This window comes from Solea senegalensis, linkage group LG13, assembly GCF_019176455.1.
Source record: "Solea senegalensis isolate Sse05_10M linkage group LG13, IFAPA_SoseM_1, whole genome shotgun sequence".
In the NCBI taxonomy this organism is placed as follows: Eukaryota; Metazoa; Chordata; class Actinopteri; order Pleuronectiformes; family Soleidae; genus Solea; species Solea senegalensis.
In genome coordinates this window covers 16,535,281-16,607,369 of record NC_058033.1, presented here as the reverse complement: position 1 = coordinate 16,607,369, position 72,089 = coordinate 16,535,281, and the positions used below count along the sequence as shown (strand labels likewise).

Here is a 72,089-nt window from a genome sequence, read left to right as displayed (position 1 = left end):
GTCACTCAGCTTCAAAAAAATCCTTCTCCTCCTACAGAGAGAAGCTGAACGAATGTATTTATTCCTCTTTGTATCTGTGAAACTATACTATAAACTCAAGTATTCTTACTTTTAAGTACAGTCTAGTAGTAGCAAAGTAGTAGCAGCAGATAGTCAGCACAGTGTTTATTTACAAGTTTGATCTAATGCACATGTGTGTCTATGTGTGTTTTTCACCATCAGAACCGGAATCAAAGATGAACTGGGCGACGTTTTATGCCGTGATCAGTGGCGTGAACAAGCACTCCACGGGCATAGGCCGCATCTGGCTCTCTGTTCTCTTCATCTTTCGCATCCTGGTCCTGGTGGTGGCAGCAGAGAGCGTGTGGGGCGATGAGAAGTCCGGTTTCACCTGTAACACCCAGCAGCCAGGCTGCAACAGCGTCTGCTACGACCACTTCTTCCCCATCTCTCACATCCGCCTGTGGGCTCTGCAGCTCATCCTGGTGTCCACTCCCGCCCTGCTGGTGGCCATGCACGTGGCCCACCGCCGCCACGTCGACAAGAGGGTTTACAGACTGTCAGGGAGGACCAACCCGAAAGAGCTGGAGCAGATCAAGACCCAGAAGATGAAAATCACTGGCGCCCTGTGGTGGACGTACGTCATCAGCCTGTTGTTCCGCGTTGTCTTTGAGGTCATCTTCATGTATGTCTTTTACATGATCTACCCTGGATACAAGATGATCCGTCTGGTCAAGTGTGACTCGTACCCGTGTCCGAACACAGTGGACTGCTTTGTGTCCAGGCCCACAGAGAAGACAGTCTTCACGGTGTTCATGCTGGCCGTGTCAGGCGTTTGTATTCTGCTCAACATTGCAGAGGTGGTCTTCCTGGTGGTGAAGGCCTGTAGTAAGCATTTGCACGGTGTTGGAGAATCAACTATGGGCGCCTGGATTCAACACAAACTCTGCTCATTCTAACAAAACACTGTGTTCATACTTGCATAAAGGAATATGACAGTGACATACTGTATAGGTCCATGCACAACTTAAAGGGATAGTTCATGTTTTTTTTAAGTGGGGTTGTATGAGGTACTAACACAACCTACCTTGCATTTGCCACATACCAGCTTGAGTCATTCAGTACATTTTAATGCACAATTACATCGACCTACAACTGCAGCTGTTCCCATTATAAACACTAACAGGATGTGTCCACCTCCACTCTGCTAGGTGGTAGTCTGAGTCAACCCAGCTCTGCAGACTCGATTGGTAAGGACCAACTTTCAGAACCTCCTAAAACTGGGAACCAATCACAAACCCCTGTTGCGCTAGAAGCAGGCTTAACACAATGACAGAGAAGCTGCATCTCGCATACATTAATCGTATACATCCAACATGACGCCTCCCGACGAGCAGCTGTCTTTCAATTCGGTCATTCGACAGCATTCATAGATAGCCATCGCTCTGCATACGTCATCCAGATCATTAACCTGATTGGTTGTAGGTCTATCCAATTGTGTAAATATGCATTTTGATCTACATCTGTTGGTCACGCCTCTTGAAAGTGGGAGGTGACTACACCCAGACTCATACTCAGTTAGTTGGTACCATGATGAGCACCATTCTGAGTCTTCCTACGTACCATCCATGAACTTTGGGACATTCAATCATGTATGTACTGGCCTGGATTTTACTATGTTTTCCTCACTGTTGTCTTCTGTGTACCGGCTTCTTCTATTATTTCTGGATCAAAGCTCTGGGATGGAGACTGTGGAGCGTGTGCAGAGTGCCCTAAACCAGTTTGAGTTGTTCAACTCCCAAACACATTATCTGGGTGTGTTAGTCTGACTTTTGGACTAAAATATTTACATGTATTTTAAAGTTGTAGTCGGACTAAAACATGGCTGCCAGTGGGATCATGAGGACTACCGCCACTTAACAATAATAATATCTACCTGCTTAAGTCTACCATACCTTAAGAATACTTTAATAGCTCACTCACCAAATTCATACAGAAAACATAATGTTTAGCTCACAGGGACACAAGGTGGGGTTGTGTCCGTGAGGTAGAACAAAAGATTTCAAACAACAAAAACACAAAATCACACGAGCAGTTAGCAGTGGATCAACAACACTAACATGTGGCAGCCATGTTTTCATGGAGTGCGAGCCTCCATCTCTCAAGCTAGTTCTCAGTGCAGGTGGCGTTCCTGACACAGTTGGTGCCAACTATGTGCCAGTACCTCATACAACTACACTTCAAAAACTACACTATACATTTAATCTCAATGAGCTGAATATTTCAATTATTCCAACATTATTACATGCAGTATCTATACATGTATTTGTGCCACGAACCAAACCACTGTAAACAGCTGCACTTACTGTATACAGCAAGAGTAATATAACATCAATGAAGTAACCCTTTTTAAAAACAGTATTCCAGCTGACCAAATCATAGGCTTGTATTGTCATGGGATTTTTGATGTTTTCATCATAATTAAGATTTTTGGTCTTGAAATGAAAATATTAAATACAAATTGTTGTGCCAACTGAAAATAAAATGTACACCAATATTTCTGATATGTATAATATTCTGCTGCTTGAAATACGATCCCCCATGTCATACGTCGTCTAAACCGCTGAACTGAATCTGAAGGACTAACTGGGAGGACGTGGGTTTTCCTCAGGTGTCACAAGAGAGAGAACTAATAGGGCAAATGGTTTGTATTCTCCTTAATACATGGAAAATATGTTACATTTCATACATTATCATGTATTAGTTTAAAGGTTAATCTGCTGCAATTAGCTATTGTTAGCATTTAGGGGGCAAATGAGTCATTCCTGTGGACGAAAGCTGTTAAATGAAAACCTGGGTCAGAACATTTTTCCTGGAGTTCATGTCAACAAGACTGTGTCTGAAATCCAGAAATGTAGGATACAGGGCGCTGGCAGGAGAAGGAACAGAAAAGTCTGGAGTGATTTGACCTTACTACGTGGCTTGAGATGATGTTTGTTATACAAATACATGCTAAAAAAAAAATTGAAAGTGACATTGAAAGCAGCTTGAAGTATTTCCTAACTAATAAAGTATTTCCTAACACCATAAAGCACCGGACAGCATTTAAATCTATAGGAACAAATTGAGTTGCATCATCAGTGTCACTTTGTGATTCCACTCAGCTGTCAGCAGTGTGACTGTGGGGAAAAACAACAACAAAAATGAACGACTCTTGTTCACACATTTAGTGTCACCTTCACCATCTTTAGTCATGAGCTGCTCTGTGCCATGTTGCCACCTGTGAGGAAACATCGCAGGCTGATTTTGTTCAGCTTCTCAAGGCCAAAGAGCATAGTTTTGGTGTTATCAATAGCCGGGACATTTTGGGGTCAGTGTGTGGGTGACAATGGTTGACCCAGGGGACAGCTGGACCTCCCATGACTGAGCAACATGGCACTTCTCTTTTTTAAGACAGTGTCAACGCACACGCACGCACACTTCATCTACATAGTGCAGAGTAATGAGAGGAATGGACAGTATATAATATAAATATAACAAACACAAAACCCTCCAAACTTGTGAATGTAACCAATGTTCACCTTTATTGTGGAGTGTTTTTACCAGTTAATTATCATCTTGTTTCGTCGTCTATATAATAAATCTCAAGGAGCACATAAGGAGGTCCAGTTCGGTGAGAATGACCTCAATCATTTTATATATAATACGTATGAGTTAATGCTACTATCAGACCTGGTAACTTAGAGGGATTGTTTGTATGTATACAGCAGCAGAGCAGGTCTAATGAGTCGTGGGTGCTTCTTTGTGTTTTCAGTCAAACTCCAACCTGTTTGTTTGCAGTCATCTCACTTTACTGGCTCAGTGTTGCTGATGCCTCTGTCTGATTTGACATAAAGCAAATCACTTCCTGTGTGCAGTATGGGAATATCACAGGGTGACACAAGACCTAAACACTGAGAAACACAGAGAGTCGTGTGCAGCATAAAGTAAACTCATTTCAAGGAATGTAACGGGTTTCTATTTTTCATGGTCAAAGTCAAATTAATTGTTAATTTGGCCGATTATAGACACAAAAAAATACTACTATAAAACAGGAAAAAGGAAGAATAACATTCATTTACTTTTGTGCGATCATTTATATTTGTATGAAAAGGGCTATACAGTAAATAATGTCTGGTTGACTGATTGAACGATCACTTTCAGATTGTCAATTTAAATTGTCCGTTTTACTTTATCTACGTATTCTGTATGTATTATGATTGTGTAATGCAACATGCTATATTAAAGCTAATGAAATGTTAACGATATTACGCTTTTTTGGATGAAATGTGAATCAGTTAAGATTAAGAAATTACATAGCTGTAGTGGTGTTATGTTTCAGTACATTACAGTGGAGTTTAACAAAAAAATGTTTAAGTAAGATTGGATTATTTAACAGCAGTGGTCGCACACATTTGAAACAGAATGAAATGTATGTCTCTGTCATATCATCATGAATAACGCATGTCACTCATTCCAGAGCAGTTACCCTGAAGACTGCAGCAGCGGCTCCACAGTGAGTGACGCTGTCAAGGGTCAGATCACCAATGCAGGAGACAACAAAGCCCCTCCCTTAAGCATGAATTATATTTAGCACACACTGACATGTAAGACTAACCTGCACCTCACTGGGCTCCTCAGCTGCCACTCAGTTGAACAGAGACACCTCTTAAGTGAAGGGCTCTTTGACTTTTCCACAGGCAGCCAGTGTTTTCCGTCTGTACGGGCAGGGATTCAGTTTGTTGAACAGCGAGCATTGATCAGGTCACAGTGGGAGGGCAGCAGAGTTTTCAGAGCTAACTATCACAAAGAAGTTTTTTTTTTGTTTGGTTTTTTTTTCGTAGCACAGCATTTTCCTCAGGGCTGGAGGAAAACATGGCCTCTCTGTGAACCGAAGCCACCCAGTGACTCTGGATCTGCACTGCTGTAGGAGATGAACATTAGCGGGTACGTCTCTCTCACTCTCTCTGTCTCTCATTGAAATAACAAGGATAATCACTCAGAAACATAGTGGCTCCAAAGTCTGAGGCTGCTTTATCTCAGAACCCACTTTATTTCCAACGTATATTAATTAATTATCTAAATACTTTCATGAATGAAATCCAGGCTGACAATATCATTTTTTTTTCAAACAGGTGCTCAGACTGACACTCTTTCTAAATGTAAACACATTTCTAAGACAAAGTCTATTTTAAAGTGAACATTTTTTTCTTCGTCATATCAAATTTAAACTAGAAACCCAAACCTGGAGTTGGGGTTCACTATTGGATTCTGTGTCACAAGATCTATGGCGAGGCGCAGCGTCTGCCAGTCTGCTGCAGGGCTTTCCTTCACACACAGTCAGCTGTGTCCTGCTCCGTTTCATCGGCACACACACACAGCATTTATGAATACAAATAGTGAACTCATGATCAATCAATGTTGCTATTGATACATCTCTGCTGGAGGTCTTCTGCAGAACAGTGACCTCTGCTTGTAGAGTGTCTGGAACACTGCGCCACCAGCAAAATCGAATACACTGCTTATAATTATACGCATAAAATGAGTGTATTGTGTCTATTGTCAGTTTAAAGATGAATCAGACAATTTATGAACACACTTCTCAAATTTTACACCATGGTTCACACATTTGAGTGTGACTCAGCTATTCTGTATTCATAAAATACTTCAGGTTTATTTGAAACTTGCTCCAATGTGTCTACAAATCTCTTTAATGCGTGTTTTATATCAGAGGTTTTCAATTTCTTTTCTCAGCCAATGACCCAGGACAAGAAAACAAAAAAATATATATACAATTATACTGATGAAAACACTTCCTGTCACAAAACAGTTTTCTGTTCACATGTGATAGAGGGCCCCACTTGAATTTCTTGGGCCCCCAGATAATAGTCTGTTCTATAAATGATTTGCAATGCACCTTTTATTCACAGATTACACAATTAGAGTTAATAATGTATAAGGGGAACTACAGCCATGCTAGCGAGCTAATAGTCAAGCAAAACAGAGCTAAAATGAGAGTTTTCATTCACCCTGTATTCAGAGACCCAGCTACGGCTGAACGATACGACTGCTCTGTATTTGCTTAATGTGTAAAAACTGGTTTTATTCATTTCAAATGTGATGTGTGTCACAGTATACTCACGGATGGTTTTGCCCTGAAGTGACCTAAAAAAAATCAAATACAGGTATGTGTTTAGTTTGAGGACACATTGTACCAAATCTTTCCTCCACCCCTTAAAAAAAGAAAGGGCTAGCTCAGGTTTTTTGTGTGGTTGTATGAGTTATTAATTTACCAACAAAAAATAAGCAGCAGCTGCTAAAAATGTCAATTTTCTCTGTGGACTTTGGTGCAGGAGACTGAGCAGTTCACAAACTTCTGTTTCCAGTTGGAAATGTCTGACAGAAACATCATTCAGTGAACATACAACCACGATATTGTAGAGGTGAGTCTTTTTGAAAAAACTGTACACTATAGTGGTGGTGATTCACTGAACATCATATATTGGGTGCACATTTAAACACAGGATCCAGGCAGCTTTCCAAGTTCCAGTATTTTATTTCCAAGTAAACAGTAGTTGGCGATGAGGGGTACTGGTGGATGATTTGTCTTTATGAAAATGATGAAAGGAAATATTACAATCTAGCAAGTATCAAATATACAATAAGAAATTAGGTTGCATCCGCTCTTACTTTCCTCTCTTTAACAAAGGATTAAACTCAGGAATCTAGTATAATGAAACACCAACAATAAGTAAATCTTCAAACAATATGTAGTATCAACCAAATGAATCATTAAATGAGTGAACGTCCATAAAACTCACAGGCAGTGTTCCTTTGTTCTCGTGGATTGTTTGGAGGGAAAATAGGGGGGGTCAAAGGGCGGAAGGGGCGGGTTATATAGGATTAGGGGTGTGGTCCAGGTAGGTGTGGTTGGTGATGAGGCAGGTGAGGTGGAGATTTGGGATTTTAACACTTTTATTAAGTGGTTAAAATTAGCAACAATTGAAGGACTCCTCCGCTCACTCCACCCGTTCCCCAGTTTTTCAGTAAACTACGGTGGCCTTCCCGTACCAGAAAGGATGTAAACACTCTTTCACTCTCCACTCTCCTACTCTTTCTGTCTTTTTCTTTTCCTTCTTTGATGGTTTAAGCCTTAATTTTATGGTGGCGGAGTCATTTACATAGAAAGCTTCTGCTTCAAAAGTCATAACCCATGTCTGTTTAAGCTGCTGTAAGAACATGGGCGTACTAAATGGTGGCCTTTGCTCAAAGAACATACTTTAAAAAGATTATATAAGTGATTATGCGCTATACTTTAATTTCTTCTTAAATGTTCCAAATTAGAACTTTAGGTGAGATTGAGCCATGTCTTAATATGGTTGAATCGATGTGTCAGTACTTCATACAACCCCACTTCAAAACAACCTGAACTACGTCTCATAGTTTTTCTAATGTTTTCAGGCTTTCCTCCTGGATTTCTAAATAGAGCTGAGTTGACATCTGTGAGCCACTATGGCGGACTGGAACTTACTGGGGAAGCTGCTGGAGAGCGCACAGACACACTCCACAGTCGTGGGCAAGGTTTGGCTCACAGTGCTGTTCATCTTCCGCATCCTGGTTCTGGGAGCTGCCGCTGAAAAAGTGTGGGGCGACGAACTGTCGGGCTTCACCTGTGATACCAAGCAACCTGGTTGTCAGAATGTCTGCTACGACAAGACCTTCCCTATTTCTCACATCCGCTTCTGGGTGATGCAGATCATCTTTGTCTCCACGCCAACTCTCATTTATCTGGGCCACATCCTCCATCTGGTCCGCATGGAGGAAAAGGAGAACCAGAAAGAGAAAGAGGCTGCACTCTTGAATGAAAAGAAACAGCAGTTACTTCCCAGCAAAACCAAGAAGGCTCCAATAAAAGACAACCAAGGCCATGTGCGCTTACAAGGCGCACTGCTGCGAACCTATGTGTTCAACATTATCTTCAAGACCCTGTTCGAAGTGGCCTTTATTGTAGCTCAGTACTTCCTGTATGGCTTTGAGCTTAAGCCCATGTACACCTGCGACCGCTGGCCTTGCCCTAACATGGTGAACTGCTACATCTCCCGACCCACTGAGAAGACAGTCTTCATCCTCTTCATGCTGGCAGTGGCCTGCATCTCACTACTGCTGAACCTGGTGGAAATGTACCATCTGGGTTTCACAAAGTGTCACCAGGGGCTCCGCTACAGACGCACACAGGCTGCAAACCAAGCCGCCAGGAACCTCACCGAGGCAACTATGCCGTTTGTGCCGAGCTACGAATACTTCAGCAGTCATCCTGCCGTGACCGAGCCTTTCCCTGCAGACTCGAAGTATGGCATCACAGAGCCGACCTCCGCTTACAGCCCCTACAACAGCAAAGTGGTTTACAAGCAGAACAGAGACAATATGGCTGTGGAGAGGAAAGGTAAATCAGAGGGAGAGGATTTGACAGAGAGGAGAACCCCCAGTCCTGCCCTGGAGCTGCTTGTTGAAAATCAGCGCAGAAACAGTCAATCCAGCAAACACAGCAGCAACAAGAGCAGGCTGAACGACCTGAAGATCTAGACCAGCAACTGTTTTTTCTACCCAACACTCAGGAACAACGTGCTTTTGTCTGCATAATCTGCGTGAGTTTTAGAAAGTGAGCATAAAACAGATTATAGCTGTGATCAATTTGCAGGTCAAGATTTGAGAGCACACAGCGACAGCTTTGTAAGCAGGGAACAAGTGCGGAGTGAATTTTTGAAAACTCCTCAGCTCACGGGACTCTTTATGCGAACGGTTGTCCACCCACAGGCGTCAAAAGGAAAAATCCATCACTGGCATTTATAATCAAATAAATTGTGTTTGGTTGTTTGTAAACTGGCTTATTGTGACTCGGAAGTCAGGATTTAATGAAGTTGCTCGAGTGAATTTTTTCTCTGCTCTGAGTTTGAGTTTAAAGATGGCCTAATCACTCAAATCACAAGTCTTAATTTGTAATCAATTAACGTTAACAACCAATTAAAATGAACTACTCATTTGAAGAAATGAGTAGTTCATTTTGTGTGGTTGTACTAGATACTGGCACATACAGCAGCCACTGCTGACGTGGTGCGTTCCATACGCCATTGGAACTCAGATTTCTGGAAAGAGTTACCATAGTAACCCTGACAGAGGATTCCTAGATGGCTGCCACATTACAGAAAGTGCTTTACTGTTAATCGCATTCCTGTCATATTTGTTTCCCAGTAAATCAATCGTACTTTAGGTTTTTTAACCCAAAGACATGTTGTTACGCTGTTTATGTACGCAAACAAAATGTAGAGGCTTGTTATCGACTGATATTGCTAAAGTGGCTAGCCCCGGGCTAATTTTACGTCCATGGTTTTTTGCCAACTTCCCTCTGCTACATGGTCAACTCAGAAGTCACTCCCATTTCCAACGTCCGACTTCCGATGTAAATGGAACACAGCATGCCCAGAGTACACCACAGCTGCCAGGAGAGGGAACAACCTGAGAAACACCAGTGAGGAAACAAGAGAACACTTTTATTTTAGCCACTTAATACAGTTCACCTACTACATTCTATGTTAGCTTAAGTCTATATGATATCTTAAGAATTTATCTGTTTATCTCACTGATTTTTCTGAGTGGAAACTGAAGTTTGTGTTGATTTGTACAACAGTCAATCTCCACCCCAAAAAACGTAGAGAAAATCTGTGATTTTTATTATAGCACATACTGTTGGAGTTGATGGTCCACTGCTGCCTTCATTAGGGAATTCAAATGTGTTATTTTCTTACTTGATTGTTTGAATTCCTTAATTTGGAGTTGCACAAACTAACCACAAACTGGTGTGGAAGTTTCCACTCAGAAAACACAGGCAAAATTAGGTATATACATATATATACCTCATTGCCCAGAGTACATATATATATATGTATATATATATATATACATATATATATATTAAAGGTATCATTTATGACTAAAATCTGTGTGTCCCTGTTGTTCAGTGGGGGTAAGCACTGACTATTAATCAGTACCCAACTCCCCCTCCTCTTCTCCTTCACTCCGAGTAAATTATTCTTTATAGCTCAAAACTGTTTATTCACAAATTTAACTTTGTTGCCTTTGCATTTTCTTAGCCGATGACTGACTTCATTTTCATTTTGTAACAGATGAACTTTGAATTTTTGTTTATTTTACTTGTATGTCATGAAAGACCATATTGTGGGCGGCGGCGAAGATGCAAATTACTTGAGAATGTTTTTGTTTACAAGCGATTAACTTGAACTAAAAATGTGTGTTGCATGCAAGACTTTAGCAATAACTGTCAATGTGTTCATTTGGATTTTCCATACACAGACATGATCGATAATGCTCATCTGTGACTGTGACTTGATTAAACTGATGTGCAGCAAAGGTGTGTTTGTGCTGATTGAGACACGGAAAAAGCTTCAGCGAATGAATTGTCACGCGTTTGCAATTCACATTCACAAAATGTTGGGAAACAGCTGATTGTGAGCCAAAAAAAGAAACGCTGCCAAATGTGATATTGTTGTAATGCAGGGGGAAAAAATTGGCTACAACATTCTGAATATTTAGATTGACCAACATTTTAAAATCAGTTACTAAATCCCAATCAATAAAACATCCTTGAGTGAATCTGCTCAGTCATTCATTGATGTAACTGGAGGTCATTCAAAAGTTTATGATAGAATGTTTCACTTCTCATCTAAAAAGGCTTCTTCAGTTCCTCAGGACGAGCCTCCTGAAGTCCTTGTTTGAGGTTCATATGTGTTACTACAAGATAAATAGAATGTTTGAGGTTCATATGTGTTACTACAAGATAAATAGAATGTTAATTATCACATACTCCGGAAACGTGTAGTTATAGCTATAAGAGTTAAGAACGATGGTCTTAATAATATCCACGCCTGGCAGGTTGTACTCAATTCCCTTGTAAGTGGCTTTGGATAAAAGCGTCCGCTGAATGACATGTAATGTCGTAATGTAATGATGAGCCAATCATATCTTCAGTATCAGTATCATATGATACAATACATTACACTTACATAATACACTACACAACAACCCTCCGACTGTGCTAAGGACACTCCTGTGCTGAGAATTCTTCACATGTACCAGACACACAAAGAATCGACAGGACGTTTCTCAGAATGTTCTCTGATGAACAGGATGTCGGGACCTTGGGTGATCTTCAAGGCTCTCTTCAAGGCATCATCCACTAACACGGAAACCATGTCAACATGAATGTCCGGCAGGCTTAGCCCTCTCCCCCACCCACTTCATCTATGGTGTTCCCAGGCCAGCTGAGAGATATAGTCCCTCCAGTGTGTCCTGGGTCTCCACCCAGAAGACCTTGAGGTGCCCAAAACACCTCCCCAGGGAGCTTTCCAAACCAGATGCCTGAACCACCTCACTGCAGCGGTTCTACTCTGAGCCCCTCCCGGAGCCCCCTGCAGAGGAAACTCATTTCAGCCACCCGTATTCACCATCTTGTCCTTTAGGTCATTACCCTCCATTTAAGGCAGGAAGTCTCCCTGGCCCGGGGAAGGCAATCCAAAAAAGCAAAGTCATGTTGCAGGATAACTGTCTCTCTCTATCACAATCAGTGATATCAGTATTAGGTTTTGATCAGGGATGGGCATTTGTCGCTAAAATGCTATTTTAAAAACCAATGGTATTATTCGTCAACTATTTAAATATTCTAAACTCCAGCGTATGAGAGCTATAGTGAAAGTCATGTAATCAAAGACCCTGGTTAATTTTGTTACTACACCTTGTTATAAGGGATGCACCACGAATTAGGTCATCATTGGAGTATAAGGATTTGTTTTTATTAATGGAATCATTAATAAAAACATTTGTTTTGTTTCTTTTTAATAGATAACAAATATTAACGGTAACTGACAAACTTTTTATAATACAGCAAACTATCAAAAACTTACTATTGGACACGAGAAAGAGATTCTGAACCATGCTTCACCTTGAAGCTGCCATGTTACCAGCATGGCTCCCACCAGCTGCACAGCTTGTGCATGTATGTAGACGCTTTTCTAAAACACATACCACCATACACTGGTGAGAGCTGAGCTTCAAACGCGTCCTCGCTGCTATTAATAACTCCATGCACACTTTGGAGGAGCACGGTGGGTGAAATGGGGGGTAGGAGGCCAAAAACAATAACATGCTGTTGCGTGTTGAAAAAAGTGATTTAACCCTAATACAGGAAGAGAGGCTTGTTGTTCGTCACACAATGAAGCAGCGCTGAAAAGGATGGTGTCTTTAAATATCCAGACACATGGCTGAAGGCTTCAGACGACGCGTAATGAGCAGGACAACTTTTCAGTGATTGTTCTGTGTGTCATCTGTTCTCTGCCCTGCAGCAGGAAGAACATCTGAAACGGTTTCTTTCATTCCCTAAAACTGTGACGCCCCGTTCATTGAGCGGGATGAGACTCGGATTTATTTTCCATTAATTCATGTGAAATTTGAAGTCATCACAGATAAAACACCCACATCATTTTTGAAGTTACAACGGTTTAGTTCTGTTACACTTGGTTAACCAAGACCTGTGGTGTGTACAGTGTAATGATGGACAAGACACGGGGAATGTTTCAGATGTCTCACCATCACCATCATCATCATCGACATCATTGCAGCCAGGCAAAGAACACATAATCAAGACAAATACACAATACAACAGTATATATGAATGTCTCAAAGAGCAAAAGTACTTAAAAATAGTAGCAACGCTCTGAAGACATTTTCATGATAACTGAAGGCTACATAGGTGCTACACGTAATACACTTAATACACTCTGCACCAAGAAACTTCACCAATAAATCTAACTACATTTTACACACTGTAAAATATTAAATTACACCAAAGTTTACGGTTCCCATCTAAACTAATATTGTCAAATGTTATCAAAAATGCATTTACAAAACTGAAACTGTGTTCATTAACCCTTAACTATGACTTTTAGAAATATACTCACAAAATATTATATCTATGCACAAGGGCCTTATTGCTGTCAAACACACTTTGTATATGAAATAAGGTTAAATGAGAAAATGTTGTCCTTTAAAACTCTATTGTGTCTACATAATAGATAAGATCAGCCACTGCATGAGCGAGTGAGTCAAAAGAGTAAGCACAATAGAAAACCTTTACAAAGGCACACTCTTCTTAACTTATTAGCATGTGTCCAGTCTTGTTTTCTTAATCTACTTCCAAACAGGTTGGGGGAAAAAACCCAACAAAGCAAAAACACTCCAAACAAGGAGGGGAAAGGATTAACAACAACTTCAACTACTTGATATAAATACTTGAACAACTAGAAGCAGAAACACTGGGAACACAGATAGGAACCAAAAACTAAATCTGATGGTGGACAAAAGCCAGCACTTCCTTCTGAACAGACTGAGTCTTCCACAGATTCTCTTCAAAGTTCATATGCTTATTACTATTTGATTGTTACATGCTAAAATTGTAAGGATTTCTTTGCTACTGAATGAAAGCCTGAATAATATTAAGACCAACACCTATAATCTACCAGATATGTTTGTTTTTCTATGGTTCAAACAACAAAATGTCAGGTTAATCATTTCTAAATACAACATATGAGATAAATACTATTTAACATGGCCACCACTTTACGAAATCCCCAGTTAACTCTTTTTATTACTTAACTGTTAATATTCGTAATCATAAATACTTTCCAATAGATCTATCCTAGTATGGCACAGGAAATATACAATATAAATATACAATATACAATATATAATCCTGGGATTCTCAGAATTCTGACTTTAATCTAGGAATTCTGACTTTTTTCCTGAGAATTCTGACTTTATTCTCAGAATTCTGACTTTAATCTCAGAATTCTGACTTTAATCTCAGAAGTCTGACTTTATTCTCAGAATTCTGACTATACTCTCAGAATTCTGACTTTTTTTCCTGAGAATTCTGACTTTATTCTCAGACTTTAATTTTTGAACCCTGACGTTAAATAAAAATAAATACTTCAGTGACATTCATGGAAGTCTGTGAAGAAAGCACAGACTGTACTTTGTACATGTAATGTACTTTGTCATGAACCAAAATAAGAAGTCTTCAATTCACAGAGCAGCCTGATACGTCACAGACGTGACATGCGACAAGGCTGAATCCAGAACAGGTGAAGGAGGTTAAGGTTACAGTATGAACTCGGGGGTTACAAGCAAAACCTTTGAGCCAGAATAGTATGAGAGACACGCAGAGGCCATTAGTCACCAGGTCACACTGCAGCCTGTCAATCACATCCACAGAAAATCAGGATTTATGACATGACACAGTGGGATCCCAAGTTTCTCTCATTCCATATAGAGGCTATTTTTGTTGCTGCCATGCTGCCAGTAAGCAGGAGTGTCATCATAGAACCTTCTTTATTACATCCTTGTCATTAAAACATGGGTATACCGGCGCAACATGATTGATTTAGCATAGCCTCTGGGTTTCCTGTTATAATAATAAACCTCCTGTTCCCAGAGAAATGTTGCGCAACAAGCTAGACGTGAGCTGTTATTGAAGATTTATTTTTTATTTGTTTTAATTTGATGTCTTATTTATTCTCATTTATTATTGGTTGTTGACATGGTGAAGGAGCAAAGATTTGTATGGCCTGGTGCTAATTTTAATCTTTTATATTCATTCATCGGGAGCAACTTGGGTTAAGAATAAGAGTAAGAGTAAGAATAAGAATAAGAATAAGAATAAGAATACGAATACGAATACGAATACGAATACGAATACGAATACGAGTAAGAGTAAGAGTAAGAATAAGAATAAGAATAAGAATAAGAATACGAATACGAATAAGAATAAGAATTAGAATTAGAATTAGAATAAGAATAATAGTTTGTTGCTTTTTCTGACTGGAAAATCACTGCCCTGCACAAATTCATAAAGAAAATCAGTGTAAACATTATAATATTGATAATACGGTTCATACAGGTCAAATTCAAGCACTTTTCAAGCTCTTTTTAAGGCTTTTCCAGGCAGCTGTGGATATAAATGATTATGAATATATACATACACAAACCAAATCCAGGTTTTTAATATTCACGGTCATACACACAAGGTCCAGACCCAGTTTTTAGTTTTTATTTATTACTCCATCTAATAAGCTAATTATTCAGTCAATAGGCTATTTTTGTGAAAGAAAAGGGTATTTCAAGCACTAATAACCACTTTATCCTATTTTCAAGCACTTTTCAAACTTTGAAAACACAACATTAAAACTGAAGCATTTCCAAGGACTTCAAGCACTCGTATGCACCCTTAATTATTGCTTGCTAGAAGTAGTTTGATTCATTTTTATTTACAAAACTTAACCAATTTCTTCTCAGATGTGGTGATTGTACATTGTGTGACACACAGTTTGGACTAAGTGTGTGGAAGCATGGGCACACAATTGTTTATAGAAAAAAAACTAGGAGTAATGATAGAATTTTTATTGTGGTACATTTTTGTGAAAATAAAACAAAACATAATCAAGCAAGTAAACACAAACATCTGTGCTAAAGCAACACAATGACAAGTGATTCTAGCTGAGTTTCAGTCCCCACTCTCCTCACTATGATGGTTCACGGCAGAGCTGACACCATGATTTACCTCTTATATGACAAAGTCATCTCCTTGAATTTACTGTATGTTTGCAGAAGTCACGTCTGAGGAAACTGTTTCCAACAAATTCACCCTGAAAGAAAACCTCTTCTTTTTTTACCTTTCAAAGTTAAATAATCCGAAAAAGACCAAGCATAGACATACAGTCGTTTTAGCAGAACTATAACACACTCTTTGATGAGCATTTAAAAATCATTTCTTGAAGTCTGAGGAGGATAGAGATGCAGCATGAAACTGCAGGGGAACTAAAATACCATGGTGGAAAACGATCTGCTGCCTGGGTTTCTGCAACGAGATCAGTTACTCCGCTCCTCAGAGCTCAGACTGAGCTGTTGACTGTGCTGCTGTCATGTTATGATTGTGGCTTCAGCTACTGGTGTCACCAAAAAAGAGGTTTTAGTGAGTGAAACAATATAAAACATTGAAGGGTGGAATTCTTATTTTTAACATAATGTAAACAGTGACAGTATTTTTCTTCTGAAAGCAATTCATATGTCAATCAGCCACAAAAACACAACAAAATAAAGTCTGTAAGGTCCAATAAACAACAATCGGCCTCAGAAGATGTCACTATTATCAAATATTACCTGGATTCATAATAATGATGTGACATCACACACCTTTTCTGTGTGTGTGTGTGTGTGTTAGACAGTCCAGCAGTTATTTAAGTATGTTGTGTGTTGCGTTACACAATACGAGCAAATGTGAACACTCCACTCGCCTCATTCACCACCGGTCAAGTTTCTGTATGCTCAGACTTTAAGGGTGTCCTGTATACATTGTCTACATCGTGCTTGAACGCAACAGTAAACACACATTGTAAAGAGCTGCATATGGCACGCAGTGGAGGGGAGAAATCAAAACGGCTGAAAGTAAATTAGAGCATCCCGCTGAAGTCAACTCTACAGATTCACTTGGAAAGAAAGCTTGTTGTGCATTCCATTTACATTGGAACTTGGAACTCGGAGTGACATCACGTCACACATTTGGTCTGACGTGCACGCATGCTCAACTGTGACAACTTAAGAGGCTTGAGTATTGCATATTGGACTTTTAAGTGAAAAAAAAACTTCTTCATTAAAAAAAACAAGAAGAATATATTCCAAGAAAATGCATAATAATAATAATAATAATAATAATAGTAATAATAAAAAATATATATATATAGCAAACAAAAAATTGCACTTGCTTACCGGTACTTTTAAGAAGCCTCTAAAACACTTGCATCGCGCACACAAACAGAGGTAAAGCTCTATGAATGTGTGAATTTGGCCCTGGGAGAGAACACACTGCAGCTGAACACATTGCTGGACCCTTTTAAAATCCAACGCCTCCGAGTTCTAACCGAGATGCAGGCTTATACTGTATATCTACAGCAGGTGAATCTCAAATAACTGTGCAAATTATTCACTGCGATAGAGGCAAAGAAAGAAACAAAGAGAACTTTAAGGCGCACAGAAATGAAGAAAACAACTGAAATACTGGAAAGCAAATCTGGCTTTTTTGTCGCGAGCAGTAATAACGGCTCTTAGCATAAGTGGCAATGCCTGTAACTATGCTACACATGCTCCATACTTATGTTTCTCTCTCTCTATATATATATATATATATAACTCGTACATGATATATTACGTTGCAGGTCGAAGAATATATCCCTTTTCTCTCCTTTTATTTTACACAAATTGAACCCTGAGATTTGATAGAAACTAAAATATCCTTCAATCCTTTTAAAGGTTTTAGTTGTGTCCACTATATCTCATATATTACATTGTCAATACTAGCCTAATTAACATAATAATTCATCAACTATTGAACTGAATGCCTATACTAGAGTGTTACACGCCACATTTACATGAGCACTGTACAGGTCACATACAGCACATTCTGAGATGACACAGGAGAGCTCTCCCTGCAGCAGCAGCAGCACTGTCATCTTATAGATGTATACTACAGCACTGCTACTGAGGGAGGACACAGATGAATGCTGTGTGCTGGTACAGAATGCTTTCATGGTGCTGCAAATGCAAAAGACCATCATTAAATCTCCAAGTGTTTGCACAGATTGCATGTGACGTCCTTCCTCAGATGTCTGACTCCAGACACTGGCTTCAGCTCGTCCTTCCTCGCTGTGCAACTGTTTATTCTGCATCCGCATTGAAAAAAGCTGGTGTTTCACACAAAAAGCAGACATTTACAGCGGTAGTTCTCAAAGTGAGGTCAGGGACACAAAGGGGGTCCACCACCCAAAAGATTAGGGGAAGGCAGAACAATTCAATTATGCCTCACTACTCAGGAAATATTCAGATTCCTGGACGCTTTCATGAAATTGTGTGGGACTTTGTAACGAAGTCAATGCACGGATGCAAATAGATGCACATTTCACGTTGGCCAGGCCAGGCAGTGCAAATGGTGCTTAAGTTGGAAAATACAATGACCAATCCGTGTTTAGAAGTTTTATCTACAGAGACGGTTTAAAAGAATAAAAAGCTAAGAATAAAGTGAGCGTAGAAGTCAGTCTTCCTGGTTAGTCTGCGATAGACACGGATGCACACACCAATAGCACAACCATTACACAATGTGCAAATGTGCGTGCAGTGTGACCACAGCACAAAGGAATCGAGTGACTGCATGGATAAAGTCTGTTAATCTGAAGATTGTTGCTACACATTTTAGCAGCATCAGCAGACACTTCACTCTGGACACTGAAGTTACGTTTGTTTAAAGGGAACTGGACATTGGACATATTATCAGGAATATTATTATTATTATTATTGTTATTATTGTTACAGATACTGATACACTTTCATCCGAGCATGTTGAAACACAGTTGTATTGGAGAGCAAGGGGAAAAATAGGAAGATAAATGTTTCAAGCTGTGTCTTTTACAGAATTTCAAAGTGTTTTACATTTAGCAACTTTAATTTTTCAATGCTGACCTGTGTCCCTAGTGACATATTTGTACTGACCAATGAGGAACCGTGAGCAACCAAAAAAATTGGATTACAATTTTTTTTTTTTATAAATGCAATCATTGTTTTTTATATATGTAATATATTATGAAGTCACGGTAACTGATCATCCCTATTTAAGACCAACTCTTGATAACTATCCTTAGAGATGCTAGACATGACGCACTGCAGAAAAACCCAACACTGCAGCATTTTTACAGCGTCTACAACAAATGGCAGTGAGCATATGTTTAGTCAGTGTTGGGATTATGAAAGGGATGGAACATTTTTTATCTCCCCAGTAAGAAGTCCCCCGGCCTCCAAACATTTGAGAACCCCTGATCTACAGGCTACACTCAGCAGGAGACACTGCAGTCACAGGACACATTAGCATTTACAGGACGTTTTACTTGACAGCAGTGAACACTGATCTTAAAGATAAAATATATCAATACATCCAGGGGGAAATGCTCCTGTGTCACTGCGTCCCAGTCAATAGTTGTGGTGCGTGACATCACAGACAGCTGAGTGGGCATGATGACACACTGGTCTGTCATGTTTTCAGAATACAAAATGATAATATTCGTCCATCGCTGCATGAAGGGACAAAATATTAGACTACATTTATATCATATCAATAATCAGAGGCTACATAAGAGAACGAAAATCGTCAGCGAGGCTGAAAATGCATAATTAAATCTGAGGAACAGCAGCCTGAAATGTGTCTGTGCACACACACACGCCCACGATCTGGAATTGTGATGTATGCACCAGTCGCCTTGCTGACACCCTTTGCCCTATATCCAAGAGAAATAAATGACTAGGTTTGGATCAGAAGCAAAGTATCCCTAGCATCCGTTCACTTATTGACTTTGAGCTTCAGCTGGGCGACCTTAACTTGTCCTAATTTGGTCTGAAAGTCGAAAGGCCTTTCAAAAAAGCTGACTATGGCCGGCTCGTTAAGCAGAGAAGCCAGGACCTGCTCAAACGAAAACGACCACTCCACCTCCACCGCTTCCTGACTGTTGTGGGAGCTGGGGGAGTCGGTGCTCTCTGGGGTGCTAGAGGCTTCTTCGGTTGAAGATTCTTCCGTGGCAGAGGCGCTAGTAGGTTTTGCAGATTCTGGTGGGCTGCTGGGCCCTTGCAGCCTCCGCCCCACCTCCTCCATCCTCAGGAGAAGGCTGGTCACATGAGCCACAGCTCGGTAAAGAGATTCCTCCTCTGGATCGCCATGAAATATGTTGTAGAGGGTCTTAGAGAACTGAATGAACTGAGTCTGAGAAAGAAGAACAAGCACATGTAGCTTACCATCTCATCATATCATACTGAGAATGTGAAGCTTTAAAGGGATAGTGCAGTCTTTTTTGAAGTGTAGTTATATGAGCTACTAGACAAAATCGATGATTGTGCTGTAAGAGCTTTTGAAAACTTGTCTGCCAGATGAGACACAAGGAAAAACAGATTTCAGCAACTTCAGCAAAGACTCACTTAATGAACCAGGTAAGTCTATAATACATAAATAATATGTTTACTGCTTTATCTTGCTGTAATGGTGCTTTTCCACCAGCGTGACTCACCTCGCCTCAGCACAGCAGTTATTTTGCTTTTCCACTAGCGATAGTACCTGATAGTAAAACACTTTATTTCTGACTAAAACTACTCTTCCATACCTAAGACCATAGAGAAAATCAGTGTTTTTAACTCACAGGTAAACAGGAGCTACTTGTCCACTGCTCTCTCATTTGGTAGGTTTGTGTCACTTAGATGAAACTAAATTATTAAAGCCCACATAGACCGGAAGCTCCAATTAACGCTGCGTTTGTGTGTGTATCTGCGTCATTACCTCGTTTATGAAACCCTAAAGTTTCAGAACAAACAGTTCAGCCACTGCTGAGAAAATAGTGTTGTATTGTTTTCCTGGGCTCTGCGAAGCGGATCGACACTTCCTTAATTTGATGTCGTCATCAGAAATCCTCACCACTCCTCTCACCACCGTAGCGCCTCCCGGTGCGGGCACTAGTCCGGGCACATCCGGTTGCACATGTACATTCAACCGCAGAAGAAGAAGAACTACTTTCGTTGTAGCTGCTGAGATGCAGAGCATCCACCATGCCAGAGGGGGAGCTGTGTATCTGACCTATCTATTACGTCACTTCCAGGTACCTGGCCAATCACAGGACAGTGGGAAAGCTCTCGTTGGCTGGCCAATCACAACACAGTCCACATTCTGGGGGTGTGGTTTTGGTCTGAAACAGCGCGGCTCGTTTGCAGCGATTAGGAGGTTTTTAATCATGGAAACAAGTTAATATATGTAAGTAGACCTCCATAACTAACATATATGTGTGATACAAGCATTCTATGTCACCTTTAAGTTTTTTAACTTAACTAAACTTACTGATGGAGGCAGCAGTGGATCAAATCCTTCTGTGGTACAAACTCTGTGATTTCTTATTTCTATGGACTTTGGTGCAGGGGAGAGAGCAGTATACCAGTCAGAACAGGCTGCCTAACACTAGAATAAAGCAGTAAAATTATAAACTGGCATAGCTTTTCACTGAGAGTGAGCGTTCATACCTCAAGCGGGTGCCAGGTATGGACCCGCTTGAGGTATGAACGCTCATACAACAGCACTTCAAAAAACCTGAACTATTCCTTTAATCTTTTTGGCCCCTTCAGGAACAAAAACAGTCAGTAAAAACAACATGGACAACATTACCTGATTGATACGGGGTAGGTCCTTGATGGTTTCCTCTTTTTTCAGGATCTCATGCTGCCATTGTTTTAGGTAGGCCTGCAGGTCAACTTTTCCCCTACCTCTTTCTGGGCTTTTACGTATCACCCCATCTTCTGGAAGATCGAATGCTGAAAATGTATAAGCAGCAGGTGAACACTCTGCCTAGAACAAGCCATGCATTTTTTTTTAAAGCTCAAGTCCGTAATTTGTTGAAACACTTTTTTATTTTCATTTAGTTGGATTATTCTAAAAAGTAAAAAGATCACAGTCTGCACTTCAGACACTGGACTTTTTCCTTTCTTTTAAGCTCATGTTTATCTCAGTAATATGATGCTTAAGTTGCCTGTACAGTGCTACGTATGGTTAGTCGGGCTTGTTTCATCATCTCTGTGATTTAAATGTAGGATTAGCCAACTAATTACCTCCACCAAGGATGTCATGTTTTCATCAGCATGGGTTTATCTGCAAATTTGTCCTTCTGTTAGCAGCTCACTGTCTACTTACTTTTTAAGACATCTAACTCTAAAATCATAAATCTCTGTCAGTGCATTTTAACAAAATTTAATCAAACACTCCACTATTTGGTGGCAATTTAACTTTAACATGGTTCAGTCTCTTTCAACAAATGCAGATGTGTATGTCTTAGTGACGTCTTAACAAAGCAGGATGAATTGTGTCATGTTTTCTTTTTAGGGGAATGGGGGGGGGATTTCTACAAATAACATAAAATGAGAGTTTCAAAAACTAATTACAGACTCAGACTTTGAGGCATGAATGAGTAGCGGAAAAGTGAAATTTGAGTTTAAAGGGAAAAGAAAGATTAAAGAGGCTAACCGGTGAGTCTACTCAAGTGAGAAGAATCTTCAGTCGCTGGAACAAAGTTCTGGATTCTTTGCTCCTTTAAAGGCAAAGGACTGCCTGTAAAAGCTAGAGAACACAGATGTGAAAGACAAAGAGACAGAGTGATAGAGGAAGGAATTAAAGGCCCCATTCAGATCTGGCATGAACATCGGTTGTGGTGGAAAGGTTTGTGAATTGATAAAAAATAATATATGAATCTGTGCAATGGAAACAGTTACAGTGAATAAAAGAGGAAATGTTGAAAAATACCAATTACTGCTCTTTTTAAGGTGTCATCACATTGCACCTTAATCTTGTCATAATCCATCAGAGGTTGACACAGATTATGGTGCCACCTGCTTATCTTGGAGAACAAACTCCCAATATTTGCTTTTTCAGCAGTTGAAGGAAACACATAATTGCGCTCTTACTTACTTACTACAAATCTTTGAAAATTCAGAGAAAATGTGTGATATATATTTTAATGAAAACCTAGCTTATGTGTATGTATGACGCCAGTGACAGGTAGTTGGGAGGAGCTGAGATAACCAAAGCTTTATGAGATACATGTCAGTGTAATCCCATCTACCAGTGCTGCAATAGATTGTATAATTGTGATTTCACGCCATGATTATTTGAGAAGTGATGCACTGCTGTTCTCCAACCCCCACAACTTAAAGTGTGTGTGTGTGTGTGTGTGTGTGTGTGTGTGTGTGTGTGTGTGTGTGTGTTTGTGTGTGTGTGTGTGTGTCTGTGTCAGTGTGTATGCCTGGCTAGCCTCACAAGCCAGCAGTGTCATTTTATCTGCCTGACAGCTAGTGTAGAATTAGCAGCACAGTCTGATGACACCATTGCTGTTGTATATCTGACAGTCATGTCATGTTGATGACATTCAGCTTCTGATCATGACAAACCTGCCTGATTCAAGTGATTTTTCTATACCGCTAGCAACAAATTAAAATTTCCATCTAAACGTATAACTTTTTAAAAGTGTGGTTAGTGACACGCACTGTAAGTCAGACAACACTGCAGCCTTTAGCAGAGCTTTGCTGTTACGTTGAAGAGGAACAAAATGTCTCTAAAACCAATCAATGCACAGTTGAGTAAGTATTCCTTCCTCTCTGATTGAACTTTAGGCTAATGTAATGTGTTTTTGCACTCGACACCACATGAGTTAATTTCATGATCATTTGTCCTCCTCCCACAATCAGGTCCCGACATGGACTCCCTCCAAGATCATGAGAGGTAGGGCTGTCCTACTGTGAAATCAGTTCTCAGTCTCTGATTTCTTTTCAGCCTCTTCTTCAAACTTTGGTTTAGAAAGAGGAAAAACCCACAATGCACAGCACAATGAAGCCAAAATGTTATGGGCAACAGACATGAAAAATGGACAAGATCATTTATTTATTCTTTTATATATATATATATATATATATATATATATATATATATATTTGTATATATATATATACATATGTATATATATATATATACATACATATATATAAAGAAAGCTAAAGAGACTAATTTTTACCTTATGAGACTGTAAAGAAACCTGTGCCAAAACATATTTAGTACACTTGAACTTTTGAATCATCACAGTTGACCACAGACAGATGAGACTCTAAATCCCTCCCATGAAAAATGCTGCTACATTGTTAGTCACTCACCTGGAGGCAGGTGCAGCTTGAAGAGAAACTTCAGTTTATTTGTGAAAGATCCACAGTACAATGTGTCTGTGGAAGAAGAAATGCACAGTTAGTGGAAATGATTAAGTTAAAGGGATAGGTTTCCTGAAGTGAGGTACTGACACAATGATCAGCTCTGACCACACTATGTGTGCGCCCCCTGAACCAAGAATCAGCTTGAGACAAGAAGGCTTACTCTCACTGAAAACGTGGCTGCAGGCAGGGACAGAATCATAAACTGATTTTAGCCATTCAACAAAAGGCTCACCTAATTAAATCTATTCCAATATATCTGTAAGAACCTAGACAAAACTGAGGTTTGTGCTGCTTTGTAAACCTCTCACTACACACTGTGTAGTGGTTAGCACTGCTGCCTTACAGCATAAAGACTCAGCTTTGCGACCCGGTCCAGCTGAGAGCCTTTCTGTGTGGAGTTGGTATGTTCTCCCGTGAGTTTTCTCCGGGCTCTCCGGTTTCCTCCCACAATCCAAAAACATGCAGAAGTTAATCAGACACTTTAAATTAAGTGTAGGTTCTCAATCCACAGCCGCCTCCATCAGTAACGTGGGATTTTGTGACCAGTGTTTGAAATAATTTAGCGAGTTTTACCTCAGTGACACAAACTTGCCAAACGAGGCAGCAGTAGACCAGCAACGTTTTTTGTGTCCCTACTGGCAGCCACGTAGTCAATGCTGTGACCATCACAGTGCAGTCAGCACTGACTATAATGTCAGTACTTCAAGCAACCCCACTTAAAAATACTTTTAACAACTGCAACAGAGGAGAGACCTACCAAGGGCAAAGCAGAACTCTTTAAAGTTGATGAGGCCATCCTGGTTTTCGTCTATCAGGCGGAAGACCCACAGGGAGAGTGTGCTCTTGGTGGTGCAGAAACCCCAGGGCTCCAGGAGAGAGAAGAGCACACTGAACTGCTGGAAACCTAACTGGTACTGCTCTAGATATGCCAGGCTGGGGTCATGATGAAGAAGAGCTGGACTCTGCATGGTCCAGTAGCAGCAGAGGAAATGTTGCCTCTGACCAAAAGAGCGAGAGAGAAGAACCTGTCTAGTTTCCATCACGACCACTGAATGACACTGAAGCATTTTTGGTGACTCACTTTGAACAAATTATAGAGCTCATCGAGGTGTGAAGCGCTGAATCTGACTTCTTGGGACACCACTCGAATCTGAAAAAAGATTTTTCATTTGTCCTTAAAAGCCATCATGACAATGTAATAACTACACTTACTCTAAAATCAACAGACACTTACAACATTTTGTTTGGTTGTATCTTCTAGTGTTTGGATCACATAGAGTTTGTTCCTCTTGCGTGAGCTCTCGACTTCCTCTGCACTGATGTTTCCATATTTCTGTAAATAAGCAAAACTAATTAAATAATCCATCACATCATCATCATCAACATCGCTGAGTATGACACTGAAATAGCAGCCAGTACCTCATAGGCCTCTCGGATCAGTTCACTGATATCTACTTTCATGCGTGATGCTTTATCATTATTGCCCACTGATGCCTGCTGCACTGTTGGAGGCAGTGGACTGTCTTTGTTTGTCACACTGTCAAAGAATCTGAAGAAACAGCATAAGAGACAGAGAGAGATGAATTCCCAGAGTAATAATGTTTGAATGTCATCAGTCACCTCTTGATTTAATTCACACAGACTTGTTAAGGATAGTGACAGCCTCTGCGTCATCATGGCAGCTGATCAGGGCCTCCATGTTGTAGTCGAGCACAGCCAGGCCAAGCTGCAGAATGGCTTTTATGCCATCGTAGAAGAAACAGTCAACCACGTTCACGGCACTCTCTATGGGCAGGACACTGATGAAGAGAGTGAGAAACCAGGACAGGGACACGGAGGAGAAGAAACTCAGGTCTGTCATGTGCTCCACCAGCTGGGGCAGGTTTTCTCGAATCAGATCTTCAAAAACAGCCTGGTCAACCAGAGCACCTAACAGAAAGATGAGCAAGTTCATTTCTGAAATAATTAAACAACAAATAATCAACAGAAACTCATAATGACAATTATTGTTTCCCCCCTCACCAATGATTCTACGGTTAAAGTAATCTGGCAACATCCGTTCACAAACAGCTACCAGGAGCCAGAAAGCCTCCTCTTCTTTAGCATAGAGCAGGAGAACTGAGGTGAGAATATTCATGGCCTGAAGATAAGAAAACAATTTTTAAAACACTATTTCAGATTACCTGAAAAGAGGAGAGAACATTTTTAATGGTTTTCTATTGGTTTAGAAAACCACCCCCTGAAGTCCCCTGTTATATTTGTTACACAGTAAACATGTTGTACACAAAATACCGTTTATCGATAGACAGTTTTTGTGTGCTCAAAATAACATGCAGAGGTTGTTATTGACAGCTATTGCTAACAATGGCTATCCCGAGAAATGTTTGCGTCCATGTTCTTTTCCAACTTCTCCCTGAAACATGGTGAACTCAGAGGTGAGAGCACGCCCTCCTCTGATTTCAGAGTTCCTATGTAAATGGAACGCAGCAATATAACCCAGCACCATGGTGGTGGAGGTGATGGTGTTGATGTGCTGGTCCTGGACACAGGTCAGAGCAACCAGTGCAAGGAGCTCATGGAGCGAGTGGTGGAGGCTGCCCCAACCCACGGATGGAGATGAGTGTGCAAGGTTACCTCTAGCAACAGCTGGCACTGCAAACTGCATGAGGTGAGACCAAAATATACACTGCCAATGTGTTTTATTAACAGTGAAGTCAAACAGATTCAGCAGGACTTAACCAAAATGTCCTTTGGAACATGCACTCACAAAGAACAACTTTTGCTGTAGTTGCTCATATTATTAATTAAGTATTTACATCTATTTTGTTTCAAAAATAATATTTTCAAATTGCATTTAATCAAACTAATCCACATAAATCTGTCAAAACATTCAAATTTAATAAATAGTGTTAAATGTTTAAAAACTTCAGTGTGTAAACTGCTCACTCTTTGCAGCCAGCACTGAAAATGTGTGATACACCCACACTTAAAAACAAACCTGCAGTAGTCAAAATACCTGGCAATAACCGATTTTCGGGTTCCTGTAGGCGTAAGCAGTAAGGACTCTGCGTAGAGCAGAGATTCCTGTGTCGCTCTGAAAGGCTGGGTGCTCTGGCAGCGAGCGGTGCAAGTCTCTTTCGATCTCATCTGTTGCCAGAGTGCTTGTGCCCAGAGACTGTTCAACCATCTCAGTGTAATAGCCAGGGTGAGTGGCCATGTCATTCACAGCTCCTGCAGAGGCAGTCCAAAAACAGATGCTACAGTGATCAGAAACGTCATTATTTATGTTAGGTGAGCAACTGAATGCACATTTTCAGTGATATACAGCTTTCTTAGCAAATCACTGACGTGGCATATCATTTACATGACATGAAGAGATGAATGTTACCTGAAAACAGCATCCACAGCTCTCCTCTCAGGGCCTCAGGAACGCCACGAACGATCAAGTCCCGCGTCTTCCTGGTGAAGAACATACTTGTGCCACGTCCATATTCAGAGAAGTGGATGTTCCACGACTGTTCCTTCATCTTTTCTTTGAGCTGTCAAACACACAGATGGTACACATCACCCACAATTTTGATTGAACATCCACCTGCACAGCCCAATTCAGACAGTATAAAGACGACACTGCTGTATCTAAAAAAGGGATGTATCAGTTTCATTACCATCATAAAACCTCCAGAGAGGAGAGGCATATCATAACAAATTCTGCAATTAATGTTGTTTTGATCACTTGGCAGCCATAAAAAAACATAAAAATAAACAAGCTCAGGGTAACAAAAAAACAGTACCCATTGCATTGTTGTTAGTAGTTAGGGTTGCAACAATTCAGCTACTAAACGAATAATTTTGGTTCGTGGACAAACAATACATTTGAAAACATTATCATTTCAAGGTTTGAAACACGTGAACATTTTTCAACATTTTCTGACCTTTTATAAACCAGACAACTATTTAATTTGCTGTATCAAGTTGATGAATTTGAACACAAATGTGGTAATTACCATCTTGGGGTCGAGGTTTTCAACATCCTGAGGGTGGAAAACAGTCATCAGAGCCTCGGTGCTCACAGCCTTGCTGCTGTCTTTCTGTCCCACCATCAGAGTTACATCTTCTGGATTGTCCTCAAAATGGTTGATGAGTGACTGACATTCCCCTCGTATAACCTTGGAGATTAAAAAAACACTTTTCACTGTCAGAAAGTACTAAGATCTACAGAAGGAACAGCAAAGATCTATAACTGTTAAAACCTGTTACCTCTGAGGAGACAGAGTGCTGAGGGCTGGCACTGATGCCACACCTGCTACGAATTGAGTTGGCGAGCCTCTGGTAGTCCCGCACCTCAGAGAAGCGCAGCGCCCTCTTGCCACGCACACACACAGTTAAGGATCTGCTGCTGGAGTCTGGCTTCTCAACACTAACAACCTGGAAGATGGCAATATTAGCATACCACCCCGTCACTGCTCTTCATCAGTAAACAATCAATGTGCTACTTGATGATCTAGTAAAACTGTCCTCTGACTTTACCTCTCTCATTGGGATAATGATATGGCATTGGCTTCCATCCTGACTGGCAAAACACAGGTAGTTCTCAGACAGACAAATCTTGCCAAGTGTGTTAAAGTGGCTGAAGGGCACCCACAAGAAGCTCTCATGCACCTCTAACAGGTTTTCCTCTTTTGGAAGCCTGAAAAATGTCCGGAACTGTGCACTCTTTCCATAAGCCTCCAGACCTCTGTGGAGGACAGATGACCGGAAATAATGTCATGAAACAACACAGTCGAACACCCCCACACACACTGCCATCGCCGCTCCCTGATACACCACAAACATGTACAGTGTACAATATGTACAGCATCTATGCTGTTTCTGTGTGTGTGTTTTATAAAGTGTGCACACACTTGTCATTTTTAGAAAGGCACTGAAAAGGGCAGGAGTGAGCAATGAGCATGGTGAAGAAAACAGTGCTGCGATGACTAATATTGCCTATAACAGTGCCACAGGACACTCACATCCAGATTAACCCAGACATTATTTAAATAATGTATTTTTATTATTTAAGTCTGTATTTCATAATTTTTCTGTATACTTTTGAATGTGACTTACTTGAATGTCAAATTACATGTAATTACTGTATTTATTTACTATGTAATTATTATATTAATTTTAGTGTATATTCTGGATTACCATTTTTTTAAATTAATTAATTTATTTTTATTTATTTTATTTCGAGTGTTTCCTCAACTCTGAGTCTCTTGTTTTATTTGTTTTATGGGTTGGTGGGTAGATGGTGTGGTGGGCTTCCTTTTTTCATTTGAAGCCATTAGAGTTACATTATTTTATATAAAGTCTGGTGCATTACTATATCATCATCATTATTATTATTATTATTAATATTATTATTATTATTATTATTATCATTATTATATATCCAAGCACATTTAAGCATTTGTTTTTAAATTACAAACCATGATTTTAAAACTTCAATATCAAATAAAAATTGGGAAAATATCTTAACTTCTTGTCAAATTAAACAACAACAGTAAATTGCTTTTCATTAAACTGAAACCAGTGTTGTCTCCAGGCAGAAAAAACTTCTTCCAGTGAGTAGCCAGTAGCCAGAGCAAAATGGATGATGCAAAGCAGAAATGAAAGACAGTACCTCTTGGTGATTTGCAGAGGGTCAGAGAGTGCTGGCTCTTTCTGGTATGCCTCTTTATCAAAAAGGCGCTTGATAGAATAGTCAGCCAGCTGTTCCATGATAAGGAAGGTTTCATTGAGATGCAGCAGCATGGAGAAGTAGTGATCCTCTCCATGAGCCAACACGTGGATACTCTCAGTCAGAATAACGTTAGAGGTCTTCTCCAGCTTCCAGATCTCATCCCAAGAGATGACCAGTCTCACTGCAGAGTGGAAATGATAGTGAAGTTGTATGAGGCACTGACACAGAGTTTGTGATGAACCCCTGCACTAAAACCAGCTTGAGACATGGATGCTTGCTTTTAGGGCTGCAACTAACAATTATTTTCATAATCGATTTATCTATTGATTATTTTCATGATTAATCGAGTAATCTAGTGATATAATAAAGCTTTTATATATATGCATTTAATAAAGTATGTCACAGGTTAATTTATCACCACTCTGTTGGTCATAGTTATGGCGCTATTCAAACAGTAGAAGGAGGAAGTATGTTGCTGTCCCAATTGCAATGAAAATACTTGGCGAGTATGTATTTGAGTCATACTTCCCAAGTACATACAGTACTTCCCAAGTATGCAAGTACATACTTGTATTGTGAAACGGCCTCTAACAGTAACAGCCTCTAACAGCAGCAGTAATCCGGTACGATTAAATATACTGATGCAGGTAGATGAGCAGGGCTTCTCCATTTTGCACACAGAGTACATAACGGAGTTAGCCATGTATAAATGAAAAAAGAATCCCCTCAGAGCATCTGGGCTTTATCTCCAACCTCGACACAGTACTCAATGCCCCTCGCTATTTGGGTGCTGACAGCCCAATGAAGAGCTACTGACTGAAGGCCTTGGAGCGTGTCTGTGACCATGTCTGTGTAATTCTTTGCATCGTTGATGTTTGCCAAGACATCCTGCTGCAGTGTTTTAGTGGCCAGATTTTGCTGTCATGGCTGGGACCTCATTAAAGTCAAGGCATTGCAACTATAGTATATTATATTATAGATATGTATATAGATTAATATTCATGCTTCAAAGAATAAATCAATTGAAAATATTTAGTGAGATCTCGTCGAACATCTGATAACGGATGCATCAGATGAGCTGATCTTTTTAGTCAACTGGGGCGAAGGGGGGCGAGAAGAGAGAGAATGTCGTGGGGAGTTTATAATCTGCACTGTATGCAACCAAATTTAATTTTTTTTAATTTTCCAGCATTTAATAGGTGCTGTTCCACCATGTACTCATATCTTGTTGTGTTTCAAACTGATCTTGGACAGACTCTAAGCGGAAATAGACAGGCGCCTGCTGGTCTGCATGCGTCATGGCAAACGTCCGTGTTTCAGTCGCTTTGTTTTGGTGATAAAAGTCTTTCGGTCAGAAACTCAAAATGCCTTTGTTGGCAATTTTAGGCCGATAAGTTTCGGTTCACAAATTTTTGGTGCGTCTCTAAGTTGTTGTTTTTCAAAATTAAATACTATGATGGATGGACTATGTGTCATTATCATTTACAAAATGACCACTGAGCCCACTGAGACATGCTCATGTTTTTTCCAACTTCTTAACTGGAATATGGTGAACTCAGGGGACACAACTACCAGAGAGTTGGAAACTTCCGTAAAACTTCCAATGTAAGTGGAACATTATTAGCCATTTGACAAAACACTTGTCTCCTAAAATCTACACTAGTTTTACTACAGCATTTTCTAAATAGAAACTTCAATTGGTAAACAGCTCACTCTTCTTTTTCATGTCACTGTGGATTTCAAACATGAAAGTCACAGAATAACACAATAACTTGCTTATGGCTCAACGTAACGTGATGTAAAATGACATGATTTTCTATGGACTTTGGTGCAGGTACAGATTCTGTGGTGTAGCGAGCCTTTTGTTTAATGGCTAAAATCAGTTTTTTCTTTTTTACCCCACTGGCATTAATTGTGTTAATGTTAAGTGACAGCTGTCTTATGCTGTTTCTCATCACAGAAAGTGAGTACAATATAATATAATTTCATAGATCTATCAAAAGCGTTTGAAATGTTACTGTTATCTCAACATGGCAGTAACACTGACATTCTGCTGCAAAAAGCCAGAGCAACCAATGCAGTATCTACACATACATCTACAGTATTGTCACCAGTCAATATGGTCAAGAAAAGTGGTAACTGAGTTTATGCTAACAAAAGTCTTACCCTCAGATCCCAGCAGGAATGAATAGAAGCACAAGAAATTAGTGCTGAGGTAGAGCCAGCCCTGGCATGGCACTTTGCCTCTCCAATAGCTGCAGGAGTAATATGTGACCAGTTTTTCCTCCGGTGGCAGCTCAAACCATTTCTCAAACCTCAGATGTGCTTCTCGGAACTTCTCAGGATCGTCCTCCAGCACCAGACACATCTTCCCTTCCTCAGCAATCAGACCCTAACACATGAAATATAGAGACAGTTTCATCTGTTTATGCAAAATAATTTAACTACTCGATAATGTCAATTTGCACATCTTTAAAACTCTAGCTGAAGTGGCGCTGGTGATTCCAGTCTCAAGTGTAGCAGCAGAGTATAGTTTCAGCCTTTAGAACAACATTAAGACGTCGGAGAAGTCGTCCGTCCGAGACAAAAACACAGAATTTAATGACAAATCCACTTTGCAGCAGTCTTTCTCTCCCTTGATGTGTTTGTTTACACTGAAGCGAGTACAGAGTTTGAGTCCCTGCAGAACAGGAGGAAGGTTTGAGTTCATTCAGGGCAGGAGGTCACCTGACTTTAGTTTAATTTTTTTGTAAATAGTTTCCTCACATTCTAATTGTGATTGTCTGATTCTGTTTCTTTGCATCGTTCATATTTGTTGTGTTTTAGTGGCCTCTCTCTTCAAGCTGTAAATATTATTGTGGTCCGGGTGTTTTTGAAAATTAAATACTATTAGATAGACTATATATCATTATCATTTAAAAAAAAATCTAAATTAAACAGGACAGGATTTTTAAAACCCGCTAAAAGTCCAGCATCACTGGAACACACCATTAGGACAGGGGATTTATCCAACCCATAATGATCATCTTTAATATTAACATCACAGTGATCACAGACATTTGATTATCAATTTTAGAACATCATTTTATGACCAAAATTAAATAATGATTACATTATAAATATCTAATTTCAGGACACAGGAAATAATATGGCCCCCAGCCCATTTAGGCAATAAAGTTCTGAGGGGCTTGTGTTCCTTGAGGGAAAGAAAAGGAAGTGAGCGTATGCTATCAGTGTTTGTTCACCTATGGGAGTAACACGACTGCACATGCTCTATGGACTGCACAACCAAGAAATATCCGTATGAACGAACCTAACTTCATAGGAATGAACGGCTCCAAAAGGGCACATTATAACGAGAAAACTATCTTATCTCGAAATAACGTGATAGTTTCTCGTTATAATGAGAAAATATCTTATCTCGTTATAATGTGATAGTTTCTCGTTATAGCGAGATAGTTTCTCGTTATAACGTAATACTATAACATGTACTTCCTTGTTCTACTGTTTGAATGGTGGGTGGCGCCAAACGCTTAAGCCTCATTACTGCCACCAATAGAGTGTTGAACAATGTCGCTGCCAATTAATATGTCATATCTCAAAGCACAAACCATATTTAGGAATTCTAAATGACTAATTTCTCGCCTTAAATGATATTAAAACTGCATTCCAGGACACAGAAAAATATTTATTTCAGGTTTATATTTGTTTTCTCTGCCCCTATGTCCCCGGTGAAATGCATTCTGGGATACAGGGCTTTCCCAAGTACACACAAGTCACCACTCGATGCAAAACGGGTGGAGCCAGGTATGAGAACCGTACTCGCTGCTCACATACTTGTGAATTGGAACAGTACTTGGACTGAGGCTGATGGCGTTTTGCAAGTACGGGAGTACGCAAATACAGAGAAGTACAGAGAAGTATGCATATTGAGAAACGGCCAATGAAACCCATTACTGGGGGGGCCCTCAGTTAAATATGGATGTCCTTTGGAGACTTACTCTAATCTTGCCCTGTACAAAGCTGGTGATGTCTTCGCTGGAGTCAAAAACAGAGAGTGTCCTCATGATGTTCTGTTGTAGCCAATCCCAGTGCTGAACAATCTCTTCTTTTGTGACACCTGACCAAAAAACATCAAGGGTTAGAAAAATCAGACAAATACAAATAAGTAAAATAAATAATTGATAAACTGGAACATTCATTTATTTTTAAAGAAACACTGTTCATGTTACCATATATTTAGAATTTAAAATTTAGGCTTCATTATGCATTATGACAGATTTAGATAGACTTTGCTACAATGACAGACATTGAATTGATGAGATTCAACATGGCCTATGGCAATGTTTGCCAGAATAAGATGTGGAACTGTAGGGACGTACCGCATGCTATCGACCAGTACACCTGGGAGTCAGGTGTGTGATGTAGAATACGATAGGGAGCAACTTTAGATGTGGAGTCCAAGACTGTATCTAGTGTTCCCACCAGTAGGCCTGTAACATACATGCACATTGTTATTTTTAACTAATCCTGCAACACATGACCTACACATGTGACAGAATCAGAAAATCAGAAAAACAAATTTCAGATTCATATACGATACTCAAGAAATTAAAGGGGAAGTATGCAGGATTTTTTTTGTTGTTATTGATCAATAATTCCAAAGTAACCTTTAAGTGTAATTGGTTTTGGGCAGTATAGTGGTTCATACCAAAAGCCACTATACTATAACCACCAAATCATGATAGGACACACCACTTGACTAAAGTGGATGTGTATCACTTCTGATGCCGCGACGGAGACGCTTGCAACGTATACACATTCAGGCCCAGAGTGATCACTCGCACACACACGCTCAGCTACACATCTCTCTTACTCTCTCACTCATTCATGCTCATGCATAAAAAATACCATTTATACTGTGTAGAAAAATACTGTGATATACATTTTTGGCCATACCGCCCAACACTAAGTATAATATAAATGAAGTGATCTCAGAAAGAAGGACACTTGTACTCCTCCTGCAGGCTCTGCAGCCTCACAACTACATATGTCAGATCACAGGAGGAATTGGTCAATCAAACGGCTGTTCTACTTCACCAACTCTGCACACAATTCCCTTTAGTAGCTCCTGCATCCCCATGAGCTAAAAATACTGATTATCTCTATGGACTTTAGTGCAGGGAGCCAGGGGGCGCACACAACTCACATAGCCCTATGTGTCAGTACCTCACACAACCATACTTACAAAAAATAAATCAAACATTATTTAACAAATAACAAATCTAATAAAGTTTCACTAAAGGCTTAATTCTCTGACCACTTGACTTTTTTGTTTTGGATCAGTGACTTATATATTCATTCACAATTTCCTTTGTCTGGTGGAATAAGCACACGAATTTTCAAAAGCACAACTCAATCAAGAAATGTCAAGCACTTTCATACTGAATAAGAAGGCTGGTATATGGCAATCGTCGTTTGGATCGGTGTTTGTATAAACAGTCGACCGGAGCATGACTTCCACTGATTGGTATTTTAGTTTATTTTACAGTATTATAACACATTTGATTCCTTATTTAGGGCCTGGGTACAGATTGGTACAAGGCCCTATTGTATCTGCTAGGGCTGCACGATATTAGGAAATAATGTAATGTACAATAATATCGCTGCATATGGTGATGACGATGTCAATTGCGATAAAGAGATACAAATAAAAGCATTTGTTTTGTTATGTATTGATATTCAGTAAACAATAGATGAAGATGAATAATGACTATAATAAACAGCCAAAAACAAACTGGATTAAAAAAAAATAAATAAAGGACGTCCCCACAGGCGTGGTGTGTGTTTCGAGTGTTAGCCGGTTCATGGAGGACGAGCGACAGATCGTTCATATACGCAGATATTTCAGCTTGGTTTTTACGTTTTGAGAACAAGACTCAGACAAGCGTTACTCCAAATCAATGGTGGCGGAAACATTGAGCATGTTGATATTAATGATAAATGTGAAAGTTTAGGAGCGAGGCCACTCATTGTGCCACCTACTGGCAACAGTCATACTGACAGTTGAAATGAATGCTCTCTAAATCTATGTTGAAGTCATATAACTAAAATAAGCTAAATCTGTTACGCTTACACCTTCTCTCTGACATGTCCTCCATGAATAATTAACAAGGTCGCTGCTGCACTGCATCAGCATTATACTGGGATGCCTCCTGATTCTGAACAAGGATCAGATCTCCACATCATCATGCTTTACTGGTGAGCTGCTAAATACGTGAAGGCTTCGAAGACATCTGGCACAATTCACAAAATGTATGTTTTCGTCAGTGTAGAGCAACAACAAAGGACAGAAATAAGCTCATAAAAGACCTAAACAGGAGGGGGCTTCAAGTGTAGCATGCTATGTACCATCAGGTACCATTTAAACTCCACTATCATTAAACCAGCCAGACAGGGCAGTGGTCCTTATGTCTTGAGCTAGAACACCATTCATTATCTGCAATTATCTGTAAGTTACCTAAAGGCTGTCACAGTGTGCCATACGGTTAGAAACAGTGAAACTACACAATCACTGGTGGTTTGAAAAGTGCTCTTTTGTACCATCAGATCACAGTGATTTTCAAAGCACTCAACTCAATCAAGAAATGTCAAGCACTTGGAATAACACAACAGGCTGTCTCAATTAGAATTTCACTGGGGGTTCAGCTGAAACTGGGGACCTAAGGGTACACTCACTAGCTATGTTTAAATGGACACAAGTAATCAGAATTAAAGCCTGATCAGAGTAAAAATATGTCATATAAACATGCCAATACGAAAACTCAGATCCAATACAGCCCATTTGGAAACAAATTTCAGAGAAAGCGGCCTGATATATGTCAATCGGAGCATGAGTTCCTGGTTTGGTGTCATCACGTGATCCATGTAAACGTGATGTATTTTCATTCCAAAAAAGAATAGTGAACAGACACGTAAGTCACAGACGTGGATGAGGAGAAAAATTAGACAGATAATGGGGGGATCAGACACATGTGGAAGCGGAGGTGAAGCTGCTTCTGCTTCTACTTCCCGGAGAATAAGACAACACTGTGCATATGAAAATAATAAAAAAATTAAATAATAACATTATTTTTACATTAAATAAGAACATAACCATCAAACACAAAGAAGTTAAGAGAACAATAAGACAAATTAAACAAAATGAAAGGTAAAAGTTAAAATGAAATCAAATGGACAAGGTCAACACAGTAGGTGGAGGTTAAAAATTAAGACAAGAATTTAAAATGCAAAATGCTGAAAAAGATGGCTGAGGTGATAGTGGGGGGATGTTATGATGGGTAAGCTAGTCTGAAAAGGTACATTTTTAGTTGGGATTTGAAGGTAGACATTGATGATATTTTCATCATCATTTTTTTCTTGTGTCCCTGCTGGCAGCCATATTTTCCCCCAAACTATTTTTTGGCTGATCCAGGGGCACACAGAGCTCACTCACATTGTGCCATGTTGAACTATCCCATTAAAGTTAATTCCCTTTGAGCATATATGTGTATTACTTCATATGGCTTAAGTGTAACATTATAGGTTAGTTATGGGCCCTTATGTGATATTTGTCTTAAACCTCCAGCATGTAACTGCTGTCACCAAAGCACTGCTAGTGTCTCCACCCCCCAGACTGACTCTCTGCCGAATAGAGATGTCTGAAAAGATGACTCGAACTCCATATGTTCTCTTTCAGAATTTGTTTCAGTATCTCACTACATCACTTATATTACAGAGAAGGGATAATTCCTTAACCTAAAGTTCAATGTCATCTTGCTTTACTAGCATAGCCGTTATGCTTCCACCTTCTGTCCATCAGTCATGATGTAAATGCACCACTCTGTGTCTCCACAGACATGCAAACTAAACACCGCTGTACTGAGAAGCCCAGCGACAATGGTTTAAATGTAATGGATATTTATTTAACCATATTAATATATATATATGTTAAGTTACACACACTACATCTTTGACTATGGAAACAGAAATACAATATAGATATACAAAGAGTCATACATCTAAAATTAAGGTATTAAAATGCAATTTTTTCTCTGGGACACTGTACTGTGAATATGTGAAGAAATACTACAGCTTATAAGACAAAAAATCAATATGGTCCCGACATTTTCAAGAATTCAAGAATCCAAATTACTTTATTTCCCTGAGGTGGAATTTGTATTGACATACACTCAGTACATAAACCTCTTTTTTAGGTATTATAGTGTGTGTACCTAATAAAGTGACCCCCATGCGGTCCTCTGCTGCTGCAGCCCATCTGTGTGTTGACATGCGCGTTCAGCCATGGTTTTCTTCATACCTTGACCTGTGTTTCAGTTATTAAGTTCTTTTAAAACCAGTCTGGTGGTTTGATGATGAAAATAATAATTAACCCTAAATGTATACAATCACAGAAAGAAAGCCAGGGAAACTCCGGAAACATTTTTAAAGTTTTCATAAAGCAAAAAGAGCAAACTGCAAGTGCAAGATTTCCTTGGTATCTTCGGTTCAGCAATCAACTGCAAATCCCACACTACCCCAGTCACCCACGATGTCCCTCAAGGCTTGGTGCTTGGCCCCCTCCTCTTCATCCTTTACATGTTACCCCTTGGACACATCATACGACCGTGGACTCCATTTTTACTGCTACGCTGATGGTACTCAACTGTACATCGCCACGAAATCCATCAACCCAGTCATTCTCTCCACCATCACAAACTGTTTGACTGACATCAAAATCTGGATGGACAATTACCTCCTAAAACTCAACAGCAACAAAACAGAACTCATCACCGGACCAAAAGCTCTCCTACCCTCTGCCCATCGATAGTGATAATGTCACTCCCTCCCCCTCGGTGTGTAATCTTGGTATCATAATTGACTCCATCCTCTCCTTTAAATTCCACATCAGCATCATCAACAGGACATCATTCTTCCACCTTCGGAACATTGCCAGTCTCCACAATTCCCTTTCTCACCCCACTGCAAAAATAACACATCCAGAACTCTGACTCACTACAGACTTTCAAAACACAAATCAAGACACACTTGTTCAAATTGGCATTCCCATAACATTCGTTACCTGTATTAATTTATTACTCAAAGTGTCTTTGAGTGACCTGAAAAGCGCTATAAAAATCTGATGTATTATCATTACATTATCACCATTGTTTACCCTAAGCAGTGTAAAAGTCATCTACATGAAGGTGACATTTTGAGATTTTACCACTCTGGGACCCATTTTCAAAAAATAGCATATCAGTGCTCCCAAAAATGCCATCTCTGTGTGGATAAAACACTGACACTGGTACAAAAAAGGATTCACCCACAGTGTCAGGCCTCTACCCCTCGACATGTCCTACTTAGGTGCCCCATCAGGAGACCATGGTCCTTCTGCTATAGCTCTGCTCTGGTTTAATGCTGGGCCCCTCCAGGTTCCTTTTTCCTGGGGCCCTCAAAGACCATTGACACTCCTCTGGTGGTGGACACAGAGCGTCCTCTCCCACGTGACCTCCATGTCAACTCTGAGCTGTGACAAACCAAACAAACCAGATAAAACAACACAAACACACACACACACAGTGCACACAACTGCTGTGTTCACCACAGACTAACCAGATGTTCACTGTGCAGACTGACTCCAGGCAGGCTTGTACCTGTTGCAGTGAGAATATTCTTTATATAATTCTATGCGAGTGGTCTGCAGCACCCGCCCTATCCACATACACACATAGAGAGACATACAGACAAGCAGCATGTTAGCTAAGCTAATGTACAACCGGTTAATTACTTAGGGGTTGTTTTTTAAATGTAGTTTAAATGTGTGAGCAGCTGTCAGCTAACGGTTAATATCGTTACCTGTCAAACCGCCGCCACCTTCCCCGTACCCTCGTCTCCTTTGCAGTACGAAATACTCATTATCCTTCTCGGTGAGCCATAATTTGAAGGCGTTTTTCAGTAGAATCTCTTCAGGTTTGAGCCACATGTTTATAATGTCATGGAGTTATGTATCAAATCCACCTGACATGTCACGGTCAACGGTAACGTAGCCCCCACATTAGACCAGTGGACGTTTGTTTGTGTCCGAGTCCTCCTTACACCCTCCCTTCCTTCCCACGTCGACAAGAAACGATGCCAAAGGCGCAGGGCATCCTGGGATTGTAGTTTTTCTGATGAGAAGGAGGAACTACAGAAATTACAATGGCTTCGGTTGTTTGAGGTAGCTAGGTAGGTAGGTAAACTTAGTATATTGTGTCAACAGTATTAAGTATTAAGTCAGTTTGATATTCAACATTCATTTGATATTCAAAATAAAAAACTATTATGCACTTCTGTAGCTTGTTTTTGATTAATATATTTTTTATGATTTTTTTTATGACTTTTTGCTTAAATCTATTATGCTTCCTTATCTTATGACCTAGAGATGTCAAACCACTTGTGCAACATAAAGACTAATATCCCTCATGTATCGTAAGGCTTCTTTATAAATAATATATTTTTTATGATTTTTTTCTAAACTTAAATCTATTATGCTTCCTTTTTTTACCTGGAGATGTCAAACCACTTGTGCAACGTAAAGACTAATATCCCTCATGTATCGCAAGGCATCTTTTTGAATAATATATTTTTTTATGATTTTTTGCTAAACTTAAATCTATTATGCTTCCTTATTTTTTGTCTTAGTCTTTACGTTGCACACATGGTTTGACATCTCAAGGTCAAAAAATAAAGAAGCATAATAGATTTAAGTTTAGCAAAAAAATCATAAAAGAGTGCTAACCACTACACAAACCATCTTGAAATTCAAAATTAGAGCATGTTGTTAAAGCCTGTAAAGTTGAATTAATCAGTTTTACCATGGTTTTTAATTGCAGCGCAAGAAAAATCTTCGTCAATAGAGTAGCTTCTCATGGTGTAATCAATACATAAAGTCCCTTGGGAGACTTCTGCTCATGTCAAGTGCTGGGTGGAGTTGAAGGTCAGTGTTCTGTGTAGGTCAATAAAATTTTACAAAACTAAGAAAAGAGTTTCTAAGTGTATCACGATTTAGGCAACATCATACTGTGATGATGAAACAGGAAAGGGTCTTGCCCGAATGGTGCAACAAATTTGAACATGTGATGTAATAATATAATTAAAGGAGGTTATGTTTTCATGGCCATGGGTTCATCTGTAAGTTTGTCCTTCTGTTAGCAACTTGTCTACCATTTTTGACGGATCAATCTGAATTTTTTGTGATGAGTATAGGTGATAAACCAAGTTCTATACGTGGTTGTCACAAAAATGATCAAACTGTTAAGAAATCCCTATCTCTTATATTGGGTAAAACTGTAAAACATCACAAAAATGTTAACAGAATTGAATGAAATCTGGTATGTGTATAAAATGGGATAGGATATTGCTTACAGAGCAGTAGCAGTAGCAGCTTTTGACTGGTTCAACAGTGTGCCTGGACCAAATAACTATGGCATTCATGCGGTTGAGGAAGGGGCCAGGCGTAATACTCTACTGCTCCCTTGAGGTAAAAAGGCGTGTTGTCTTCTCACTTCGTTGACGTTAAAATGCGTCTTACAAAAACAGTAGTTGCTGATTTTGCTTACATTTAAGTAAGAGTACCAGTTGAGTTTTACTATATCTGTTTCAGTTAATGACCGTGTTTGATATACATATGAAAATAACAAGCACCTTTTCGGTGTAACTGGTTAATCATTCACCTGATTATAATCCTACAAAACCCCTGACTCTGTGTAAGTGCACCTACAATATTGATGCTGGCTTTAAGGCAAAAATTGAAAACGTTATAATTTGTCTAATTCTTATTATTACTTTATTTTTTATTGTAACCCCGGCATTTCTGTTCTTTTTCCATCTTGGTATCATCATCGTCTTGTTCTAACTGATGTACTTTGTTAACAATATGGCAACGGTCAAAACAACTGTCGCCTTGGTGACGTCACTTTTAGCCGACTGTCCGCAGCTCAGCGCGGAATTTAAAAATATATTTGTTAGATAAATTATCTGGTTAGTGTATAGAACTGACTGAAATATGCGATATTTAAATGTTAGAAATTTTATTTATATACAAAGTTAGCTTATATATGGTTTCCGCTATTGTTGAAAACAAATAGTGACGCAATCAAACAGCACCCGCGTTATTTGTGTCGTTTCAGACGGAGGTAACATTTTAACTTCGTTATCGACGTCAACATTCTTCCTAAAATGATTAAAAACGGTAATAGTTACTGATTCTGCGTATACATTTACTTAGTAACAAATGTTTGGCTGGGATCGTTTGAATGCGCTGATCTTACTTGACAGGAAGAACTTTTTCGTTTTTTAGCCAACACGCTAACATGAGATCAACCGACGACAACAGCTCGTCCTGTTCTTCGGCCGTTTCTCCTGCGTCCTTCCTGCAGAGGACACTACAGCGACTGTCTTCTACACAGAGTCTGACGTTAAAGGCAGATGAGGAAGCTCCTGTCGCCGTCATTACTCTTCAGAGGTATTTATCTGACCACAGTGAAGGACAACAGCAACGACCCCACAGCTACAGCTACGACATGACTGTCACTGACGGGCTGTGGCGAGCCAAATGCTACATTCACCCTTGCTTAAACCACCTAGTTCACACAAACACCCTGAGGACCGGTGCTGACATCAGCATTACCCAGTGCTCTTATGTGTACAACGAGAAGAGACTGGGACACGGCTTCATCTGCATTGAAAAGGTCAGATGTTGTGCAGAGAACTCTGCCCTCCTGCCCCGGATTAAAGGCGCCAGGTCACTGCCTCTGCTGGTCAAGCAGGGCATGGAGAGGAGTGTGGAGCTGCAGAGTGATGTTCCCCTTCAGGTGAGCCGCAAACACTACCTGCCTCTATGGAACAACGACGATCCAGAGGGAGACATCTGGACCTCAGCATCCTCCTCAGCTGACACAGTACTGGACGGTGAGATGGAGCTCACACTTCACCCAGAAAAGATGCTATTTACCTAACAGATGTTAAATCTGCAGTTAGAGATAGAGACAATTGATTTTGTACAGTGAAGAAAATGTATATTTGCTTCAATGCACAATATTGTGTTCATTTCACTTTTGAAGAGACTAAATGACCTTTGCAGAAGCTGAATAATTGTTACACAGATGGAAAATTATGTTTTTGAAATTGAAATAGATAGCATAACAAATAATATATAATCGAATCATGGATCTAATCGAATTGAGACCTTGTGAATTATATTAAAATCGATTCAGTAAATTGTATCGATACAGTATATTTATATCAGTTTATCCCGACTCTGTAGTCTGTCTGTGAGAACTGAGTCCAGGTTTGATCAAGACCTGGTTTCATGTTGTCTAAATATACTTGCTGAAATGTCCCTTTTTTGTTTGTCCGTTTTGTTTTCACTTGCAGGGAAAGGTTTCACAAATCCAAATATTGGTTTTTAATGATTCTCTAGTTTGTTTGCAATGAGTGAGTCCAGATTTGACAAGTCTTAGTATAGAAGTGTTCGAGCAGAACCTGATTTGCCAAATCAGAAGCTGTGAATGGGAAGCTATTCTCACTTTTGTTTCTTTAATATAGTTGGTTTATATTCAAACTTTTAAAACCAAATAGACAGGAATCCTGTAGCTCTGCAAAGCTAAATACTGGATAATATTTGGACTTTTTGCCTAAAAAACGAATTAACTAGGTTTTAAGGCCTACGTACTTTATATTTATACATTATAGTACCCAGAATCCAACGATAAATGCCATAGCCTACCTGAGTATAGTTGCTAATCGTGTTTATCCCTTGTGAGCAGAACCTCCTGATTTATACTTCCGACAGGAAAATGTGTCATGTCATAATGCTCAAATATCCCTAACTGGTTTCCTGAACATGACAATGAGTTCACTGTATTCAAATGGCCTCCAGTCACCAGATCTCACTCTAGTAGAGCAACTTTGGGATGTGGTAGAATGAGAGGTGGGCATCATAGAGTTGTGCATCTTCACGGGCTTAACAATTCGCTTTGATTACAATTATCTGGTCAACGATTCAATATCAAGGAGCATCATAATGTAATGCACAGAACTATGTTTACAGCTTGTAGCTCACCGCGATGGTCCACTCATCCGTTTACTTAAACATAATCACACAAAAAGACGGGTAGAGAGCAAGTGAGGGCGACTGTGAGGACTTCTATTTTAACTTGAGACACACAGTGCACCTTTGTAAAGTTTAAAAGTAGCTGTTGTTAGCTCGTTAAAAGGCCATGCTAACTGCATTGGCAACAAAATACTGACTTTATTTCACTACTGCTAAACATGCTAGCTCTCGCAGGTGGTTGGAATTTGTATGTGCAGAATCGTCCTGGTCTGCATCTTTAAAATTATGTGATGTGAATGATGTGCAGGCAACACATCTGAAGCAATTGTGTGATGCTGACATTACAAACCAAAATGTCTGAGGACTTAAGTTACTTAATTTATGCCACAAATAATTCAAGCAGTTCCAAAGACAAAAGGGGGTCCAACCCGGCTTAAGCAGTGTACTCAAAGTGGTCGATGAGTGTACACACACAGTCATGTATTAAGTTAGTATTTGAAAGGCGGGGAAGAGATGGTCGGGTTAATAATTTACGCCCTCCTGCTTGGACACCAGCTGCCACACCCCTTGCCTTCTTGAGGTTTGCATCCTTCTAACTCACTTCACTATCAAGCCTTGTATTTTCGTGCTTCTGAGTGCCTTTTAGCTTGTGGCTGACTTCCCGCTCATGGAAAAGTACAGTATGAGTGGTACAGCAGGATATGGAGGGGACTGGTCTTTATTGCTAGTCTACCAGTGGCTGGCTGTGGTAGTGACTTGACTATTGATCATCTGTGTTAGCATGCTGTCTCCACTTTAATACAAGCACAACGTGTCTCTAGGCAGGCGTTTCCTTTTTAAGGGTGTTTCCCTAGCTGTGCTTGTCTTCTCTCTTCCCGTTGTCAAAACATTCAGCGGATGTGGCGACAGTACACACACTTTACAAATACACTTGCTCTGTGGTTTCTGCTACAACCATTGCACTTACCAGAGTCCATCCAGGCTATGTGCAATCAGCTGCATTACAATGAGTTATACAGGAGCTCCTGACAGGGAGGATCGTGTCAGAAGACAAAATGTGAGGATAAATACAAACAAAGACACAGAGAAGGGGCTGGCACATCACACAAAACTAGGTCAATCAAATTTACATTAGACCACACTAACACAGGTAAACAAGTCTGACTGAGTGCATCTTGCTATGTTTAGCTACTGTTGTGCACTACTGAGCGAAACAGGGAACCAATGGGTAAGAAACAGACCTGACACTTTAAGTGTTTATGCATATTTGATGGTAGAGAAGTATTTTAGGGGTGGTCATACAAGTATATTAACACTGTATAGTGTGTAAAGTATGTTCAAAATGTGTTAATGGTCTCAAGGGGCCATTATAAGATGTATGTATTTTTATAGCACAACAGACTGATTCACTTACAGTAGATCAAAATTAAGGAATTAATAAAGAAATAATAGCATGAGCATTGGCAGATATCCAGAGATGACCTGATTCAAAGATATCTTGATGCTGTGCATTACTGTTTTTGTGCCTGGTTTCATTTAGAAATGAAGCAAACAACCATTGCAACTAAACTAAAAATGTTGCTGTAGTCACAAAACAAAATGTATAAAACTAATAAATAATCTGTGAGAAAAAGGTGAAGAACAAAATGTATCCCCTAGCTAAGAACAGAAGGAGAAACTTCACTAGCTGGATCAAATTCTGTCAAGCTCCAAAAGCTTGGCATAAGAAAGTCTTGTGCATGTTGTTTTGAATGTCATTTATTTACATGATCACACATGTTGCACCTTGGTCAATATCAGGTATATTTGCAGGTAGGAGTAAAATCCCTCTTCCTGGCTTACATTTACATACACTATACTTACACATCTCAATACATATGGGATGGCTTTTAGCATTAGGCACTATGCCTTGAGAAAAGCAACCTCATTTCTTCCTCTTCTCTCCATCCATCTTTCCAGGAGAAGAGCACTCTTTGCAATATTTACAAGAGTTCTTCCACAAGTGCGCTCTCTCCATCTCACTAAGTGAGGCAAATCTCTTGTTGCCTCAGCATCTCCAGTCCAGTTAGACCACTAGTGACAATGTAACCACAGACTTCATTCATATGCCAAACTGGTGGTCAATCAAAGAAATTACAACTTCACAGCTAATAGTAAGCTGCCCTGATCCAAATCTCTAGACTCTAAGGGAGAATTCTCCTGGCTTAATGGTGTGCTTTGAAAAAAAATAAACATGACTGTCTGAATCCTGCAAAAAAAAAAAAAGGCAGTAATGACGGTGATTCAATATAAACAACAAGACATTCTAATACAATTCCTGTTAAAATTATTAAATTATTTGCACAGCTTTAAAATATATTTTGATATTTCTTTGCCAAATGATACTGTGAGAGAAAATAGTGCAAGTGTTTTTCTCTTTTGGTCTAGTTGATCGGTGGAGGTCCATCTAAGTGCTGTGGGGAAGTGGTGCATGTTAAATGAAGCTGAAACACAACCAGGTCACAAGGACGGCAAGAACAAGGGGGCTGATGATGCGGCAAGAGAGGACAGAAGGGTATTGCTCCTGGACATTTCTTAAAAGCCTCATTCCAGTCTCACTCAGTTTGTCATTCTCTTCAACAAATGCATCCTCTATACGGCCTTACTCTCCCTGTCTGTCTAGCACCAATATGAAAGAATATATTGTGACATGTTTTGCTGCTAGTGTTACTGTATCATCAATGTCAAAACCAAACACAGTCAGTGTAACTGACCTAATAAAAATGCTTTTTGACTATTTTTCTCTGTTTAATTCTATGGCCTCAATTGGAAACAAAATTTAATTTAGTTAAGTTCAGCCAATACAGCAAATCACCAGCATGTCATGGGCAAAAGTGAGAACCTACACGCTTTTAGGCCACATGATATTAGAAAATCATGTGATTGCATTGCTGAATATTGTGGCACGACATCACTCGCAATAGATTAAGAGATACATGTATTGATATACAGTAAAAGATAAGATTAATTTTATTTTAAGCTATTTTTATTGCCATGTGCAAATGGTTTATTATTATGTATATGTATAATGGTAAATTATTCAGGAAGTTGTACCCGAAGCCAGTGGCTCTTATTTTGAAGGCCAGGGTGAAAGGAAGTGATGATGGGTAAGAGGTGTGAGTTGACAGTGTATGTGTGTGGAGAATAACGAAATCCGGTTGGCCGATGTTTCTGCATGGAGTCCCGTGTCTCTTTTTATTTTCTGTTAACTGCACAGTAGAGACGCTTATAACCACTCGGTTACATGATTAGAACTTTAATGTCATGTATAATAAAGGATGTCCCTGCAGCCATGGTGTGTTTCTCACAGACGCGGCACAGCTGTGATCGCTGGTTCATCGAGGGCGAGCGACAGGGTGTTCACATGCGCTGATATTTCAGCCTGGTTTAAACTTATCATTTCCCTGAGTTAACTTTCACTCAGCGCTCAGCGCTCACACACGAGATACAGAAATGGGTAGGGAGAAAGGGGAGGAGAAAATGATAGAGAAACATGCTTAAAACACACACTGTGCTGAAATACAAAAAAACGTCAGTCTAAATGACTGGTGGGGGAAACACTTGATGTTACTGTTCACGTGAAAGTGTAGGAGTGACACACTGAACATGGCTTGCGGTGGAGGCGCCTGGCACTCACAGCGGGAGCATGCAACTGTTGACTGAATGTGGGGGAAATATTTAAATATTTATATTCGCCATTAATTAGGGTCAGGGGAAATATTCATCGACCCCATAATGCCAACCATTGCACTGAGTTTCTGACTACTGAATCAGGTTCTGGAAATGTGAACAATCTATAGACCTACACTAATGTTGGGCACACGTCACCTGTCCGTGAACTATGATGTTGCGAAATTGTGAATGTTTGGGAGAAAAAAACATTGGTAGGAAAGACCTCAGTGGCAATGTTATGGTGGTCACTAGAATGCATCTTCTACATCAGCCCATTTTTCAATTGATCTGAATGATGTAATAAAACAAATTGAACAATGTCGTGCCCAAAAAAGTAAGGGTTTCTACAAATCTACTGAATCTCATCTATGGAACTGCAGAGGGAATGAATGTCGATTAAACATATTCATACTAGTCAAAAACCCTTAATGAAGTATTACAAACACCTAAATCAATACAGACAGTTATGGGTTGCGAATAATCTTTTTTTAAATTGACCAATAATGCTCATTATTTAGTGCTACGACCATTTAGTTAAATAAAATTCAGTGTTTCCAAGTATGTAGACTGGTGGCACATTCTGGTGGCAATTCTAATCTCAACACATTCTAATTTGTTGCGCCAGTTTCAGTGATCCAAAAATATTTAACATACAGGATCTCCAACTGTGTTTAGCTTGCATGTAAAGCTGTGTGCAGCACTATTTGCAGCTCTATTTGTAGCTTTATTTTTCTCTTGCTTGCTTGCTCTCTCCTGCTCTAAGGTTTTTACCATCCAAGCAGTTAGACCTCATACTTTCAGCTGCAGCTGCATTCCTACCACAATGAACATGCAATGCAGTTCAAGAACTTGTACTTCTACTAGTTGGTGTACTTGTCAATCGGGCTCTGTTGAACATGGGAGCGGACTGTGTGTGTGTGCACGCATACCCTTGCTACTTCCACAGATAGAATCTATTCTGTGCGCAACACTGAATCATTGTTTTTTAAGATATGTTGTTCTGTCCAACAATCTTGTCAGTCTGGTTTCACAACAAAAGTCACAAGGGCTTGGTTAGTTCAGGAGAAAAAAAAAGAAGTATTACCTTCAAAAATTATCTTCATATGTGTCTTTGATGGTCAATGCCTTTCCCATGTCTGTGAAAATACATTAAAGTTGTTCCACCGAAGGCACCACAAAGCAGACAGACATGTCTGTTTACATTTTGGATTTGCACATTTGATCTCTTCTCTAACATACTGTCAAATCAATGCAGATGACTGCAAAAGAGCTTTGTAAACCAATCACAACAAAGCATGTTTTCCTGAGGTATTAGTGATATTTACATTAGGTATGTTCACAGTCTGACAAGTGACCTGATTAGAATCCAGAATTCTTTAAAATACACTGAAGATACAGTGCATACACCACACCCACTGAACTCATTGGCACCTGTTCATAAAACATAAGCAATACAGATTATCACTGCTTGGTAGTCCATTCTCAATATACACATCAATATTCTTTATGCACCAGGTTAGCGGATCTAATGTTCACTTGGCAAACAAATGGCATTTGGACAATCGTTACACCTCTGGAAACAAACAGAGAAAGTATAGTCATGTGATGAGACGGCCAAGATGAAATAAGTGGAACTCGTGACAAAAGAAACAAAGCTTCGGTTTCCGCTCAACCACCAGTACTACATGTTCACACATCCATGTGCCATGACTCTTTAAACATAATTGAAACCTAAATTAGCTCTTCTTAACTTTATAATGTCCGCTATTCATCAACTACTATATTACTAGAGCTGAAACAATTAATCGATGAATCGATTATTAATCTATTTTGATCATCGATTAATTAATTAAACTACTAAATAACTTGGCCAGTCAACTAAGGGTGTAAGTTGATTACAAAATCACTTACACATGGATGTTCAGAGATGTGGCACTGAAGCACTGAACTGTGGCGGCTCCAGCCAAAAATATGGTTCTTTGGCACAAATATTCCAGTGGCTACACTCACGATCAGATTTGCCTCAAGATGCGAAGAGTGGTGGTAGTTCCTCATGTCTGAGGCTACCCACTACTATATAATAAGAAACTATTGTCAAAGTGTGGATTGTTTTTCACCATGAGCAGTTGGTATATTTCAAACCCTTACATGGATCTCAGGAAGAGTGGCTGAACTGAAAACAAGCAGCCTCAGGCTGCATAACCTATTTTTCTCGAACCAAAGTAGAGCAAAATCCTGGGGCTACAAATGAGTATACATAAGCAGACACCATTCTGGACATGATGCTCTGCTCTATTTTTCTGCACGAGTACCGAGACAAATGAAACTGTGAAGTACAGCACTTTCTCAATCTAGAAGGGACAACCTTCACCCTTTCCCTGAACTGTTTGGCGATACCTTCCCTTCTGGAGTAAAGTGTGAATGCACCACAAAGGCCACCACAAAGACAGTTTCATTAGTCTTGTCAAGTTAATATTTGGCCACTGAACTGTCGGCCAGACAAACGTGCTCAAAATAACGACATGCATCAACAAAACACACACACATTTGCTTCATATGCTTTCACTTTGTGTGATATCATATCCACCTCATAGATGAGGAGGGATGAAGGGCTGTCTTTCGAGAGAAAGAGAGGGGGGAGCATTTACGGGACACATTGTAGCTGTGTGCGTGACACAAAAACCTTTCCACATCAGTGGACTAAGAGCCAGTGTGTTTTGAAACCCAAGCATTTCCTGCACAACAGTCACACTATCAAACTCTAACAATAACATAATACAGTTACCTTCCCTGTTACTTATAGTTAGGCTACCTTGTTCATATGCATATGTAGCTCGGAATAGGCATCGATTGGGGAAAAATATAGATTACTATACAGGTGTTAGCAATGATATACTACAAACAGCATTCATTTTGTGGGTCCCACATACTGCCCCACGTAAGAAGCCGGGTCCGGATCCTGCACGATTTAAGCACCTACTGCTGAAATGTATGAATGTTGTTTTGGTCAGAATAGAATCCGAGCTAGATGTTTACTACAAATGTCCCTCATTCAATAGTAGTCAACCGTCTAATATAATTAACAATTTTGTACGTTTTTAGTGTTTAAGTCTACATATTAGGAAAAGCGGCTGCTTTAAATAGCTGCAACTCTATGGCTTGAAATCTACTTGGGCTGACCTATAAACATTACTAAAGCTAAATGTGAAACTTAGCATACCTGTGCATTTAACTTGGGGGAGATGTGTTCTGTCTCACTGTCCTGTCAATGTTTGATGATAGAGGACATAACATCACTGGGGTTGACAGTCGAGTTTAATTGATTGCTCAGTAAAACATTCCATGATGTGGTGCTCTTCCTAGTTGGTGGGACATAGCAGACACTGGATACTGTATGCGATACGATTACATGATCATCTAATCTCACAGTGGCACGTAGCTTTTACCTGCAGCGGTTATGTGTTTCTACCATGTGGTAAATGCATTCTTAAATTCCACAATAATCACATAACTATTTGACTTTCTTTTATTAAGTATTTGAGAAACATGGCCCATGTCAACTAGAAATTGGCAACAAAAAACAGCTAAATTATAACAAACATGATAGTTTTATTCATTATAACCTGGTCTGTTATAAGACAATACTAAAGCCAAACTGATTCTACAGGTAAGCAATAATGTTGTCTGTTAGAGTAAAGTAAGTTATACACATAACAATGGAACACTCTGTGCTTTGGACAACTGCACAACCAGCTTTTCATACAGGGAAATTAATTTATTTGGTTAAAAGTGAGAGCAAAAAAGGAAAGGAAGATCAGGCTAGCCCAAAGCCAAAAGCATGATTTTTCATGATCATGAAATACACTCTTTTGATTGCATTAATAATCATACCCATCCCCCATGCTTCCCCTCCGAGCATCCAAGAGAAGAATAAGTGTGTGTGTTAAGAGTCACATGACAACTAGCCCACTCTTTTGCCCAAATGACTATGGCCCATTTGCTTACAAGAGAAATTTAAAGAGAACTCTATTTCTGGTCGTCTATCCAACGATCCCCGGAGTAACGTCTGTTTACACTTTGTGGCAGTCAAATCTAAGGGCTAGAATGTAAATGATATGCACATGTTAGGTACTGCTAGGAATTGTGACTGGCTTTCAATAGCGTTACACAGCCTGAGTAGTGACAGACTTGCGTGTGGGTCATTATGCTGCCCTGGAACCACTTACTTTGACTATTCAAAACAGTGGCCAAGACGTTTTGGTGAGTGGTGACATGCTATGGATACAAAACAGAACCTACAGTCAAACCACACACAAATCATATAGATAAATAAATAGAAATAAAATAGTTATCTGAAATAGACAAGCACACTTGGCAAACCAAGATGAAGAAACAAATTAGTAAACGCCTTGTATGAAACAAGGCCAAGAAGGACAAATATTTTCGAACCCTAACCCTTGATTTCCTCTGAGGAAACAAATAACCTGTCATATTAAGGTGTTACAGGTTTATTGGCTCAGACAACAGTCTTTCACGTAGTTCCGTGGACTTACAGAATTACCAAAATAAAAGTACATTTTCAGTTTCACTTGTCCTGTTGTCCAGATGTGGATATATTTTCCCCTCACATGCTCCCTCACTCTCATTTTAGGTTTCTCTCATTGAGGGAGTGTTATTTATTGGATAAAATCAATATGATCAAATTAAGTGGAGAAAGCACTCAGACAACTACAAACCTCTGCCAATGCCACCCAGTTCCCTAGTGTTTATACACACCCCTGATTTGCAAGGTTACGATGGTTTAAAATCCTGTATGTGGATCTGTATCACCGCAAAATCTGCTTCTTTTTTTTCTTTGGGCTACAACCAACAGCACGGAAAAAATTCATGAAAACCATCTTTTACTTTTTCAGCTGCTGCTCAGGCAGACAATGCAGCCAAAACCATGACCTCCTTAGTGGAGGTAATAACTATTTGTGCGAGTTACCTAGCAAGTGGTGCTCTAAAAGATGTTTTCATTGACTCATTCAGATACAGAAACAGATGTTTGACCCAAACCTGAATGAGGCAGAATATCTGATCAATTACTTCAACTTTGTAGTTCTAAAGGAAATTTGAGCTTGTTTACGAGGTCCACTCCACTTTTAAGAATCTTATATTCTTTATATTGTTAAATAAACATGTCAAGAGTTGAGCACTACTCAGCTCAACTTGATTCGGTTCTTTTGCTTTTCCATCAGTGATAGTACCTGGTGTTCATTTTAGTACCTGCTATGACAAAGTTCCAAACAAGCTGAGCTGATAATAAAACGTCAACAGACTGCCAGCCACTGATTGGCAGAGAATGACGTCACTGGAAGAGTCATGAGTGTGATGCCCGACACAAGAATCAAACCAAACAATGCCGAGCTGGAGATCGGTTAAAGAAAATTCCAAAACATGTGTTAATCTTTCGACATTTAACAAGGAAGTTTCTAAAATCTCTATAGAGTCCAGTGCATTTAGCAACAGCACTGCCAAAAGCCAGTGATCATGAGCTGAATCACAACCTGCTCAGCTGTATGTCAGTTTCAGTGACTGTGTCAGACGAAGTCTGCGTTCTGGTCATGCAACGATTCTGTGAAAAACCTTTTTAATTAACTTATTCTAATGACTCGCATATAAATCAACATCATGGCAGTTATGCTATGACGACCCCGCCCACATTGAGGAATTAATTTAATATTATAAAGTAATGAAAACGAGGTGCATGATATCAAAACAAGTAGAGCAGAGTAGTGCAAGAACTGTATAATGGAAAATCTCCACTGGATACTAAATTTAGAACTAGGCTCCTACAGATGTTCCTAAAGCCATTTCATGGTTCAGGAAATGTTCCTGTAATTGGAAGAAGCTATACTAATCTTTTTTTAGATACAACAAAACCATCAAAACTGGTCTTGTCTTAACCTGAAGTACAGAACATGTACAGTGACTGTGCACATTCCATTTCCAACAGCTGGAAATACCACAGAATGTGTGTTATATTCAACCTTTAGTCTTTTAGTCTCACATATACATTTTTTTCCGGAGGGGTATAATGTGTAATTTTCTTTTCAGTGTATACATAACTAATGCAACTAGCTGGTTTTCAGTACCATAGTATACAGGTTAAATTCTTTTTACAAAGACCTTACACATCATGTGACCAAAGTATTTTTAAAAAAAACCAACTGTAGAAACAGAAAGCAACAATTACGCAATCTTTAACCCCACGTATGCCTATGGATGTGCAACACACCCTGATGAAACCATTTCAGTTGTTTTCTGTAGGAAGCTTAGTGAGTGGAAAGGAAAAGGGGTTTGGGTTGCTTCACCACAACACACTAGTCTTAAGAGTAAAGTAATGGAAGACATAATGTAGAGGCCACCACTAATGGGCCATTAAAATTAAGATACAACAATGAGATAAATGATGAAAACCATTGAGGATGAGGAGAGCAGTTCAGCCCAGGCATAAGCAAATGCTATTCTATTGTGTTTTTTCTAGCATTTAAACAAGAAAATGTAAGTTCAACAGAAATCAGAATGAGGAGAAACATATGGATTGTTTCCATCATGGTACATTTCCATTTGGTACAGCTCGGTGCGGTTTGGAATGGTAAAGCCTACATCCAACAGTTTATTTTGAATGGAACAATTGGGGCAAGGTATTTTGGTACTATCCCGAAAGAATACGTACCATACACCAAACTGTTTTATTAGGTGGAAAAGCGGCTGGGTGATATGCCACCATTTCTTCCTTAATGCCACAAAAGTGTTGTTAATAGGTTGTACAAACAGTCAATCCACAGAACAGTGAAGGGATTTCCTTATTAATAAGAATATATACTATGAAAAATTAACACTAACTGACAACATAGTAACATCCAGTCATGTAAAACAAAGGTAGTAACAGTATTTTTAAAAATCATACGGCAGTCTCTTGGAAAATCGAATGCTTACTTCCTTAAATTGCCACAGTAAGGTTGGTTGAATTTGACAAAATTCACATATTTGGAGTTGGACAGAAAGACAGAAAGAGTGCTGCCTCAGATGAAAAACCAAATGAAGCCTGAAATGACAACCTTAAAACAGAAAAGGCCACATGTGCATACACATGTGAACGAGTCAGGAGTTGTCTTCAAGTGCATTGGCAACATCCTACATGGGACAATGGCACTAAGAAAATAAAAAAGACCCTGGTTTGTTCCGTTTAATTGTTAAATTCTACACTTTTATTATCATTCTTGTGACGTGTTAAAGACACACCATTCAACAAGAGCGAAAACACAAAAGTCTTCAACTCCTGCAATAGTACCAATCAACAAACAGCACAGTGTTGCATATCACAACCGGTGTTAACAGAAACATCCAGAATTTTCACCAGGAAAATGCATGGTGATGGTTTGTGATAGTTAAAATGGGCGACTTTAATTAAGGGTTGGACACACATGAGACATGAACTCTCAGTTTGTCAATATTTCAGACTGTGGTTGTTCTTAATATTATATATTTCTGCTAAGGTTTAGGATTAATATTCATTTCAGTCTCAGAATGCTTTTCTTTTGCTATTGTTACACAAATACAAATATACTAAGATAGCTGTTGCTACACTTACCTTACCATTTTAAATGTGTATCACTATCACTAACCAAAGCCATATAATCCCAAAGATTAAAATCCAAAGACTAAGATTATAATCCTATTCATATCCTGTGCTTGCAGATTAAAAAAAAATACATAACTGAGATGAAAATCCTGAATTAAAAACAAGAGCACATGGAAAACACAATAGACTTATGATTCAATAATAAACACATGGTCATTACAGCGGTGACACATACTACTGACAAGTTCTACCCGAGCACAAATCCAGGGATAAATGTTCTTCAGATACAGTCTCATCATCAATCAATTGTATCACTGCAAAGGTGTCAAAAATATTTTTCATAAATACCCACACATGACATCACTGTCCACCAGGGACACTGGACTGTATCATATACTGTTATACTGTAGGTGCCGGTATACAGTGGATCACATGATATAAAACAAGGTCTTGCTATATATTTATTGCTATTACAGGTTTTTCTCAAACCGAAACTGATAAATATTAATTAAGTGTTTTGTTTTCCTTCAAATTTTATTTGGAATGGATTACAGGATTGAGAGCAGAAAGGCTGAAGTCGTATTCAGCCACATAGAAATAATGTGATTATCTGCCAACAAAGTATTAAATTACAAAGATGCTGAGAAGATGCCAAGAAATATGAGGGGAAATGCAATAGACCTAAATCTGTGAAAACTATTATTGAGATTTTATAGTTTTAATTCAAACAATTTAAAAATCGATTTAGAGAAATTATTAACTTGCAACTGGCATCATTCAAAATGAGGAAAAGTATGCCTAATTTCTCTGAGGTGTGGTTACAGATCCTCCAAATTGGACATTAATTGTAATAGTAAATAGTTAGGCTTTTTTTTGTGGTAAAGGGTACAAATACTGATCTGTATTGCCATGTTCCCTGGTATTCAGTCAAGATGCACAACACCCGTTCCCCCACCATGTTGTCCTGCCTCTATGAAACACAGATTCATCCGAGGAGAAACGCCATCGGCTTTAAAACCGTTTTTAAAACACAAATGCATTCCTTGCTCTTTAAACGACAAGTGAAATCAAAGAAATCTTTCCTGCCAAGCCTGAACCCATCCGATGCTCGGCAGCTGTCTCTCGCATTCTGAGAGAAAGCGCTGATGAAAAAGGCTTTGAACGCCATCTTGTTCATTGCAGCTGCTTGGGCCCTGAATACAGGAACCCATTCATTCGAGGAGGCGGAGGGAGGGGGCACACTGGCAAAATGAATTCATCTTTGTGAACCAGTAAATACAAACAGCTCTTTTAAGACACAGCAAAATACATCCCGGAAGCGACTAGCGATCGGCTATTTTCGGAGAATTATTTTATTTTAGATGCAATTGCTAGTTATTAAGTTGGGGCTGAGCGGTATGGCTGCTTATATCCTGCCTCAGCGCTCAGCTCGGCTTCCTGCGACAACACGTCTGGCTCGTTGCTAAACCACCTCCCGCAATGTCTGCCACCGAATAAAAATACAGAAACCACCTCTTCTACTTTAATGCCTCGTTGCTTGTGCGCTTGTCTACATTTGACGATTCGTCGGAAATTAAGCGTTCACAGAATTGTACGAGCAGCGCGGCCCGGTGGGGCACACTTTCTGTGGCTGCCTGCTAACAACTTGTCCTCCAATAGACCCGTGATCGAGATAAACAGATTGTTAAAATCCAATTAGACGATCTCGTTTTCACATCATTAAAACGATAAGTTTAAATGAAGGCCGAACTGTGTGTGCACACAACCTGACGCACGTTTAACACTCGCAAAACTAAAATGGCTATTATCACTATCATGTCCAAAGCGGCTCTTATTGTCATTTTCCCATGTGATGTCACAGCTGTTACCAATTGAAATTAAAAGGGTCATTTTTGTATTACTTATTAATGCTTTATGTATTCCAGGGAATCACTGCGCTAAAGTGTTAGCCATTCCCCTTTCGGCACAATCCAGACTAAACATGGGAGTGTTAAGGCATAGCTACAGCTGTGACATTCTGTGAGGGTTTGCTTTCAGTTTTCTGAATTAAAGACCGATTGATCGACTAACCCGTTTAAATGGGGTCTGTCAAACGAGTGCCCGCCGCTGGGACATTCGGCATTACGTAAATAACTTTAAGCAGGCAAATAATAGCGCTCCAGTGCACAAATTTTACATAGAAGCGACAACAACACTACCGTTTGCAGGCACTGAGGATATAAGCAAATTGCTCTGGCTGCCATGTTCGGGATATACACACCCAGAGCAGCCATACCAGGCTGAGGCCACTGCTGGCTAACTCGCATGGACTGGCTACAGAATAGTGGGGGTGGTGGTGATTCTGCTGGGGAAGTGGCCATTTTTAGATTCCCCTTTCCTTGACAATTTCATGATGCCACAGATTTAAACGAGTGGAAGTAAATCCAAGCTCCGTTCACGTGTATTTGAGTTATGCAAACGCAAGAAGTTTGTGACTGTGTATTTATGATAATCAGCTCGCCTGGGGTTAGTCATCAACAAACACTAGCAAATCCACCACCACTTAGCTTAACCAGGCATCGTTTTCTCCAACGTATAAAATAAAGATGCGGGCCGACAATCGGATCCAAAATGTTGCCAATAAGTGTGATACATGTGATGTGGGGCGTGTGACTGCACATTTGCACAGGACTCTGGAAAATTAGCTCCTAAATCAACGCTGACACAGTTTAACCTCGGCAGCATATTTAGTGAGAAAGGGAGAGATAACCGGACGCAGGAGAGGGTGCTGGCTAACCGACCGAGCTGTCACCAACTAAAACGCTAATTAACATTAGCACTGGTTGTTAACTACACGGGTGCCGTGTCATACATTCGGCAATAAAATCATTTCAGAGATGCCCAGTTTGATTGAAATCTTGGTTGATGCAGTGCGTTGAGTTTCTCCAACAGTGGCCCACACCCACTCTCTTCGTTGGAACGACTAGCTTAGCAGCAGGCTAACAGCAGCTAACTCAAACGGAGAAGCTCTCAACCCAGTTTAACCCCTTTCGCCCATCTTCCTTGATCGGCAGAGCAGCCTACTGCACACACGCTTCATGCATTTTCTAAAGCACAATTTTAATTATCAGGGCACGTCCTTACCCGCTTTCAGTCGAGGGTATCCCTTGTTTAAAATCACATTGACTGGAAACAGCAAAATCTTGTCTCTCCTCTCTCCGCCCAGGCGCTCAGATTTAGCTAGTTTAGCTACCGAGGAGCGGCACTCCCCGAACCCAGTTTTTGACCCGCCGAGGGGGAGACACACCGGCACAGAGGCGCAGAGACAAGGCGGTGTTTCACCCAGATAAACGTGTCAGAGTCCTGTTTGAGAGTTCTTCCGTTTCAACTCAAATTCCAACTCAAAGCAAAAAAAATCCCTTCTTGTCTTTCCCACCGTCGTCGTCCCTCGCTTTTCTTCCTTCACGCCAGGATCTCAATCGCTTCTTCCTCCAGCCATCAAACAGCAGAGATGGGCGCGGTAACCCTGCACTCAGCTCTGGGAAACCCCACGTTACGGCAGCGTCACAACGCACGGCGAAGGGTCGGCGACCACTTTAGCAAACCAGGAAATACTGCCATCTTTGGTAACAACCGTGCACCTAGAAGTAACATTTACCTTCTAAAGACGCATTTTTAATTCCTTTAAATCTGTTAAAACAGAAATATGATACGAGCATGCCACAGTGGGTGAAGAAAAACAACAGAAAGTCAACAAGAGTCAGTGGTTCTGAGTATGACTTGTTACAAATGTTATTTAGTGGGAATCATTTATTATCTTTTTTAAAATGAATAATGTCCATTGTTTGATTTGACTCACATTATTATAGATTTAAATCCCAAATAAATGTGCCCATGGGTTCTTATAGTACTATAATCACAGGATTATAGTAGTGTGATTATTGGCAGATAATGACTGTAGTAAGTGTGTTTGAATAAGTGTATAATAGTTTTAAAATAAATAAAATATTGGTTTTCATAGCCTTAGAATAAGCTTATTGATGTACTGTAGGCAAGGGTACTTTACGAAGGCTGCCATCTTGCACCTCCATTTTTCTAATGACATTTCAGTGCATTTCATGCTTTTGGTAAAGCTGGGCGATATAGCCAAAAGTTGAAGAAACCTTTTAATTATGGTTCTAAACTTCTTTATGGACAGGAAACAACAAGCGCTTGTAAAACATTTAACTCATTTGAGGCAAAACATTTAAAAGCAAACATGTGCTGTGTCTCAAAGTGTTTGTACAGTACATTATATATGCTTTATTGATATCTGATATTGAATCCTTGAATTATTACCCAGCTCTTTTTTCTGGTGGTGAAGAGTCTTCCATTTGTTACAGTCTACAGTGTCATTATTTAATGTTATTAAAGGAATACCGATTTGCATTTAGCTTTGTATTATCATTATTATTATTTGTATTATTCTTTCTTTTTTCACATTATGAGACATAATAACACAGGGCCAAATGTAACGTAGTGTATCTGTCAAACAAACATGTTTCATAACTCGGTTTAGTACAACAACCACCACAAAGAAACTACTGTCAAACTCTCATTTGCAATCCAAACTAGACAACGCCACATAACAGTTGTGGGTACACTTCCCTGCTCAGGTGAGCAAACCCGGCATTAAGTCCAAATCTAAAACCAATGTTAATACACATACACTACACAATGTAAAACACTGTATATGATCTTGTGGTTTTATTGTTGATATTAAAAAGTTGAATAAATAAATGAAATAAACAATTGTTAGAATTTATTCTGATAGAATTTTGTTAAAAGCATAAAAATACATCAGCTGAAAACTCCCCAACCATTTCCACCGACAATAATAGTTTAGCTATGATGAATAATTTACAGTGTTCCATTAGTAATCCTATGACAGTCATCAATCTGCCAACAGAAATAGGATCAATAAATAGAAGGCCTTGTTGTTACTCTCAGGATATTTACTTTCCCATAATTTATGAAACAATATGACTTGTCTTCCAGTTGTCTGGCTAAGAAATGAGAGGCGCTTTACTTCCTCTGCAGGTGGATTCTTACAAAAATTCTCTGAACAAAAAAGTAGTGGAGCATTAGCTTGTGCCGTGTTAATGCTCATTGGATTAATGCGTTTCTTGGAGACAACATGGAACACTTTGACGTCCACCGGGACAACAAAGTGTGCATCAAGTTGGTCCGATGGGGGAAGACGACAGCAGCCTCAGCTTGGGTTTGGATGAAGACTGCTCCTGAGAGAGCAATGTTATGTCTACTGTGGCCCAGCATTTGGGGATCCACTGTTTGTGCCAGATCTGTTTTGATGTTGTCTTTTTTACATGCACAACTTAAATTGGCGGTCACCATTGTGGCACAGTTTGAGTGGAATATGAGGTCACGTGTATCCTACTGAGTTTGAAATATGTATATTCTTACATACAAACATTAAGGGGAATGATGAGATTAAAATATGTTATTGCATCATTATATGTATACAGTTGGCTAAAAAAATCTTTCTCAGGCATTTAGTGACTGTACAATTCTGTATGGACGCATGTGCACGCTTGTGAGCAGGTGTGAATCCACTAAACCTCAAAGACAAACGTTTGTTTAGTTTAACCTTTTATTTAATGGTGAAAATATGGTGAAATAGGAATAGTGTATAATTTTTCAACATTAAGCAGAACAGTGGTTGACAAACAAAGCACTGCCCTGTGTGTGTGTGAGGCAGAGTTCTAGGTGTGGGTTTCCATTGGGAATCATTTGCCCAGGTGAACGCTGCTGAGATTTAGTTACCCTTGGATACACCCCTGCTTGTCTGCATACATGTGTTGTGAAGCTCCTTCAGCACAGCCTCAGACCACCCAGGGGAAAAGGCTTATTGTCTGTATTCAGCCTTTTGATGAGGAGAATGGAAAGAGAACAGAACCACCTTGATGTGTCAAACAAGCTCTAAATGTGTTTTTATATATAAAATAAAGCCCCGATGGTAAACAGCTGTGATCATTAGGAAACCAAACAACCTTTTAAATGAGGAAACCAAGCATTATTTACTACAGGGCAATGAAAATACAAAAACTCTTTTCATTTTGTGTGTTCCAAACTCATTATTTAACGTAACAGTACGAGTGTATGACATATGTTCATTTATATATCTACAAATAACTCCTGCTGTGTGTTTTAATGCAGTTTAGAATAAATGAATGGTCATGACCTGCATCAGAGTTGACTTTTACGAGCATTTTACAGCAGTGATTTATTCAAGTCGCATTCACTAACTGTTCACACACTAACAGACAACACAGGCCGACAGAGAGAGAGACACCACTCGATGGTGGAGCGTAAGTAGCACTATCTCACGGTATTAGCCAGAGATCAGAGGAGAAATCAGATTAGAAAAAATAGGCAAAACAGCAACACAAATATTGCCTAATATGATGTAGTGCGTCTCATAAAACGATTGACATTACACGAGGCTAAGCTCATAATGACCTTGCTTTTAATAGGCAGGTTGGGGTACAGTAATCTGATTTAACATAATCTCCTACAATCTCTGATAAATGCTTACAGCATGTATCTCTGAGAGGTCAGACCCTATTGGTCCGCGTTGAGGCATTAGTGACATCTGCTGTTGTACACACACACACAAGGACACACACACACAGTAGTTCACATACACCAGGACTGAGCAAGACCCGGTGTAATGTGACGGAGAAATGCAGAAAAAAAAAAGGAAGCAGATGTTAGTTCATAAAATATGCATTCAAATAGGATTACAAATTGTCGGAATGCATTGTCAAAGTTAGCGAGTGTACTTAACCAAATCCAAACCACACGTTGCAAATAAGGCTGCATGGAAACTAGTCAGCGGTAAAGTGCCACTATATGGACAGACAGTCTGGATACGCATCTGGAATAATGAGCAAAATAAGATTTAGATAATAAGTTGGTTGGTAAAATGGGTGAGTAGCTCAAATAGTGAGGTAAAGTAACTGTGTATGTTCTTTAAAGGCGCAAACACGACACACTACATCTTTAGTTTGACAACAGCATATGTTAATTAATAGGAGTTTAAATAAAGTGTTACTGGGAACTTGCATGAAAATAATAATCCATTCATCTATAAAATAATGTATCTTTCAAAGAATACTTTGGAGAATTGCTCAATAATAAATGAAATAGGCACCAATTATCTTCTATCTTTCATTTATTTATTTCCGGAATGAGAAAGGAAGATGGCTCGGAGTGTGTGTATTGTGTATTGTGTATTTGTATTTATTTTTTGGCATAAACACTGACCTTCCTGGAGACCGAAACCTAGTCCAGAACCTAATTTCTGAGGAACTGGTTACCCTGTATGATTTGAATTGTGGTTAGATTATGATTAGAGTTAACTGGCATAAACTGGTTACCGGTAAGGTTATGGGAGCGTTTTGTGGAGGAGGTTGCTGGGGGAGGAGCAGTCAGCCACCAGTGGCCCTTAGTCACAACAACACCTGTGTGCATTTATATTGGTGACCTGTGGCTGTGTTCCGTCTATAACTAAAGTACAGCATCTGTTTTGTTTTATTCTTTTAACTGTTTTTCTTTTCTCATGTTTTCATTTTCAGGTTATTGTGTGCTGTGCCATTTGTCAGTTCATTTCCATGCAACGCGTCCAATTGTACAATCTGTCCAATGCTGTTGTGTACAGCTCATAATTATACGAAACAAAATTATACAAAAAACAAACAAACAGGAATTAAGTTTGTTCCACTATGTTCATTATCAGGGTTGTGAAATTATCTATTGTCAGTGATGTACAAGAGGATGATTCAGCGCTTTGATGGCAGTTTCTGAAGAGGTTTTAGTGGAATCAATAATAATAATAATAATAATGATAACAACAGTGTAGTTATAATATTTTCACTATTATTCATAATGTAAAACAATAATATATATTTGAAATGAACTCTATACCTCTTTTAACTACACGTGTACAGTTACAGTACCAGCGATGACACAGTCTGTACTGTACACATTTGCTGGTTTACATCAGCCAACTCACATTAACCAGTGGCTTCCTTGGCATTGCCTGCTCCCCCCTGGTGGTGGAATTAGGTCCATTCAGCCAAGCGCTGACGATGGAAACAGACAGAGAGAGTGTTTTGTTGAGGTAAACTCCAGGTTTAATCTGAAGCGGTGCTGAGCCCATAATTACACACATTAGGTCAATGTAACAAATAAATAATCACTAATCTAATGTATAAATATATATTAAAGAGATAAAAAAACCAGCATAAATTGTCTGGTTCAGGAATGTTTTTAAGATTTTATTGCTTGTTTTTAAGGTTTGAAATGGGCTGGACTCAATCAATTTATGGAACTTAATAGATCTCTAAACTCCTGCCAGAATCACGTGATCTTCAAACCAGTTGCTCTTGGATGTTCCTAGAACTAGGCGTGAAACCAGAGGTGATTTCAGTAGCTGCTCCCAGATGGGATGGTTTAACAAATCACAGAAGAGTCCCTCCTAAAACACACCTCGTCTCCTTGGCATTCAACTCAGGATGAGCTAGTCAATTTGCCTTTCTATTGCACTGCCTCGTTCTTATTTTATCATATTATATATGTCTATGTTTATTTATTTATTAGTCTTTACCCGTGGTTGTATAGTGTGAGTATGAGGTTAAAAGTTATCTGATAAAGAGCCAAACCAGTTCATGGATCACCTTAAAAGTGACTAATAAAATGTTAAAATGTATATTTAAAGTAATAGGCAAACAGTGCAGTGCTGTTACAATATAATATCAATAATCAAGTCATAAATAATCCGTCTCTTATTGATGTTGGTTCCATCTTCAGTATCTTTGTGTGTGTGTGTGTATGACACCAGTTCCCCACACTGGCCGTGGTCCAGGTGCTGCAGAGGTCACTCAGCAGAGTAGGAGACCAAAGCCATCAAGGTGACTTTGTAAATGTACCTCTCATCTCCCCTCAGGGTCAGAGACACACACGTCTGCACCACATCATAGGGCTGAAACACACACACACACACACACACATACATTTAAATCTGACAGTGACATAACAATGCCATTTACTGTTGTTACTATAAATGAGCAGCTCTCACGTTTGCTTTATGGGAATCTGTGACATTTTTGACACTTAGATTACACAATTATAGTTCACATCATTTTACAAATCTGTCATCATGACGCCCCACAATATAAAGTTATTACTGAATAATTCACAGAAGTCTTATAAATGCACTACCTCCAGATAATGACGCTTCTACAAGTAAGAACAGTTTCTCCTTTTGTAAAAAGAGTTACTAGACAGAAAATGTCAACACACTTTCTAACTCTGAATATTTCTGATGACCCTTAATCTTAGTCTTAATCATTCAATTCAACAGTTTCCTCCGGGATAATAAAAGTATTCTGATTCTGATTCTGATTCAACACAGGAATAGCTTCTTTAATACTACAGAAGAGTATTAGGTAAAATGTAAAAATATGTAAAAAAAAAATAATTAAAAGAAAGAAAAAAAAAATAACATGAATTCTGAGAAAAATGTCAGAAATTAAAGTCAGAATTCTGAGATTAAAGTCAGAAGTCTTACTTTTTTTCTCAGAATTCATTCAATTCTGTTTCATATTTTCTTTTTTGACATGTGGCCCTAATACTTCCGTATAATAGCAAAATAAATTTAAAAAAGTCAATAAAGCTATTTTTTGTTCCCTATACTTTGGAAAAAATAAAGCTTCTCTGTGGATTCTGTGCCGACATATCTGCACTGAGATGCAGTTGGTTATTTGTTTTTGTTTTGTGGAAACGTGTATTGTCAGCATGACCTCTTTTTGATAAAAGATAATTGACATGAACAGAGCAGCATCTCTTCCTCACCTTGTATCCACTCTGAGGAGTCCACGTGACTGTGATGGTGCATTTCTGACCTGACTCCACAGCACCTTTGCTGGGCTCCACACTGAAGCCTTGTTCTTGAAGGGAGCCCACATCATCCCAGGAAAACTCACCACTCTGGGAAAAAAAGAGAAAAGCTGACAAAGCTGTTGGAAATGCTGCGCTAATAGTAGTGATATTAAATAATGTTAACCCTTAGAACACAGAGCATTTCGGCTACTTATTCCATTACTATGTTAAACATACAGTATATACAGAGGCTATAAGAATGTGCAATATAGAGTGTCTTATATAAACACACCTGAGCAGAAAGTACTCAAAATGTTTCAAATTGGACTGAATTTGTGAAATGTGTAAATATGTCACAGTTCAAAGTTCCCTTGGCTCGTTTTTATGAACAAAAAGAAAAGAAAAAACAGTTTGTTTTGTGACTTCTGCACAATTATTACTACTTTATATCATTACTATAAAATGAATCATAACTCAGACTCAACAACATACAAGAAGACCCCCAGGATGTCCATATATGGAGTTGTGTATTATTCCCACGGCTAAGGGTACAACTGTGGCACAGATCCTTGCCGCGTGAGCACTGAGGGTTAAAGTTCCAGTGTGTAACATTTTCAACATTGGCAGAAATGACATACTGTACTTCTGTACCAGAAGTTTATAATCGCTTTGAATTAAAAATGATTTAGTTTTTTGTAGCCCAATGGTACATTCCATTTACACCGGCACTTTTCCACTTTACAGTTGTAGCAAAGCTCAGCTCGACTCTACACGGTTTGGGTCGCTTTCCATTACTATAGTCGTTATATCATGGCTGCACGAAAATGCCATGACGTGGTTTTATACGCGACACAAACACAAACTAGTGACTTGTAAAGCAGCTGTTTTCGGTGCAACTGAATCATTAGAATCAGTTGATTTAAAGGATTTGTTCAGGACTTCCTGCATGGCTGGAGCACAGTTGTGTTGTGATTGGGCTCACGATCGCTGGCTTTCCGCAGTGCTGTCGCTAAATACGCCAGACTCCTCTGTTAAATATAATAACATTTCCTTTGCCAAATGTTGGCGATTAACACATGTTTTCAGGATTTTTAAGTCTTTTTAACTGATCTACAGTTCGGTCATTGTTGGCGTTGATTCTTGTGACCATGACCAATCAGTGGCCGGCAGTCTGTTGACGTCAAATTTTAGTATTGGCCCAGCTCCTTTGGTACCTTATCAGAGCAGGTACTAATAAAAACACCAGGTACCAGGTACTATCACTAACGGAAAAGAAAACAAACAAGTAAAGTCAAGCTGTGCTGTGCCGAGTCATGCAGCAACAGTATAGTGGAAAAGTGCCATTAGAGTTCACTGTGTCGGAAAGAAACGTGGATGCCAATGTATCCTGGGCTAGCCATCGATATTAATGCACTACACTGTATTCTGCACACGCAGCGTGGCAACAATGTCCACAGATAAAATCTGAACAGTGCTATGTGTACCACTTGTTATTGTTGCTCGGAACTGGAACGCACAATTAGAAAAAAGCCTTGTTTTACAGAGGCCGCCATCTTGTGCTGCCATGTTCCTGCAGCCGCCTGAATTGACGTACTGATGCTTTTTAAAGCAGAAGCTTACTATGAAAACAAAGTGAGACCCATTTTTAAATTGTGGCAATGCTTGATCTTTATCACGCTCTCACCCACGATGCACCTGTTTGTTTACTGTGGATGTGTGTGAACCTATTGTCGTCCCTGCTGCAGTCTCAGTACCTTCTTACTGTGCTGTGTGGTACAGACGCATCCCACCTGCAGCTCCCTCACCGCAGGTATGACAGCACCCCCGCTGGAGCGAGCGCACAAGGTCACCAGTACAGGGATGCCCTTCTCCCCTGGTGCCGCTAGAGAGAGGGGGAGAGAGAGAGAGAAAGAGAGAGAGAGAGAGAGAGAGAGAGAGAAGGTCAGGTCAAAACTTCAAATGAGTTTTCACTCAACTTTTAACACACAATGATAATCAATAGAACTTTCTGGCAGAATAAATTTGCATCCCAGCTTAGCATTTAAATAATAAATATGTATTTGAGTGTTTCCCAAAGTGTGGGATGCAGCCCAGTAGTGGGCCTTGAAGGTATTGCAGTTGGGCCTCGTAATAGCATACATCATTTGTGGTAATTAAGGAAAGTGTATGAAAGGCGTATGACAGGTATATAAAGGTGTATGAAAGGTGGAGAGCGAATGAGAGGAAAAAAACAAACCAGCACATAAAACACATTCTCCTGTAATGACATCTTTCTTTAAAACAGACCTCAGAAACCGTAATTCGCTGTAAGATGAAGAAGCAGGTGTGCCGACCGAGCGCATGCTACGATTACTATAAATGACTTCACATATGCTGCATGAATCGTGGCATGTGGAATTGTTATGATGTCAGTCTCTTTATCCTCTCTGCCTGAGTTGCTCAGTATCTTAGAGGAATAAGCTGAATCTAGAATCACTTCTGACTTTGTAGTTCAGTAAAATATGATGGAAGATTTGATGTATTAATGTTGCGAAGCTGTGCTGTTTTAATCATGTGATGGACTGTTATTATTGTTGGTGATGTTTTAAATTTGTCTGTGAATTTAAGCATGTTATTTGACCTTTGACTCCTTCCTGCCCGAGGGCAACAGATGAAAATGAGCTTATTGCTAACTCTGGCGCAGCCATGAAGCTGCACGCTGTCCTTGTCAATTAAACTCATAAAATAAAATAGAAAGTAAATAAATACAATAGGGTGGAGGTGTGTGTCTGTACCTGGGAGTGGAGGGAGAAGAGATTCAATGGGCACGGTCAGCACGTCTCCTCCATGTAAATACATGTGATGTGAAGAGGCCGCACCCTTCAGATCCATCACACACACTTTACTCTGAGAGACAGAAACACACAAACGGTGATGATGGCCATGGTCACGTTGAGAAAAGAAATGTGTGTGTGTGTGTGTAGTGATCTGCTGACCTTATTCATTAGCTCAATGGTGAGTTTGTCAGAGTAGTTGACAGACGGATGGTCAGGCTGAAAGGTGATAGTGACGTTCTGACTCTGTCCTGGAGCAATGCTGCCCTCTCCTGGCACTACGCTGAACACGCTCAGCCCACTGTAGTTCTGAGTTCCTAAAGGACACAAAGCATGTGCACTATGTCTACAAAACAATGTAACAACACTTCTCTCAGTGGTCCTAACTCTGAGTTTTGCACTACCAACTCAATTTCGGTACAATTGCATTCAAATGTGCAATTTATTTACCCGATCAATGTGTCCCTGTAAATTCAATGGCGTCGTTTAAACCTGGTATTAACCTGAGCGCGAGCACGTTGCAGGTGACGTATTTGCATTACTGTTATTATGCAGCACTTTGTGTTACCGGAAAAATTCCAAGTCAAAGCCAACATGTGGTTATTCCGGTAATTTCACACAAATGTCATTTTAAATATGTGTTATACAGTTCAAATTTAAAAATTTAACACAAAATCTGGGGTTCGTGTACAACCACAGTGTTTTTTCTCAATACAACTTTTAGTTTTTCTTAATTTCAAACTGTTAAAACATATGCAGTATATTGTAAATACAGGACATTTTCAGGCCCTTTTATGGTTAAAATAAGCAAAAAACACAAAAGACATTTTGAGGCTCAGGTGTTAAAGGATTAACATCTGTCCTCAGTGATCCGACCGCATGTGGACAGCTATAAAAACGACTGTCCACACCAGACATGGAGGTGTCCCCTGTGACAGGTGAGGCTGCAGATGTTGCATGTGTGTGTGTGTGTGTGACAGAAAGCAAGGGAGAGAAAAACAGATAAGAGTGAATCAAGCGCTACTCGCATGAAGTTTTAACCATTAGAAAAAAGAAATCACATGTTTTACCACTATTGTGGTTAAAGAAATGCATGAATGCTGAGTGGTGTAAACAAAACAAACCAAAATCAGACATCACCTGTGGAGGCGGTCTCTAAACTGTCCTGAGGACAGATTACATTCATGTAAGCTCAGGAATGTGGCTGCATGCCACACATTCAAGATGCATTGGAAGTGTTGAGACCTGTACTGAGCATGATCTGCCTGTGCTCACATCACTCAGTATGGATGTAAATACCAGTGCTGATCGGGGTCACATCTCAGTGTGTTTTAGGAAGCACTTGTAGAAGAGTCCCTGGTGAAACTGGCTGAAATGATTATCATAACTTACCTACAGTAGGCTGGACCTGAGAGTCCGTGTAACTGCCCAGCAGGATGTCCACAGTGTCGACTCCATCCTGAGGTCTGGACAGAGACAGACTGGCCAACAGCGTCCTGAAACCCACTTCCACCACCGAGCTGTTCCGCAACTGCATATAATATATATATATATATATATATATATATATATATATAACGGTCAACACAGATGTGGCATGTGTCTCCTTCACAAACTCTATGATTACATGAATGAATATCTTCATTCTGGTTGTATTCATATTCAAAAGTTAACCTAAAGCAAGATCATTTAAAACAAATGTGCCAAAAAATGCGGAAAAATCCAGAAAATCAGAAATAGAGAAAATAAATAAAACATTACATTTTAGATTATAGTACTGAACACCTGTAATTATTTTACATTTCAAACTTTTGTTGAACCCCAAAAGAGTTTATATATACACAACAAAATCTAATCTTGTCCTTTGCTGATTCGCACACTCCTGACTGACCTGTACGACCTCTGAGATCCTCTCCTTCTCAAACACATAGCCAAAGTCGAGAAGTCCTCCAGGGTGAGACGATGTGATGGTGGGGAACACACCCTCCCCACACAGAGTCAACTCCAGGCTCATTTTAGTGGTTTTGATCTCCAGAATCTCACAGTGCTAGAGAATTATGGAGGATGTTATTGATCAATTTTCATTTTTGACCAGAAACCACATCAAAGGGGATCGACTGTATGTGAGCGGTTCACGTTTAAATTCTTTACATGTTTACGCAACTTTAAGACATTTTATCTATTTGATTTTAAAACTAATCCTTTTATTTAACTAATTTATTCATTTACTTTACTGATGTCCTTGTTTTCTCGTTGTTGTTAAACGTTTCTGTACAGCATCCGTAAATAAAACTGCCTTGTCTTGACATGAGGGCGGAAAAGTGTGACACAGCGGCGACGTTAGGATCGAACAACAACCCAGCGCTTCAAAATCAATACCAACCCACCTTTTTCTCCTCAGCAGGACTGAAGGCCAGAACCAGAGTTCTCTTTCCTCCAGGTCTTATGACTCTGAGGGCATTGAGGAGGGAAAATGGTCCCAGTGTATCCAGCACTGACGTCCTCATCTTACAAATGGTCAAAGAAATTATTATCGTCATCATTATTATTATTATTATTATTATTATTATTATTATTATTATCACTGCACATTTTATAGTGGCATCGACCTTTCTAATATAAAAAAAAACACGTATTAACAGATGCCCTTATTTTTATACATGTTCAGGACAATGATTAGGGTTGAGATTATGCGCAGATGTTGAATCTCTTTCCACTCGGACACAGACATCATCTGACCCTTAGTTTTGTTAAAAAGGATACCTGCAACGATTCGTCTGAAATGTTCTGAACTGTAAACCTCTTAATCATCGTCTCACCTGCAGAGGACACACACACAGACACACACTGAGCTGCGTTCACAAACAAACATTTCGAGTATGTGAAGAACCACACAAACATTCAGGATGACTCACCCACTGACACCCGACGGAAGTCTACGATGGTTTGACCATTGTCGGACGTCACCATGAGAGCGGGCCGCACAACGGGACACTGTAGCTTCAAGTAGAGCGCGTTGAAGGGACTGAAGGGACATCAGACATGTCTAAGGATTGTGGGTAATGGCTGATGCTTCATTCATAACACTCTGAGTCAGGAGAACGATGCAAATTTGGCCCTGACTGATGCAGAATCATTTGCATTTGTTTAACTTTGTCCACCAACATAATTTGGTGGACATGACATGGAAATATAAAGATATAATTAAAGGAAAACTTCACCGATTTGCATTTAGCTTTGTATTACTAGAATAGGGGTGCCCACCAGTGTCACTGTGTCACCGTGCCCACCAGTAACAAAGAAAAGAATGAAGATATTGCTCAACTCAGGGGAAACTGAGGTTGGGAAGCACACGTTTTCAAATATACTAACCCTATTCCAGTAATACAAAGCTAAATGCTAATCGGTGAAGTATTCTGTTAGTATTCGGCCCTCAGCAGAGATTCCACCTGCTGTTATTTGCAGCATGTTTACTCCACACTCCTCCCCCGTTTCATGCCGACTATCCTATCCAATAAAGGCACTAAATGCCCCAAAAATATCTTACAAAATAAATGAGAGGGTTTACTCAAAAAGCACAGAAAGAATCACTGATGTGTTTCACTAATGGAGGCCAGCCCAGATGTTTCCACTACAGCAGATATTCTCTGTTCTAAATAAAGCATGAGCCTGGCAGCAAACATCTCAGCATAGTGCTGGTGGATTTGTAACTGCACACTTGTTTTATATAAGAAGAGAAGCAAGTGTAAAATGTAGATGCAATGCCAGAGGCTTGTTGCCTTGAATGGGGTGAAGTCTGCCGTCTCTGATTGCCTCGTTTTAAATGTTTTATACTGTTCAAATTTCAAATTGAACACACAACATCTCTCAATAAAACTTCATTTTAAATTTTTAATACACTATTAACGTGCAGTAAATTGCAAATAACTGCCAGATGACAGTTATTCTGGAAAAATGGGCACTTTACATTTTAGTTACAGGACATTATACTGGCCCTTTTAAGGTTAAAATAAGCAAAAAACAGACATTTTGAGGCTTAGGTGTTACAGGGTTCATTGAAAAGGGAAGGACTTTATAGAAAATGTTTGGTATTTTTGTCAAAATAAAAAAGACTGATCTGTATTAGACTATTTCTTGGTCACATGCAGGTGAATTTAAGAAGAGTATGGAGGCTGA

General features: G+C 39.5%; 4 protein-coding genes and 1 long non-coding RNA gene across 11 annotated transcripts in view; 3 read left to right on the top strand and 2 right to left on the bottom strand.

The window, feature by feature from the left end:
• The window catches only part of gjb1a (gap junction protein beta 1a), a 6,046-nt gene extending 5,032 nt beyond the window's left edge, over positions 1–1,014 (top strand). For all 3 annotated transcript variants that reach the window (XM_044041296.1, XM_044041295.1, XM_044041294.1), the window contains exon 2: positions 223–1,014. In XM_044041296.1, coding sequence (XP_043897231.1) covers positions 237–959 — 723 coding nt within the window. In that variant the 5' untranslated portion in view covers positions 223–236 and the 3' untranslated portion in view covers positions 960–1,014. The remainder of the gene's footprint in view (positions 1–222) is intronic.
• Positions 1,015–4,708: 3,694 nt separating this feature from the next.
• Positions 4,709–10,621, top strand: gja2 (gap junction protein, alpha 2). Of its 3 annotated transcripts, XM_044041292.1 has the most exons (3): positions 4,709–4,986; positions 6,393–6,482; positions 7,501–10,621. In XM_044041292.1, the coding sequence occupies exon 3, from the start codon at positions 7,552–7,554 to the stop codon at positions 8,620–8,622; it is 1,071 nt and encodes a 356-aa protein (XP_043897227.1). In that variant the 5' UTR covers positions 4,709–4,986; positions 6,393–6,482; positions 7,501–7,551; the 3' UTR covers positions 8,623–10,621. The 3 variants fall into 3 exon arrangements, with proteins under 3 accessions (XP_043897227.1, XP_043897226.1, XP_043897228.1); XM_044041291.1 differs by lacking the exon at positions 6,393–6,482; XM_044041293.1 differs by lacking the exon at positions 4,709–4,986 and having other exon boundaries at positions 6,388–6,482.
• Positions 10,622–18,870: 8,249 nt separating this feature from the next.
• Positions 18,871–40,720, bottom strand: tbc1d8b (TBC1 domain family member 8B). 3 transcript variants are annotated; one of them, XM_044042680.1, is made up of 20 exons: positions 40,600–40,720; positions 34,087–34,197; positions 33,706–33,824; positions 31,871–32,096; positions 29,645–29,885; positions 28,510–28,717; positions 28,240–28,407; positions 27,987–28,148; positions 27,371–27,521; positions 26,999–27,213; positions 26,005–26,122; positions 25,626–25,911; positions 25,402–25,531; positions 25,217–25,315; positions 25,064–25,132; positions 24,740–24,980; positions 23,929–23,994; positions 22,253–22,345; positions 21,401–21,546; positions 18,871–19,960 (listed from the first exon to the last, which is right to left on the bottom strand). In XM_044042680.1, exons 1-20 carry the CDS (start codon positions 40,652–40,654, stop codon positions 19,544–19,546), a joined length of 3,321 nt encoding a protein of 1,106 aa, XP_043898615.1. In that variant the 5' UTR covers positions 40,655–40,720; the 3' UTR covers positions 18,871–19,543. The 3 variants fall into 3 exon arrangements, with proteins under 3 accessions (XP_043898615.1, XP_043898614.1, XP_043898616.1); XM_044042679.1 differs by lacking the exon at positions 40,600–40,720 and adding an exon at positions 39,602–39,886; XM_044042681.1 differs by lacking the exons at positions 22,253–22,345; positions 40,600–40,720 and adding an exon at positions 39,602–39,885.
• Positions 40,721–44,792: 4,072 nt separating this feature from the next.
• Positions 44,793–46,616, top strand: LOC122779327. The gene is made up of 2 exons (XR_006361559.1): positions 44,793–44,895; positions 46,266–46,616. It is a non-coding gene; the product is annotated as an uncharacterized LOC122779327 (long non-coding RNA).
• A 14,515-nt stretch (positions 46,617–61,131) lies between these two features.
• LOC122780149 (cilia- and flagella-associated protein 74-like) overlaps positions 61,132–72,089 on the bottom strand; it is an 11,165-nt gene continuing 207 nt past the window's right edge. The window contains exons 2-11 of the mRNA XM_044042964.1: positions 70,829–70,938; positions 70,677–70,732; positions 70,301–70,420; positions 69,805–69,960; positions 69,306–69,444; positions 68,076–68,230; positions 67,875–67,986; positions 66,855–66,982; positions 65,074–65,208; positions 61,132–64,201 (exon numbers count right to left, since the gene is read on the bottom strand). Of these exons, the coding sequence (XP_043898899.1) occupies positions 64,097–64,201; positions 65,074–65,208; positions 66,855–66,982; positions 67,875–67,986; positions 68,076–68,230; positions 69,306–69,444; positions 69,805–69,960; positions 70,301–70,420; positions 70,677–70,732; positions 70,829–70,883 (1,161 nt within the window). The 5' untranslated portion in view covers positions 70,884–70,938 and the 3' untranslated portion in view covers positions 61,132–64,096. The remainder of the gene's footprint in view (positions 64,202–65,073; positions 65,209–66,854; positions 66,983–67,874; positions 67,987–68,075; positions 68,231–69,305; positions 69,445–69,804; positions 69,961–70,300; positions 70,421–70,676; positions 70,733–70,828; positions 70,939–72,089) is intronic.

Bases quoted from the DNA above. Each gene is read 5' to 3' on its own strand.
- tbc1d8b (XM_044042679.1), bottom strand. From the start codon at position 39,728: ATGTGGCTCAAACCTGAAGAGATTCTACTGAAAAACGCCTTCAAATTA. The intron at 28,149-28,239 runs GTAACAGGTTTT...TTAATCTCCAAG, and splicing joins AGCACTCTGTCTCCTCAGAG to GTTATACGAGGGGAATGTCA. The intron at 27,214-27,370 runs GTAACATTCATC...CTGCCTCTGCAG, and splicing joins GCTGTGGATGCTGTTTTCAG to GAGCTGTGAATGACATGGCC.
- gja2 (XM_044041291.1), top strand. From the start codon at position 7,552: ATGGCGGACTGGAACTTACTGGGGAAGCTGCTGGAGAGCGCACAGACA.